At 44.7% G+C, this 72,089-nt stretch overlaps 1 protein-coding gene across 2 annotated transcripts; it reads left to right on the forward strand.

The window, feature by feature from the left end:
• The first annotated feature begins 15,993 nt into the window (after positions 1-15,993).
• LOC141051064 (uncharacterized) lies at positions 15,994-51,869 on the forward strand. 2 transcript variants are annotated; one of them, XM_073547900.1, is made up of 7 exons: positions 15,994-16,126; positions 38,065-38,206; positions 38,334-38,513; positions 38,589-38,712; positions 38,924-39,021; positions 39,219-39,309; positions 50,611-51,869. In XM_073547900.1, the coding sequence occupies exons 2-7, from the start codon at positions 38,129-38,131 to the stop codon at positions 51,759-51,761; spliced, it is 1,722 nt and encodes a 573-aa protein (XP_073404001.1). In that variant the 5' UTR covers positions 15,994-16,126; positions 38,065-38,128; the 3' UTR covers positions 51,762-51,869. The 2 variants fall into 2 exon arrangements, with proteins under 2 accessions (XP_073404001.1, XP_073404002.1); XM_073547901.1 differs by lacking the exon at positions 15,994-16,126 and adding an exon at positions 16,137-16,220.
• Positions 51,870-72,089: the final 20,220 nt, after the last annotated feature.

A 72,089-nucleotide genomic window follows, 5' to 3' on the forward strand; every position in this document is an offset into this window, starting at 1 on the left:
AGAACGACGCCGTACCATCCACAGACAAATGGCATGTGTGAGAAGATGAACCAGGTAGTAATTGACTTATTAAAGACCTTACTTCTGGAAGAACAAAACCAGTGGCCAGAGAAGTTGCCAGATCTGGTAGATCTATATAATCATATACCGGTAAACTGTATAAATTACACTCCGGCCTACTTGATGAGAGCAAGACCTGGCAAGCTACCCATTAATTTAGACATGGGAGTCTTAACACCAGAGACAACATCACCAGATGCAGACTGGGATACAGAGCGGCAGTAACAATACCGCAAAGTGCAAGACTATGTGGAGAAAAGTTTGTCCCAAGCAAGACAGAAGCAGGAGAGAAATTACAACCAACACGCCCCTGCAATTCCCTTGACACCAGGAGAACAAGTACTCAAAAGAAAGAGACATGTTCACAAACTAGATGACCAGTGGGAGGCAGAGCCATACACCCGGATACCTTCAGACTTTAATAACACCAAAGTATGTATCATCAGTAAAGATGGAGGAGAAACCTTAGAAGCAGTCTCAAGAGATCATCTAAAGATGTGCCCTGATCAATTGAAGGACAAGGAAGAAGTCCAAGACGCTCCACAACCCATAGTAGAGATGGAAGAAAAGATTCAAACTATACTTGGAGAATTTCCTCGGACATGGACACAAGTTAGTCAGGCAATAGTAGTACCAGTTCTAACCTTTCATCAACCTACCGCACCAGATGAAGTAGAGACTCTAAATGAAATGGCTCCAGTAACAGATACCACATCTGCAGTGGAATGCGGAAATCTGTCCCCTGCTAACAGTGAATATGACAATATCATGGTGAGTCTAGGAGTAGAGAGAAGGCAGTCTAAAATAGCTATCTTACACAAGGCTACTTATAGCGTAGTGACTAATGCACCAACAGTAGACATCAGAGAACAGGTCAGGTCATCAGAAATACCTATACTGCGTAGATCCACTTGTAGTACAAGAGTTCAGATCCCTGCCCGTTACAGAGATTACATAATGTAAATAAAGTAATAAGAATGTATAGTTGTAACCGTTAAGCATGAGAGCCTACAGAGACTTATTGTATTCATAATAACCAGTGTTATGATTGAGTCACCGTAGGAGGCAAAAACAGAAATGCTAGCTAAGTCCAGAAAACCAGAGAGGTTGGCAGCTATCGGATTGCAGACCCCTGATCCTATCCACACGGCTACTGTTAGCTGTTGGGGGGTTCCTACGATGCCCTAGACCCCTCGATCACAGCCGGAGAACTAAATAGGCCTAAAGAAAGAAAGGGGAAATCTAAACTGCCCCAGAGCAGACCCCAAAGCAATAGGCAGCCCCCAACATATGACGGTGAAGCAAGATGAAAACACTAACACAGACAGAAAGACTGAGCAAAGACGGGGCCCAAGCTAACTAGATAGGAAAGGACAGGAAGGCTGCTGTCTGCAATCCGTGAAAAACCCTATGAAAATAAGAGCCAACAGACTGACAGTGAAAAAGGCCCTGAAGACGCTAGGCTTCAAAAAGCTATGTCAGTACTCAGGAATATTCTGAAGACAGAGCAACCGGCAAAAGGAGATTCAGCTCACCCCAGCAGGGAATGGCAGAATCCAGAAAAACAAGGAGAACAAAAACAAAACACAAATGCTAACAGGCAAAGCAGAAAACTTAGCTTTAGAGGAGCAGGAATCAGACTGGTGTTCTAGAAGTCCACAGAGAAATCACCCGCAGGGCAGAAGGGCGTCGGCAGCCTTATATCCAGTCCGTGACTCCACTCAGCCAGTCATCCTCATTAGGCTCAGGTGCCAGATAATCAGGCTCATTACCTTCCTTTACCAGAATAGGGAGTTCACCAGACCTCAGTGACGAAGGGGAAAATGAACTCACAACAGTACCTCCCCCTTGAGGAGGGGTCACCGAACCCTCAACCACGCCACCAGGGCGATCAGGGTGAGCCCGATGAAAGGCACGCACCAATCTTTTGGCATGAATATCAGAGGCAAAGACCCAGGAATTATCCTCCTGACCATAACCCTTCCACTTAACCAAATACTGGAGTCTCCGTTTAGCCAGATGGGAATCCAGTATTTTCTCTACCTCATATTCCATGTTACCTTCAACCAATACAGGGTCTGGAGGTGCCACCCCAGGAACAACTGGTTCAACAAACCTCTTCAACAAGGACTTATGGAACACATTATGGATTTTAAATGTGACAGGAAGAGCCAAACGAAAAGAGACCAGATTAATAATCTCCAAGATCTTGTAAGGTCCAATAAATCTAGGCTTAAACTTAGGAGAAGCCACCTTCATAGCAATATTTTTTGATGATAACCACACCATATCACCAATCTTAAACTGGGGACCAATGGTCCTATGTTGATTGGAAAACCGCTGGGCCTTTTCCTGGGAGAGAGAGAACTTATCCACCACTTGGTCCCAGATCTGGTGCATTCTCTCCACCACAGTGTCAACACCTGGGCAGGCAGAAGGCTCCACCTGCCCTGAAGAAAATCGAGGATGAAACCCAAAGTTACAAAAAAAAGGTGACATCAAAGTGGCAGAACTAGCTCTATTATTTAAAGCAAATTCGGTCAAGGGCAAAAATGAAACCCAATCATCCTGATCAGCGGAAATAAAACATCTCAAATACGACTCCAAGGTCTGGTTTGTTCTCTCTGTCTGCCCATTGGTCTGAGGGTGAAAAGCAGAGGAGAAGGACAACTGAATTCCCAGCTTGGAACAGAAAGTCCTCCAAAATCTAGACACAAACTGAACTCCTCTGTCAGATACAATGTTCTCAGGAATCCCGTGCAAGCGAACCACCTGTTGCAAAAACAGGGGCACCAACTCAGAGGAAGATGGCAACTTAGGGAGTGGTACAAGATGAACCATCTTAGAGAACCTATCACAAATCACCCAAATAACAGTCATTCTTTGAGAGACCGGCATATCAGAGATGAAATCCATTGAAATATGGGTCCATGGCCTCCTGGGGACCGGCAAAGGCATCAACAACCCACTAGAGCGAGAACAAGATTTAGACCGGGAGCAAGTCCCACAGGACTGCACAAAATTCCTGACATCATGAGACAAGGTGGGCCACCAAAAAGAGCGACTCACCAGATCTCTAGTACCAAAAATACCTGGATGACCAGCCAATGCAGAGCAATGAACTTCAGACATCACTCTCTTCTTCCACTGGTCAGGAACATACAACTTTCCACTGGGACAACGCTCAGGTTTGTCCTCCTGGAACTCTTGCAGAGCAAGTCTCAAATCGGGCGAGATGGCAGAAAGAACTACCCCTTCGCCTAAGATGGTAGCAGGCTTGGTCACCACAGGAGAATCAGCAAAGAAACTCCTAGAGAGGGCGTCTGCCTTGACATTCTTAGTTCCAGGAAGAAAAGAGACCACAAAATCAAAACGTGTAAAAAACAAGGCCCACCTAGCCTGTCTAGGGTTCAAGCGTTTAGCCGACTCTAGGTAAATCAAATTCTTGTGGTCAGTGAGGACCACAACTTGATGTTTAGCTCCCTCCAACCAATGTCTCCACTCCTCAAATGCCCATTTCATGGCCAACAGTTCCCGATTCCCCACATCATAGTTACGTTCAGATGGAGAGAACTTTCGGGGAAAGAAAGCACAGGGATTCATTTTAGATGTTACAGGATCCTTTTGGGACAAAACAGCTCCTGCACCAATCTCAGAAGCATCCACCTCTACCTGGAACGGGAGTGAGACATCAGGTTGCCGCAAAACCGGGGCGGAGGTAAATCTTCGCTTCAGCTCCTGAAAGGAAGTAACAGCCTCCGGAGACCAATTCAACACATCAGCACCCTTCTTAGTCAGATCAGTCAATGGCTTGGCAATACTAGAAAATTTTGCTATAAATTTCCGATAAAAATTAGCAAAACCCAAAAACTTCTGGAGGGCCTTCAAAGAAGTGGGCTGAACCCAATCATAAATGGCCTGTACCTTGGCCGGGTCCATTTCAATAGTTGACGGAGACAAAATAAATCCCAAAAATGAAATCCTCTGTACTCCAAAAAGGCATTTCGATCCTTTGACATACAGGGAATTCTCCCTCAAGATCCGGAACACAGTCCGAATATGTTCCACATGAGAATCCCAATCCTTGGAGAAGATCAAAATATCATCCAGATAGATAATCAAAAATTTATCGACAAAGTCTCGGAAAATATCGTTCATGAAGCACTGGAAGACAGAAGGGGCATTAGTGAGCCCAAAAGGCATCACCAGGTACTCAAAATGTCCCTCCGGAGTATTAAACGCCGTCTTCCATTCATCCCCCTGTTTAATGCGGATAAGATTATACGCCCCCCTGAGGTCAAGCTTGGTAAACCAGCAAGCACCTCTAACTCTAGAGAATAGATCCGAAATCAGGGGTAACGGATACTGATATTTAATAGTAATTTTATTGAGGGCACGATAATCAATACAAGGCCTTAAAGAACTATCCTTTTTGGCCACAAAAAAAAAACCGGCACCTAAGGGTGAAGAGGATGGTCTAATATGACCCTTCTCCAACGCCTCCTTAATATAGGACCGCATAGCCTCGTGCTCGGGTACAGATAAATTGAAGAGCCGACCCTTGGGAAATTTACACCCCGGGCTTAGTTCAATTGCACAGTCATAACTCCTATGAGGAGGCAAGGACGCAGACTCATTCTCACTAAATACATCATAAAAGTCCGCCAAATAGTCAGGAACATCATGCGACTGAGGAGAGGTGGAAAAAACCGGAGCCTCACTAAAGGCACACCGACAACCCCAACTCACCACAGACACAGATTTCCAATCCAAAACTGGATTATGAATTTGCAACCAGGGAAACCCCAGAACAACGGCATCATGCAGACCATGCAACACCAAATATCTGCAATTTTCTTGATGGTCTGGGGCGACCCGCATGACCACCTGGGTCCAAAACTGAGGTTTATTTTTAGCCAAAGGAGTAGCATCAATCCCCCTCAAAGGGATAGGCGTCTGCAGAGGTGTCATCGGAAATCCACAACATTTAGCAAAATCCAAGTCCATTAGGTTTAGCGCTGCACCCGAATCCACAAAAGCCTTGGCGGAAAATGTGGACAGGGAGCAGATCAGAGTAATTGCCAGAAGAAACTTAGGTTGAACACCACCAACAGAAAACGTGTGTACAAAGCGTTTCTCTCGTTTAGGACAAACAGAAATAATATGCGAGGCATCTCCACAGAAAAAACACAGCTTATTACGCCTTCTGAACTCCTGATGTTGCGCCTTAGACAAAACTTTATCACATTGCATAGGTTCAGACCTCTGTTCAACCGGTGGCAACACCTCTCGTGCAATCATGCGTTCACGTAAACGCCGATCAACCTGAATGGCTAATGACATAGAATCGTCCAGACCAGAGGGAACAGGAAATCCCACCATAGTATCTTGTACGGCTTCTGACAAACCCTTCCGAAAGAGAGCAGCCAAGGCATTATCATTCCAGGTAGTAAGGACCGCCCACTTTCGGAACTTTTGACAGTACAACTCTGCAGAATCTCGACCCTGGTTCAATGCCAACAGGGTCTTTTCAGCCTGATCAATAGCATTAGGTTCGTCATGCAACAACCCCAAAGCTTGAAAGAATGCGTTCACATTAGTCAGAATAGGATCATCTGGTTTCAAAGAAAACGCCCAATCCTGGGGATCGCCACGCAGCAAAGAGATGACAATTTTAACCTGCTGTGCGGAGCTCCCTGACGAGTTAGGCTTCAAGGCAAAAAATAATTTACAATTATTTTTGAAACTCAAAAATTTAGATCGATCCCCAAAAAATACGTCAGGTGTAGGGATCTTTAGTTCAACAGCATGCGAACGAGCAAGGTAGGCGGAAATTTCCCGCACTTCCGCAGCGAGCTGCTCCACACGATCAGACAATTGCTTTATCTCCATTGAGAGAAAAAAAAATTCCCCCTACGGCCTCAGAGATATAGAGGAAAGAATATACACACACTTTTTTTTATTTTTTTAAACACAATTCTTTCCTGCTATTGAGTACCCTAGGATCTGCGGTATGGCGGGTGATTCTGCTATGATTGAGTCACCGTAGGAGGCAAAAACAGAAATGCTAGCTAAGTCCAGAAAACCAGAGAGGTTGGCAGCTATCGGATTGCAGACCCCTGATCCTATCCACAACAGCTAACAGTAGCCGTGGGGGGTTCCTACGATGCCCTAGACTGTTATGATTGAGTCACCGTAGGAGGCAAAAACAGAAATGCTAGCTAAGTCCAGAAAACCAGAGCAGTTGGCAGCTATCGGATTGCAGACCCCTGATCCTATCACAACAACTAACAGTAACCAAATACTGGAGTCTCCGTCTAGCCAGACGGGAATCCAGTATTTTCTCTACCTCATATTCCATGTTACCTTAAACCAATACAGGGTCTGGAGGTGCCACCCCAGGAACAACTGGTTCAACAAACCTCTTCAACAAGGACTTATGGAACACATTATGGATTTTAAATGTGACAGGAAGAGCCAAACGAAAAGAGACCGGATTAATAATCTCCAAAATCTTGTAAGGTCCAATAAATCTAGGCTTAAACTTAGGAGAAGCCACCTTCATAGCAATATTTTTTGATGATAACCACACCATATCACCAATCTTAAACTGGGGACCAATGGTCCTATGTCGATTGGAAAACCGCTGGGCCTTTTCCTGGGAGAGAGATAACTTATCCACCACTTGGTCCCAGATCTGGTGCATTCTCTCCACCACAGTGTCAACACCTGGGCAGGCAGAAGGCTCCACCTGCCCTGAAGAAAATCGAGGATGAAACCCAAAGTTACAAAAAAAAGGTGACATCAAAGTGGCAGAACTAGCTCTATTATTTAAAGCAAATTCGGTCAAGGGCAAAAATGAAACCCAATCATCCTGATCAGCGGAAATAAAACATCTCAAATACGACTCCAAGGTCTGGTTTGTTCTCTCTGTCTGCCCATTGGTCTGAGGGTGAAAAGCAGAGGAGAAGGACAACTGAATTCCCAGCTTGGAACAGAAAGTCCTCCAAAATCTAGACACAAACTGAACTCCTCTGTCAGATACAATGTTCTCAGGAATCCCGTGCAAGCGAACCACCTGTTGCAAGAACAGGGGCACCAACTCAGAGGAAGATGGCAACTTAGGGAGTGGTACAAGATGAACCATCTTAGAGAACCTATCACAAATCACCCAAATAACAGTCATTCTTTGAGAGACCGGCATATCAGAGATGAAATCCATTGAAATATGGGTCCATGGCCTCCTGGGGACCGGCAAAGGCATCAACAACCCACTAGAGCGAGAACAAGATTTAGACCGGGAGCAAGTCCCACAGGACTGCACAAAATTCCTGACATCATGAGACAAGGTGGGCCACCAAAAAGAGCGACTCACCAGATCTCTAGTACCAAAAATACCTGGATGACCAGCCAATGCAGAGCAATGAACTTCAGACATCACTCTCTTCTTCCACTGGTCAGGAACATACAACTTTCCACTGGGACAACGCTCAGGTTTGTCCTCCTGGAACTCTTGCAGAGCAAGTCTCAAATCGGGCGAGATGGCAGAAAGAACTACCCCTTCGCCTAAGATGGTAGCAGGCTTGGTCACCACAGGAGAATCAGCAAAGAAACTCCTAGAGAGGGCGTCTGCCTTGACATTCTTAGTTCCAGGAAGAAAAGAGACCACAAAATCAAAACGTGTAAAAAACAAGGCCCACCTGGCCTGTCTAGGGTTCAAGCGTTTAGCCGACTCTAGGTAAATCAAATTCTTGTGGTCAGTGAGGACCACAACTTGATGTTTAGCTCCCTCCAACCAATGTCTCCACTCCTCAAATGCCCATTTCATGGCCAACAGTTCCCGATTCCCCACATCATAGTTACGTTCAGATGGAGAAAACTTTCGGGAAAAGAAAGCACAGGGATTCATTTTAGATGTTACAGGATCCTTTTAGGACAAAACAGCTCCTGCAACAATCTCAGAAGCGTCCACCTCTACCTGGAACGGGAGTGAGACATCAGGTTGCCGCAAAACCGGGACAGAAGTGAATCTTTGCTTTAGCTCCTGAAAGGAAGAAACAGCCTCCGGAGACCAATTCAGCACATCAGCACCCTTCTTAGTCAGATCAGTCAATGGCTTGGCTGTTATGATTGAGTCACCGTAGGAGGCAAAAACAGAAATGCTAGCTAAGTCCAGAAAACCAGAGCAGTTGGCAGCTATCGGATTGCAGACCCCTGATCCTATCACAACAACTAACAGTAGCCGTGGGGGGTTCCTACGATGCCCTAGACCCCTCGATCACAGCCGGAGAATTAAATAGGCCTACAGAAAGAAAGGGGAAATTTAAACTGCCCCAGAGCAGACCCCAAAGCAATAGGCAGCCCCCAACGTATAATGACGGTGAAGCGAGATGAAAATACTAACACAGACAGAAAGATAGACTGAGCAAAGATGGGGCCCAAACTACCTAGATAGGAAAGGACAGGAAGGCTTCTGTCTGCAATCCGTGAAAAACCCTATGAAAATAAGAGCCAACAGACTGACAGTGAAAAAGGCCCTGAAGACGCTAGGCTTCAAAAAAGCTATGTACTCAGGAATATTCTGAAGACAGAGCAACAGGTAAAAGGAGATTCAGCTCACCCCAGCAGGGAATTGCAGAATCCAGAAAAGCAAGGAAAACAAAAACAAAACATAAATGCAAACAGGCAAAGCAGAAAACTTAGCTTTAGGGAAGCAGGAATCAGACTGGTGTCCTAGAAGTCCACAGAGAAATCACCTGCAGGGCAGAAGGGCGTCGGCAGCCTTATATCCAGTCAGTGACTCCACTCAGCCAGTCATCCTCATTAGTCTCAGGTGCCTGATAATCAGGCTCATTACCTTCCTTTACCAGAATAGGGAGTTCACCAGACCTCAGTGACGAAGGGGAAAATGAACTCACAACACTAGACCCCTCGATCACAGCCGGAGAATTAAATAGGCCTAAAGAAAGAAAGGGGAAATCTAAACTGCCCCAGAGCAGACCCCAAAGCAATAGGCAGCCCCCAACATATAATGACGGTGAAGCAAGATGAAAACACTAACACAGACAGAAAGATAGACTGAGCAAAGACGGGGCCCAAGCTAACTAGATAGGAAAGGACAGGAAGGCTGCTGTCTGCAATCCGTGAAAAACCCTATGAAAATAAGAGCCAACAGACTGACAGTGAAAATGGCCCTGAAGACGCTAGGCTTCAAAAAGCTATGTCAGTACTCAGGAATATTTTGAAGACATAGCAACCGGCAAAAGGAGATTCAGCTCACCCCAGCAGGAAATGGCAGAATCCAGAAAAACAAGGAAAACAAAAACAAAACACAAATGCTAACAGGCAAAGCAGAAAACTTAGCTTTAGAGGAGCAGGAATCAGACTGGTGTCCTAGAAGTCCACAGAGATATCACCCGCAGGGCAGAAGGGCGTCGGCAGCCTTATATCCAGTCCGTGACTCCACTCAGCCAGTCATCCTCATTAGGCTCAGGTGCCTGATAATCAGGCTCATTACCTTCCTTTACCAGAATAGGGAGTTCACCAGACCTCAGTGACGAAGGGGAAAATGAACTCACAACAAACCAGTTAAAGGACAATTGGGCCACAGGACTATGTGTAGTCAGAACTTTTATTTGTAAATAGTTACTCCAAAAAGGCCTTGAAAATAAGCCGCCGGTATGGCCGAAAAACAGGCCCATCTACAGAGTGCCCTGTAGCCACGCCCAGGGACGACACACAAAGTGGGTTAAGACGGTTCCCACCAACCAAACTCCAGGTACAAGCACAAAGACAATTCCTGGACAGCAGCGTAAGGACTAGTCGCTGCAGTAACTGTGCTATTGTTTCTTTTTCTTGTCTAGTTTTTGATAATTTTTACATTTTTAAGACTTTGTAGATTTTCAGTAATTGTTGTTGTTAACAATTCTTGTTATGTTTCCTCAGTCCAGGAGTACTGAACTTAGCTGGGGAGAATGTGACACCCCAGAGTCCGATTGTCACAGTGACTTTGCCTCCCTCTATGAGGTGAAGTCATGCTTGGAGGCAGAAAGGGGACCCCCATGCCAGGTAACATAGATTAAATCACAATTCCTGCTGCAGGTCAGAAAAGGGAGCTGCGTTATAAATTCTGGCCAGCAGAGGGGGTTGGTGAATCAGCTAGAAATGAGCTGAGGGGGTTGTCATGGAAACCAGAGCAGCTGTGAGCTGAGAGGAAAATGACAAGGTAGTTAAAACGTGAGGTAAAAAGATCTTTCTGGAAGATCCAGTCAGTTCAAGACAGGGAGCTGATCGGAGAGGAGCTCAATAGGCAGAGCTGATCCGTGAAGAGGGAAAGGACACCGGCAGAGATGGAGAGGCTCTGGGAAAGCTAAAAATCTGCATATAGCAAACCCCTGAGCGAAGCGCTAAGGCTAAGTGCACACGTTGCAGAAAATTTCTGCACAAAAACCTGAATCCCTTCCCAGAAACCGCACCTATTTTTCAGCGGCGGTTTTTGCACGTTTTTTGCGCGGTTTTGATGCGTTTTTTACCGCAGCGGTTTCTAAACGCATGGAAGAAGCCAAAACCGCGGAAAAATCCGCAAAATTAATGAGCATGCTGCATTTTTTACCGCGATGCGTTTTTTTCGCGGTAAAAAACGCATCAATGTGCGCAAAAAGTGCAAAATGCATAGAAATGACTGTGCACCTTATTTTTAGCGGTTTTATAGCAGTTTTATAGTGAAAACCGTGGTAAAAACCGCTAAAAAAACGCTATGTGTGAACACAGCTTTATAGAGAGAAAAGGGACGTCAGAGTCCTTGGTTTCAGGAGCTGTATGTCCTGATCGCTTAATCTGAAAGTGCAGGGGATTGTAAATCCCTGTGTGACTTTGAACCTCTGAGGGCACGGCAGCGGATAAGGAGCCCGGGGCCGACGGTGAAGAGAACGGTACTCGTGGAATAGGCTCACACTGACAGCCGTACAGGTTAGTGAAACCATCACAAATAGAGGATCGCAGCTTAGTTATATACAGTGGAGACCCACACACAAAGCGCAGAAAGGAAGGTCCTAACCCCCACCTGGCAAGATGGGTCCCCTGAATGTCTCCTGGCGAGCCTGACTCATACCATCACCTGTATGTGGTACTCCGGATTGCAACCAGTTACCAGTAAAAGGTAGAGAAACTGCACCTCTCTGTGTCCTCTCATTTCTCTGGACCCCGACGTTCACCTCCATTTTGACTATTAATCTAACATCTTTGCCCTGGGACTATTGCTCCACCTGTGGGGAGTCATTTTTACCTTAGCTGCTCCGCATCAACAGTCTCAGGGGAACAACACCGCAGCACTGGTCACCTCTGACCATAATACCACAGGTGGCGTCACGTATTTAACAATCTATAAACTTTATCTTCATTTTCACCACATCATCAACAACTTTTCCCCTTCCCCTTTAATCATTTTATTTAATGGACGCCCCAGGGCCACGGACCGGGTCGCCGCCGCCGTGACACCGTCCCCCGTTGAAGTCGACAGGCCCGGTACCGAGTACCCCACGGCCCTGCACCATTCGTGAGCGCCCTCACGCTGCCGTCGCGCGCGCCTAGGGCACTCCAACACCATGCAACCATAGGATTAGTAATGGATAGCTGTCTTATAGATGGCTCTCCATTACTAAGCCGTGGGCTTGATGTCACCTGATAATACAAAGGTGACATCAACCCCACAAATATCCCACTTGACACCGCTACAGGGCAAATGGGAAGAGCTGAGCAAAGTGCCAGAATTGGTGCATCTAATATATGTTCCTTTTCTGGGCAGCTGCGGCTGCTAGTTTTAGGCTGGGGGGGCAATATCCATGGCCCCTCACCAGCCTGAGAATACCAGCCCCCAGCTGTCGATTTAGCAAGGCTGGTTGTCAAAAATGGGGGGAGGGAACACGTTTTTTTAAAAATTTGTTTATTTAACTTAAAAAAACAGCATGGGGACCCCTCTATTCTTGATAACCAACCTTGGTGAACTTGACAGTTGAAGCTTGCAGCCCCCAGCTGTGAGTTTTGCCTGGCTCGTTATCAAAATTTTTTTTTTATTTACAGCGCTCTCGCTGTTATTAGTGGCAGCAGGTGTCAGATGATGGGAGCTGTAGTCCCATCCGCTGACACCTGTGACCAAGGTAAACTTTATACCTCTGATCACAGCTGAGTGCTCACTCTGTCTTTTGACAGCATGGGAGCCGCGGCTTTGACTGGTGAGAAAGATTTCACCGCCGATCAGAATCGGTGTTTGCCGTGCTATCATGCACATGACAGCGTGACAAACACCCGGTGTTCGAGCAGCCGAACCCAAACAGTAACACAGACTTCCTAGTGAAATCCATGCCCGAACAGTAGGTGTTCGGTATGGATGCCGAACTTTACTGTTCGGGTTTGCCCATCTCTAATCACAGATAAAAATATCAAACAGTGGTTCAGATATGCATCTTTTCAGTTTTTTTTTTTAATATAATATTAGTCCCTTCAGTGAAAAGTAAGTCCTATGTCTATCCAAAATGGAGTTACCTTACTGATTGATCCTTTAACTGGAAAGAAACACAGTTCTGAAGGCCCCATTGGCAGGATGTATGGGCACCAAAAATCCATAGGGACGAACAGCAGCATCAACAGGCCCTAACTGACACTAGAGAGTAGCTTCCATCTCTCTAGGACACAAAGACTTTTGCCTTTAGGCTAGGTTTACACTAGGCGTTTTTACAGCATTTTTTTAATGCAAATTTTCAGCTGCATTTCACAGTATTAGCAAAGTCTATGAAATTTCCGGACCTCTCCGACCTTTCCCGGCGCCTGAGCATTGCAGTACTTTACTTTGCCCTCAACAGGGCATATAAAGTACGCCTGCGCAGGAGCCGCGGCAGAAGTAAGAAGGAGGACGTCATCGCTAGAAGATGGGAGGTGCTGGACCGGACCGCGACACCCACCGCCCCCGCCCCCGGTGAATATAATCTAACTCGTTTTTCTTCTCTTTCAGGTTACATCGGGGGCTTATTTACAGCATTACAGAATGCTGTAGATAAGCCCCTGATGGCGGTGGCCACAGCTCATAGGCCAAAAATGAGGTGACAGATTCCCTTTAAATTTATCAGCTTGCACAATAGACAAATCTAACATGCCAAAAGTGCCACAAAAACCTCAAGAAAAACATGCCTTCTTTTGCAGCTTCTTTCCTGCCAAGAGATTGTGTTTTGCTGCAGAAAAAAAATCTGAAAAAATGCAGTGTGAATTTACCCTTTCAAGGTAAGTCCACAGCTGACCCTATAGTGGTGACCCTAGGATATCCCTATACACCTTCCCAACGTGTTTCCAGGATTCATCAGGGGAATTGTATACAGTAAGGGTAAATCCAATGGGTACACATCTTCTCACATTTCCAACATTGGGCAGGTATTGAATTAGGGACTCACCTATGGAGATGTCCCTTTATGTAATGTACACCTCAGAACATTTGAAAAGTCGTCCAACGTTGGTGTTATCTCAGGGTGTACACTGTGCATTACATTTATAATGCAAAAACTTGAGAATGACCTCAAAGCATGTCCGGGTTATCGCCATGCGGAAAACTATAATGTAAAATGTCAGCACCGCAATATTGCTGAAGTTGTGGTTGCTTCACTATCCACGTGTGAAGGATAAGGCCCCAAAACATCATCATTTCTACCACATCTGTGGGGGTTTAGTTAGCAAATAAGTTAGTGGGGTTTTGGGAGTATTGTCTGGGACACCATGAAATTTACATAATCATCAGAGAAAAAGACTATAAAAAAGGCAATGTTTGTGACTCCTGCAGTATCAAGTTGGATTCCTGATCGGGCCACAAATTCATGAATCTGAACATCCTAATCTGCAGGTAGTGGGGTCCACAGGTGGCCGCTAACTCTCAGTGTCGCCTTAGCAAGACTCCACTCCATACACTTTGTACACACGCGTTTCTGCTGCATCCACACTGTACACACGTGCCTCCGCTCCGTACACCTCACACACGTGCGCCTCCGCTCCATACACCTTGTACACATGCGGCTCGGCTCCATACACATCGTACACGTGCGCCTCCGCTCTGTACACCTTGTACACATGCGGCTCTGCTCCGCTCCGTACACACTCAGCACTGCACCGCACACCTCGCACATGTAAGGGTCGGCCAGGGTGGTAGTCGTGGCTGAGGACTTCTGCTCCATCACACCCAGGCCTCCCCTCACATAAACATAGTGTCCATTAGTCAGCATACCTGTAACTTCAGGTCCAACATCATCAGGATCTCTTCTGCAGGCTGTCTGCAGATGATTTAGCATGAATTGAGGCACAGTCCATTTCAACTTGAAACTGAACAACTTTACTGTTTTCATTTCTCAGCACATCCAAGTATTTCACAGCATTAATCGCATGTTCAATATTACACATCTCTTCCTCTTTCCCTGTACTCCTCTCACTGTCACAATGCACGTACCCGGGTCAGACCATCTCATATGGTTCCTCAGCATCCTCCCTGTTTAGCTCTGCCACAGTTAGACACTCCTGTTTCGCACCAGACATTAGATCATCTGGTCCTGAAGTCAGTTTCCACATGGCGAGTGACCTGCCCTTCTGTACTGTCATAGCTTCTCCTGTGGTACTTCCTATGGCCTTCAGTACATTACGGGGACCTACCGCCTATAAAGGTAACGCAGCATCCTCTCTGCTTTCACTGATTGCTGTTTGGGGGATTCCCTCAGCTGTTTTGCCTCGGATCTGAGGGCATCAGCCCATGCGATAATCTGCCACATCATGGAGTCTCCTGCGTCCTTGTACTCTCCTGGCCTTTCCTTCTGCACCCCACTGCTGTAGCCCACTGTCTTGCTGCTTTCCTGGTCTGTTACTGCAGATGGCTGGGATCCTCACTTATCACAACGTTGCATGGTCACTGCTACGATTCTGGACACTTTAGCCCATGCTACAGTCCTGGGCACTTATGCCCGTGCAGGCGGTTTGGGCACCATGGCCAGTCTGATTACTATGAGGAAATTCTCCCTCTCTTAGCTGCTAATTTCCTACCTTACTATGTACAGTACTCTATCTACAACTATGATGTGCCCCATCTTGTGGCTAAATTTAAGTACTATGCTTTCCTTACTTAGTACAGTAGATGTACAAATCACAGTTTAGTCAATACACAGCAGCAATACAAATATATGCATCATATTATACCAATGGTTATATACAGCACAACACATGGTACCGGAATGAGCCGGGGAGGACAGTATCGCCTTTGTACCCCCTCACGTACACACGGCTCCGCTCCGTACACACATGGCTCCACTCCGTACACCTCGTACACACACGGCTCCGCTCCGTACACCTCGTACACACACGGCTCCGCTCCGTACACCTCGTACACACACGGCTCCGCTCCGTACACCTCGTACACACACGGCTCCGCTCCGTACACCTCGTACACACACGGCTCCACTCCGTACACCTCGTACACACACGGCTCCGCTCCGTACACCTCGTACACACGCGGCTCCGCTTCGTACACCTCGTACACACACGGCTCCGCTCCGTACACCTCGTACACACGGCTCCGCTCCGTACACCTCATACACACAGGACTCCGCTTCGTACACCTCATACACACACGGCTCCGCTCCGTACACCTCGTACACACGCGGCTCCGCTCCGTACACCTCGTACACACACGGCTCCGCTCCGTACACCTCGTACACACGCGGCTCCGCTCCGTACACCTCGTACACACGCGGCTCTGCTCCGTACACCTCGTACACACGCGGCTCCGCTCCGTACACCTCCTACTCACACGGCTCCGCTCCGTACACCTCGTACACACACGGCTCTGCTACATCCTCCCTGTAAACCCCTCCTGACCCCACACATAAACTTCTCCTCATCCAGCACCATGACAACCAGCACAGCAGAGACCTGCATACACTGAGACCCCTGATCATGTGACCCCTGACTCCTCCCCTCCTGTGACCTCATCCCAGGTCCTGTGCGCAAAGAACAGCCATATATGTGGAGTGCGGCTCTGCAGGTGGAGGTAGGTGCTGGAGATTCTCCATTACTGGGCTGCACAGGGGGCAGTAACCCCTCCATTCCCGGAGATAGCGCCCCCTGCCATGTGTATATGGACAGTAAGAGAGCGCTGGCTGGGCTCATGTATACAGGGGATGGCGCTCTGGTTTGGGGACAGATTATTATTATTATTCATTTATATAGCGCCATTTATTCCATGGCGCTTTACATGTGAAAAGGAGAAATATAGACAAGTATAATAAAGATGTGTAAGACAACGGACACACAAGTACATAAGGAGAGGGGACCCTGCCCGCGAGGGCTCACAGTCTACAGGGGATGGGTGAGGATACACTAGGAGAGGGTAGAGCTGGTCATGTGGCGGGTCAGTAGACTGAGGATCACTGCAGGTTATAGGCTTGTCGGAAGAGGTGGGTCTTCAGGTTCTTTTTGACGGTTTCCATGGTAGGCGAGAGTCTGATGTGTTGGGGTAGAGAGTTCCAGAGTATGGGGGAAGCACGGGAGAAGTCTTGCATGCGGTTGTGGGAAGAAGAGATAAGAGGAGAGTAGAGAAGGAGATCTTGAGAGGATCGAAGGTTGCGTGCGGGTAGGTACCGGGAGTCCATGTCACAGATGTATGGAGGAGACAGGTTGTGGATGGCTTTGTATGTCATAGTTAGGGCTTTGAACTGGAGCTGCTGGATGATCGTAAGCCAATGAAGGGCTTGGCATAGGGGAGAGGCTGGGGAATGAAGGGGAGAATGTAGGATGGATTGGATTGGTGCCAGAGTGCTAGAAGGGAGGCCAGAGAGTAGGAGGTTGCAGTAGTCAAGATGGGAGATAAGGGCATGCACTAGTGTTTTTGTGGTGTCATGGTCAAGGAAAGCCCGGATCAGGGAAATATTTTTGAGTTTGAGAAGACAGGAGGAGGCTAGGGATTGGCTATGTGGCTTGAAAGATAGGGCAGAGTCTAGGATCACCCTGAGACACTGAGCATGCGGGAATGGGGAAAGTGAGCAGCCATTGACATTGATGGATAGCTCTGGTGGAGGGGTAGAGTGAGATGGGGGAAAGATTATGAATTCTGTTTTGTCCATGTTCAGTTTTAGAAAGCGAGCAGAGAAGAAAGCTGAAATAGCGGACAGACTTTGTGGGATTTTGGTCATTAAAGAGGTGAGGTCAAGTCCAGATAGGTAGATCTCGGTGTCATCGGCATAGAGATGATACTGCAAACCGGGGGATTCTATGAGCTGTCCCAGGCCGAAGGTGTAGATGGAGAAGAGTAGAGGTCCTAGAACTGAGCCTTGAGGAACACCGACAGAGAGGGGGCAAGGTGAGGAGGTGGTGTGGGAGAGGGAGACGCTGAATGTACGGTCTATTAGATATGATGAGATCCAGGATAGGGCCAAGCCTGTGATGCCCAGAGATAAGAAAATCTGGAGCAAGAGGGAATGGTCCACAGTGTCGAAGGCAGAAGACAGGTCCAGGAGAAGGAGGACAGAGTAGTGTCGCTTGCTCTTGGCTGTTAGTAGGTCATTGGTGACTTTAGTTAGGGCAATTTCAGTTGAGTGATGCAGTCGGGAGCCTGATTGTAAGTGGTCAAAGAGGGAGCAGGAGGAGAGGTGAGAGGACAGTTCAAGATGGACATGCTGTTCCAGTAGTTTTGAGGCATAAGGGAGAAGAGATATCGGGTGATAGCTAGACACAGAGGATGGGTCAAAAGAGGTCTTTTTGAGGATGGGTGTGATCAAGGCATGTTTGAAGGATGAGGGGAGCACACCATTTGTAAGTGAGAGGTTGAAGAGGTGTGTTAGAGTAGGGATGAAGACTGTGGCGAGGTTAGGGATGAGATGGGATGGGAGCGGGTCAACCTTGCAAGTGGTGAGGTGTGATCTTGTAAGGAGGGTGGAGAGCTGATCTTCTGTCATGGTGGTGAAGTTGGTTTTTGAGGAACAGGACTGAGCAGCTAAGAGGGGCATTGGGGGGTGTGCGCCAAAGCTTTCTCTGATCGTATCAATCTTCTGCTTAAAGAGGGAGGCAAAGTCTTCAGCGGTAATGAGATGAGATGGAAGGAGGTGCTGGGGGACGGAGTAGAGAAATGAAAGTGTTGAAGAGCTGTTTAGGGTTGTGAGACAGGGAGGCTATGAGAGATGAGAAGTAAGTTTGCTTTGCGGCAGCGAGTGTAGACTTGAAGCTGGTGAGGGACAGATGACGCTTTCTCTCTGGGTTGGAGATTACAGGGAATGGGAATTTTGGGTTTTTCTCTCCATACAAATCTGGAGAAATGGAGAAACTGTCATTTCCCTAATTTTGGCTGTAATAGTTTAGAATAAAGGGATTTCCCATGAAATGTCTGTGTCGTCCGTCCTGTACTGAGGACGCTGATCCTGGAGGAGGAGATTGTGGGGCTGAATATGGAGTAAACACAGAGACGTCACATTATAGGAGGATTGTGGGTTTTATAGCGGGATTGAGGCTATGTGCACACGTGCGGAATTCCCGCGGCAATTCCTGCCGCGGGAAATACGCGAGAAATCCACATGCGTAATTCCCGTGAAAAACTAGTGTTTTCTCTTCACCACGACAGCACCCACTGAGAGAGGGGATCCGCCCCTAGGAACAGGAAACCTACAGAGAGATAAAAGGGGCGGTCCCCCTCACTCCCTCAGTTGTTTTCCTGTTCCTAACGGAACCTGCAAAGAAGGGGATACCTGGGCTGGTTGCCGCCTGTGCAGCGTCCATGAGAGCGGCAGGGGTCCCAGCACCAGAAGCAGCGACGGGAGAGATCTGTATCATCAACTCCCCCCTCAACTGGTAATGCAGCGTGAGGCCAGACTATGGCTATGGCCACCCTGGCTCACGTGTGGTGCAAAGTGGCACCTATGGATACTCCCCGAAAAGAAGGGGATGCAGCATTATGAACCAGGGCCGTCCCGGTTCTGTGTGAAAGCACGGCACAGCGTCGGGTCTGGTGACATGATAAACCCCCCCCCCCCCCATGATGCGAGGCCAGGATCAGGTAAGACCACCGAGCTCGCATAAAGGACGTGGTAAGAGGTGCAGTGCTGATTCCGTACCTGCCTCCCTGTGGATGGTCAGCGGTACGGTCCGGTCCGGCAGCATGGGGTCAGAGGTAACCAGGAGACGCTCGGCGGGCAGGATGCCGGCGCTCCTGGGCAGACTGCAGTGTGACCCGGAAGTCGTCCCTTGAACTTCCGGGAGAGGGATCACACAGCGTGGCGTCGCCAGTATGGAGCGGCCGTGCATGGCACAGAGCATAACCCGGAAGTGAGGTACCGCTTCCGGGTGAAAGGGGGGAGACAGAAGAAAAAAAAAAGGAAAAAAAAAAAAAGGGAAGGAAAAGCTGCCTAAAAGCACCGGCCAGAGGGATAACAGTGAGCAGCAATGTCGTCCTTAAACTACCATGTTTCGCTCCCACTGGAGCAGTACTAGAAGAAGGAGCAGTACCAGAAGAAGTGGCAGTACCAGAAGAAGTGGCAGTACCAGGAGAAGTGGCAATACCAGGAGAAGTAGCAGTGGACGCTCTAAGCAGAGTGAGGCCACGGGAAAAAATGGGAAAGAGAAAAAGTCAAGCCATTCCACGTCTCAGCCTGTGCCTCCACCCCCACAGCCGGTACCATGCCGACAAAATTCACGGGTGAGTGTTTTTTAGTCACGCTTATGTAGCTGATGGCGTTCTCCTCTGTATACCCCATAGGCCAAAAGGACGGAGAAATCAAGCATAAAGAGTGTGCTTTATGCTCCCAACCTCTCCCGGATAGCTACCCTAAGAGATTATGCCATATCTGTATCAGGCAGACCCAGCAAGAGGAGTCTTCAGTTAGAACGGAAGATATCCGTTTAATTATTAGACAAGAGCTACAGGCCCTAGGGGGTTCTAGTAGTATGGGAGGACAAGTATCCAGCAGGGAGATCACCTCACCGGGGTCCAGGTCACCTTCAGAAACGCGGTAACTGGATTCGGAGTACCTACCCTCAGAAGAGGAGGAACACAGTTGCTTCCCCACCGACAGTATTAATAATGTAGTCAAGTCGGTGCGCAATACAATGGGGTTGTCAGACACTAAAGACCCCAAAACCCCTCAGGAAATAATGTTTGCTGGACTCTCCCAAAAGAAGGTTCGAGCTTTCCCGGCAATAAAGGAGCTGGTAAAGAGAGAGTGGGAAAAACAGGGGCACAAGAGTTTCCCCCAGTAACTTCCAAACGCAAATATCCGTTTGACAATGAGGAATTAGCCTCTTGGGCCAAGGCCCCCAAGGTTGATGCGGCAGTAGCCTCCACCTCTCGCCGGTCCTCCCTGCCAGTGAAGGATTCAGGTATGTTACCTGACCCCTTAGATCGCAAAGCCGATACACTCCTCAAAAGATCCTGGGAAACGTGCACAGGGGTTTTCAAACCAGCAATATCGGCCACATGTATTGGGAGGACCATGTTGATATGGTTAGACTAGTTGGAGGAGAATATAAAGAACGGAACATCGAGAGTCAAGCTTCGTTCCTCTATTCCTCTAATCAGAGGTGCAGCCGCCTTTCTATCAGACACCTCTGCCGATTCCCTCCGACTAGCTGCCAGATCGGCAGGATTAACCAACGTGGCCCGTCGGGCTTTATGATTGAAGGGGTGGAAGGGGGATACGCATTCGAAATCCAATCTCTGCGCTATGTCCTGTCAGGGTAAGTACCTGTTTGGCACAGTCCTAGATGAAATCCTGACTAAAGCGGGAGAGAGGAAGAAGTGATTCCCTAACCCGTATGTTCCCTTCTACAGGAGGGCCTTCAGGAAGCCTTCGTTTGGGAAAAAGAAGGACTACAGGTCTCAAGACCCAGGTCCCAGATCCGGGGACAAATTCCGGTAGCTCCAATCTACCAGTAGGTGGGAGGTTGCTATACTTTTCCCATCAATGAGGAATGATAAAAGCAACCCCTGGGCCATAGACATTGTTACATTGGGCCTGAAATTAGAATTTGTTCGGTACACACCGGATTCCTTCCTATTGACTTCTCTAAAGTCCCCAGCCCAGCAGGAAGCATTGGAGCTGGAGATTGTGGGCCTCTTAACTAAGCACGTTCTTATAGAGGTTCCAGCACACGAAAGGGGGAAGAGGTTCTATTCTCCCTTATTTCTGATCCCTAAGCCAGACAGCTCATTTAGGACCACAATTAATTTGAGAAAGCTAAATACCTTTCTAAGGCCAGGATCATTTAAAATGGAATCTATAAGATCGGCTATAAAAATCTTGTTTCCTAGGTGCTACATGGCAGTCTTGGACCTCAAAGATGCCTACTACCATCTTCCAATACACAGGGGGCATCAAAAGTTCCTCCGAGTGGCAGTCATGTTAAGAGGCCAGATACGTCATCTTCAGTTTACGGCAATGCCCTTTGGGCTATCCATGGCACCCCGCGTCTTCACCAAATTGATGCTGGAGGTGATGGCACATTTACGGTTAAAACACACCTTAATAGTCCCGTACATGGGCGATCTGCTGATAGTGAGAAATTCTAGTTCTCAATGCTGACACAGGCTAGCTGACATTATCTCATCCTTGCAGGAGCTTGGCTGGCTAATCAACTGGGAAAAATCCAGACTACATCCGGTAACCTGCCAGACGTTCCTAGGCCTTCAGCTAGACTCAGTAAGTCTAAAATGCCTCCTGCCAGAAACAAAGAAAGTGACTATAATTAATAAAGTGCGGACGGCTATCAGTAGGTCTAATATGTCCTTAAGGGAGGGCATGTCCTTGCTAGGCTCCCTAACATCATGTATTCCAGCAGTTTAGTGGGCCTAATTCCATACTAGGAAATTGCAGTGTTCCATCTTGCAAGAGGTAGAAAGATTGCAGGGCCAGCTAGAAGGCAGAATGTCTCTGTCAACAGAGGTGACCAGTTCCCTAAGGTAGTGGCTAGACCCAGACAACCTCTCTAGAGGAGTCCCATAGATGGTTGTTCCCTCAAAGATAGTTCCTACGGACGCTAGCCCCTTCGGATGGGGAGCCCATCTAGATGAGAATATCATAGAATCATAGAATCGTAGAGTTGGAAGGGACCTCCTGGGCCATCTGGTCCAACCCCCTGCTCAAAGCAGGATTCACTAAATCATCCCAGTCAGATGTCTGTCCAGCCTCTGTTTGAAGACTTCCTTTGAAGGAGAACTCACCACTTCTCGTGGCAGCCTGTTCCACTCATTGATCACTCTAACTGTCAAAAAGTTTTTTCTAATATCTAATCTGTGTCTCCTCCCATTCAGTTTCATCCCATTGCTTCTAGTCTTTCCTTGTGCAAATGAGAATAAAGTTGATCCTTCTACAATGTGACAGCCCTTTAGATATTTGTAGACAGCTATTAAGTCTCCTCTCAGTCTTCTCTTTTGCAAACTAAACATTCCCAAATCCTGCAACCTTTCCTCATAAGACAGGGTTTGCAGACCGGTCACCATTCTGGTCGCTCTTTTCTGAACTTGCTCCAGTTTGTTGATGTCTTTTTTAAAATGTGGTGCCCAAAACTGGACACAATATTCCAGATGAGGTCTGACCAAAGAGGAGTAGAGGGAAATAATGACTTCACGTGATCTAGACTGTATGCTTCTGTTAATACATCCTAGAATTGCATTTGCCTTTTTTGCTGCTGCATCACACTGTTGACTCATATTCAGTCTGTGATCTATTAGTATACCCAAGTCTTTTTCACATGTGCTGTCACTTAGCCCTATTCCTCCCATTCTATATATGCTTTTTTCATTTTTATTGCCCAGATGTAGTACTTTGCATTTCTCCCTGTTAAAAACCATTCTGTTAGTTGCTGCCCACTTCTCCAGTTTATTTAAATCTTTTTGAATCCTCTCTCTCTCTTCTCTAGTATTAGCTATCCCTCCTAGCTTTGTGTCATCAGCAAATTTAATCAGTTTACCCTCAATTCCTTCATCTAAATCGTTGATAAAGATGTTGAACAATACAGGGCCCAGGACAGAGCCCTGTGGTACCCCACTTGAGACATTCTTCCAACTGGATGTGCAGCCATTTACGACCACTCTTTGGGTCCGATCACTAAGCCAGTTATGAATCCACCTAACAGTTGCCTTGTCCATTCCATACTTAGTCATTTTTTCAATAAGGATTGTATGAGAGACTTTGTCAAATGCTTTGCTGAAGTCAAGATATACTATATCTACAGCATTTCCTTGATCCACCCAATCAGTAATACCGTCCTAGAAGGAAATTAAATTAGTCTGACATGACTTATTAGTTACAAACCCATGCTGACTCTGCTTAATCACTTCATTCTTATCCAGGTATTGACATACATGTTGTTTAATAATTTGTTCAAAGATCTTTCCTGGTATAGAAGTCAGACTCACCGGCCTATAGTTGCCTGGGTCCACCTTCTTCCCCTTTTTGAAGATAGGAACAACATTTGCTCTTCTCCAGTCTTCTGGCACTTCTCCTGTTCTCCAAGAATTTTCAAAGATTATGGAGAGGGGTTCAAAAATTTCTTCTGCTATCTCCTTCAGTACTCTGGGGTGTAATTCATCTGGACCTGGAGACTTGAATTCATTTAGGTTAGCTAAGTGTTTCCTCACTATCTTTCTGTTTATAGATATCCTGGATTCTTCTATTCCCTTAATAGGACAGTGAATAACAGTTGATGTTACATTTCCTTTCTGAGAGAAAACAGATGCAAAATAGGAATTTAAAAGTTCAGCCTTCTCAACATCCTGTCTTACCATTTCATCAATCTGCCTTTCTGAAATCTAACCTTGACGTCTGAGTCTTCACAGGTCTTCCGCCTCTAGTTATCCAAAATTCTAAAATAGCATGGTCGCTACCTCCTAGGGTCCCAGCCACTTTTACCTCCTCAACCATTTCCTCCCTGTTTATAAGAATTAGATCCAAGGTAGCAGTTCCCCTTGTTTTCTCCCTTACCTTTTGGAAGATAAAGTTGTCAGCAAGAGAGGATAAGAATTTCCTTGACCTGTTAGTTTTGCCTGAGAGAGATTCCCAACAAATGTCTGGATAGTTGAAATCTCCCATGACAACTATGTCATATTTTTTGGAGAACTTGGCCATTTGATGCATAAAGAGTTCATCCATATCTTCAGCTTGCACAGGCGGCCTGTAGTAAATGCCTACAATGGTGTCCTTTCCATTGTTCTGTCCTTGTATTCTTACCCAAACAGTTTCCACAGAACTCCCAGTCTCTGAAGCTTCAATCTCTGTGCAGATATACGCGTTTCTAACATACAATGCGACACCCCCTCCTCGTTTATCAAGTCTGTTTCTTGCAAATAAGTTGTATCCTTCTAGTCTTGTATTCCAATCATGTGTATTGTCCCACCAAGTTTCAGTGATTCCAATGACATCATATTTCTTTTCCTGTGTTAGTAGTTCCAATTCTCCTTGTTTGTTGCCCATGCTTTGTGCATTAGTATAGAAACATTTTAGTTTGTGATTGGTTTCTCTTTCTCCAATATTTTTATTAATTAGATTCTTTCGTCTTTGTTCTTCCTTTCCACTTCTAATAGCAAAGTTCTCAATAGCATTTGTCAGGTGTATGGCTTTTTCTGGTCTTTTGCTTCCCTTCCCACGTTGTTCTAGTTTAAAGCTCTCCTTACAAGTGTAGCAAGGCGACTTCCAAATACCTGCTTTCCAGTCTTCGTAAGGTGCACCCCATCTCTAGCAAGTAGTCCATCGTATAAGTAGTTCACTCCGTGATCCAGAAATCCAAATAGTTGCTGACGGCACCATCGACGTAGCCAGTTGTTCACCTGCAGAATCTTATTCCACCGCCTTGTTCCATGGCCATCCACTGGGAGGATGGAAGAGAAGACCACCTGCGCTCCCAGTTCTTTCACTTTCTTGCCTAAGTCTTCAAAGTCTCTGCAGATGGTTTCCAGGTCGTTTCTTGCGGTGTCATTTGTCCCCACATGTAGTAGCAGGAATGGGTAGTCATCTGTAGGTCTGAAGAGTCCTGATATCCTGTCAGACACATCTTTAATTTTTGCACCTGGAAGACAGCACATTTCTCTTGAAGTTATATCCGGTCTGCAGGGACAGTGGTCCGAGGCCGAGGCAGAGGATTCCTCCAATATGAAAGAGTTAAAAGGAATATTTTATGCCATATCTAAATTTCTCCCACAGCTCCAAGGAACCCATACAAGGATTCAATCGGACAACACCACCTCAGTGGCATACCTAAACCGGCAAGGAGGCACGCAATCAAGTCCGCTAATGTCTATCGCGGAGGAGATTCTAAAAATGGCTGAAAGACACCTCCACTCTTTGTCTGCTCACCATATCAAAGGGGTAGACAATTCCAGGGCAGACTTCCTCGGTCGCCACACCCTTCATCAGGGGTAATGGGTGCTCATCCGGCGCGTCTTCGAGATGATAGTGGCCAAGTGGCACAGACCAGAGATAGACCTATTCTCCACAAGGGCCAACAGAAAGGTTCGCTTCTCTGTTCAGGGCAGACAATCCAGAATTGCTCGACGCTCTCCAAACACCATGGACATTCCGACAAGCTTATACCTTCCCTCCAATGATGCTGTTACCAACTGTCATCAGGAAAATATGGGAAGAAGGGGCAAGGGTGATATTAAAAACCCCGTTTTGGCCCAAGAGGCCGTGGGTTTCTTGGCTGAGAACCATGTCGATCTCCGACCAATGGATTCTCCCTCTAGATCGGGACCTACTCTCACAAGGGCCCTGCTACCACCCTCAGGTCAAAGGTCTATGCCTCACGGCATGGAATTTGAGAGGGAGTTATTAAGGCAAAAAGGATTCTCGGATAACTTAATAGATACCCTCCTTCAAAGTAGGAAGGAGACTACAACAAAAATCTATTCGAGAATATGGGAAAATTTTTAGCCTTCCATTCAACGAGGCCTTCCAGTGAGATACCTATCCCAGCCATTTCAGAATTCCTACAAAAGGGGCATGAGTTGAAACTTTCTGTAAAAGTCCAGGTGTCAACCCTAGGGGCCTTGTATAATTATGATGTGGCAGGCAATAAGTGGGTGGCTCGATTTATTTCAGCTTGCCAGCGAGCAAACCCGGTGCACATTCCTCAACTACCACCATGGGACCTTAGCTTAGTCTTAGATGCCTTCACACAGGCCCCATTCCAGCCCGTACACTCGGCACCAATAAAATGCGTGTCATTAAAAACCTACCCTACTGGTAGCTCTGGTATCAGCAAAGAGAGTGAGTGATCTCCAGGCCCTGTCAATAGATCCCCCCTTCCTATCAATATTCCAGGATAGGTTAGTGTTAAAAACGGACCCGGCTTATCTTCCTAAAAGGGCTACTAAATTCCATAGATCTCAAGAAATCTATCTTCCATCCTTCTATGATAGCCCAACAACACCACAGGAAGAAAGATATCACACCTTAGATGTGAAGAGAGCAGTCTTAGCCTATTTAGATAGGACCAGACCCTATAGGCAGAGCAGGGCTTTCTTTGTATCCTTCCAGGGTAACAAGAAGGGGGCGAGAGTTACGAAAAGCACGCTGTCCTTGTGGATCAGGGACGCAATTACGTTGGTATATTCGGCAAAAGGAGAAAACCCGCCACTGGGCGTAAAGGCACATTCCCCACGAGCCATATCTTCCTCCTGGGCCGAGAGGGCAAATGTTCCGATTGAGCTAATATGTAAGGCTGCAACCTGGTCTTCTCCTTCTACCTTTTATAGTCACTATAGGCTAGATTTATCTTCCTCCGAGGACTTAACCTTTGGTAGATCTGTACTTGACATGGTGGGCCCTCCCAGGTGATTGTCTCTGGAAATCTCTCAGTGGGTGCTGTTGTGGCGAAGAGAAAAAAACGGATTACTTACCGGTAATACTCTTTTATAGAGCCACGACAGCACCCACTCACTTAGAAACTATATATAAATATATGAAATGTATATAGCGAGAGTTATGAGTGTTTATACTAAAAACGCTTACTGAACAAACCAACTAAAACATGTGTGGCGGTTCCTCTTGTTCTATGTAATCCAACTGAGGGAGCGAGGGGGACCGCCCCTTTTATCTCTCTGTAGGTTTCCTGTTCCTAGGGGCGGATCCCCTCTCTCAGTGGGTGCTGTCATGGCTCTATAAAAGAGTATTACCGGTAAGTAATCCGTTTTTTTGCAAGTGTAATTAGCTTCCAGAATGCTAGCGTTTTCCAAGCGATCTGTAGCATCGCTTGGAAAACTGATTGACAGGTTGGTCACACTCGTCAAACATAGTGTTTGACAAGTGTGACCAACTTTTTACTATTGAGGCCGCCTATGCAGCATCAGTAGTAAAAAGATATAATGTTAGAAATAATAAAAAAAATAAAAAATCGTGTTATCTCACCTTCCGGTGTCTCCCGCAGCATCCCCAGGACTCAGCGATGCTCCCGGCAAGTCCCGTTCCCAGCGATGCCTTGCGACAATGACCCCAGATGACATAGCATATCGCGAGACCACTACGTCATCACAGGTCATTGTCGCAAGGCATCGCTGGGAACGGGAGTTGGCTGGAGCATCAATTAGGCCTGGGAACGCTGCGGGGGACTCCGGAAGCTGAGAATATCATGATTTTTTTATTTTAATTCTATTTTTTACAGGGATATGGTACCCAGGGCCTGGATGACAGTCTCCTCTCCTCCAGACCCTGGGTACCATCCGCACATTTTCCGCTTACTTTGCGCATGGTGGGCATAGCCAGATGCGGAAAGTAAGCGGAACAATGCATTCCTATGTGTGCGGAATTCTCGCAATTCCACAAATAGAATGAACATACTGCGTATTTTTCCGTGATGCGATTCTGCCGCGGAAAAATGTGCAGCATTAGCACAGCATGTGCGGAATGCCATTGAACTCAATGGGTTGCTTATTTTATGTGTTTTCGCAGCGGTTTCGTGGTGAAAAAACACATAAAATCCGCAGGAATTCCACACGTGTGCACATAGCCTGAAGATTTCTGATTCTTTCCTGTTTTCCTCGCTCTCCTGCCCATAGTTCTATGAAGACTTGTTATTTTTTTCTTGGCCGAGTTATAGTTTAGAATGATGTTGATTATTTTACTACTAGAAGAATACCCGCGGCTTCGGTCATGGCAAATATGTTAAATTGTTGGTTATGGTAACTAAAGTAAAATTTTCAGTGTCACCCTGAAATTGACATTTTCAGAGTGCTACAGTAAATTTTTTTTTCCACTTTAAATTTTTATTATTTTGGCATTTTACTAATTTGCCGTAACATTCATGTGAACAACAACTTTTTTTTTTATTTCAACATTTTTATTGATTTTACATATTCAATACATATGTAGTATAAACTATTACAACTATTTTTTGAACAATTTTTTTAATCAAAAATGAAAATGTATGCACCTAAGGGGCCCGTCACACTAAGCGATATCGCTAGCAATATCGCTATAACGTCACTGGTTTTTGTGACATTATAGCGATATTGCTAGCGATATCGCTATGTCTGATACTTACCTCCGACCGCTCCTCCGCTGGTTATCGCTGATCGCGCGAGAACGTCCTGGACCGTTTCTCGTCGTCAGCTTCCTGCTGTGGAGACGAGCGACACGTGGACGCGGGCGGGAGGACGTCTGACAGGTAAGTAGCAACTCCCGACCCCTGCGATGTCGCTGGTGAGATCTGCCTGTGTGGCAGCTCACTAGCGACCACTTAACGATGCACCAGCGATCCTGACCGTGTCATATCGCTGGTCAGGATCGCTGGTGCATCGCTAAGTGTGACAGTACCTTTACACAAACGTATAAAACATTTACACCCAATTATCAATATTGTGCAACCCTTCCGCCCCTCCCTCCAGTGTCATCTATAAGTAGTTCACGGACAAAAGAGTGAAATTAGTTTACAGTTAAACAACTATCTTTTGTAGTGCTTTTTGGTAAACAATGTTTCTGGTTCAGGAAGTAGATCTAAAGGTGGCAAACTGACTTTGCCATTTGAGCAGCACATACCAGGCGATTCCAAGTTAAACTTCTTTGCTTGACAATGTTTGCATATTATGTCCATTTTGCCAATTATGACTTTCTGATGTGACCTATAGTCTTGAATTGGGTTGTAGTGAAATGCTTCCAAACTCTAATCAGCTGCCTACATCTTTGCATGCATTGCATATGTCGTATGCGGTCATTTTCACAACGTTCATCCTTTTGTTCAGATGCTTCCATATTCCTGGCTTCAGCCTGCCTTATCTGATTCTTGTGAGGACGACATTCCCGTTGTCCTGATGTCTCAGCTGCCTTACATTTAGCCTGTCTCATCCATTTCTTTTCAAGCCACGAGTTACATTGTTCACTTGTCTCTGCTCTTTGACACAATTTTGCTTTCTTAGCTTCTGGATTAACTTGCCCAGTAGATGGTCATTTTTTGGGCAGCATTTTAAAAAATAGTTGTCATGATCCCAGTGCAGGTTTTTGAGCTGCACACCTGGGGTTAATGTCTGGAGCTCGGTGCATTTTTTTTGTTCTGCACACCTGGGGTTAATGAGTGTGGCCTCTTTCTGGTTCTGGGAGAGCTTCTTAAACCCCTGGGAAGCTTCAATCCCTGCCAGTTATACTTTTGCCTTTGGCCTAGTATGCTGACCCCTGTGTGCCTGTTTGTTGCTATAGCTTGTTTATATGATTCTGACTCTGTTCTGTTTCCCGTTGTGAGTTTGCCTGTTGATTTTGTACTGCGTTATTATCTCTGTGTATGACTCATTGCCTGTGACCTGACTACCCTCTGCTCGCCCCTCTTGTACCTTTGCAGTTATCTCTGTGTGTGACTCACTGGCTACGTCTTGACTATTCTCCCTGTCTATGCCCCCTGGTAACTTTGTCTCGCAGTTACCCTGCTAGGAGTTATCTTGCAGCTCCTAGCTCTGTGGAGTTTAGGCCACGCCCCTAGCAGTCACATGCTTCAGGTCCTGTGGCTCTGAAGTACGCATCTACTCGGCTGCTGCCCGCTCCACAGGTATCTTTGAGCACTGTTTGCTTTACTCAGGACACGCGCACTGGCTCAGTGAGCAAGTTCAGTGCGGTGTTCCTGACATTATAACTGGCCTACAATTTTTTTCTCTCCTCACTTCTGCAGCATGGACCCAATGTGTACTTTATCTGAGCAGGTGAAATGCTTAACTCAGTCACTGCAGAAGCTTAGTTTGGAACACCAAGCTCTGGCCCAGTCCCAATGGCGGGTGGCGGACTCAGTTCAGGGGGTGCTTTCCGCAGGCTTCCAGCAGGTGGGGAATAGAGATGTCATTTTAGTCCTACCCGAATCCCCGGTTAAATTGCCAGATACATTTTCTGGTAACAAGGATGATTTCAGGGCATTTAAGGAGGACTGTAAGCTCTTTTTCTCTTTGAGACCCGCTCCTCTGGGGATGAGAAACAGAGGGTGAAGGTGGTGATGTCCCTGCTTAGGGGGTCCCCACAAGCCTGGGCATTTTCGCTTTCCTCTTCTGCCCCTGAGAGAATATCTGTGGATGCGTTTTTTGAAGCCTTAGGGCTTATTTATGATGAGCCTGATAGAGTGCGGTTGGCTGAGGACAAGGTGATGAGTGTCTGTCAGGGGGAGCACTCGGCCGAATGGTTCTGTACTGAATTCAGACGTTGGGCAGCCGAGATTTCCTGGAGTGATGCCGCCCTTCGGGGGCTGTTCCACAGAGGCCTATGTGAACGTCTGAAGGATGCTTTGGCACTTCATCCTCCGCCTGACTCCCTGGAGGATGCCGTGATCCAAGCGGTTCACATGGATCGCAGGCTGCGGGCTAAAGGCATTATGCAACGGGAAACACCATTATTCTTCAGTGGAGATGAGACCCGGACTCTTCCTATGGCTATGGAGGTGAGCACTGTCACCTGTGAGGGAAAGGAAAGAAGACGCCGCCGGGAAAAGCAGTTTTGCTTCTATTGCGGGAAATATGGACATTGGAAGAAGGACTGCCCCTCCTGTCCGTCATCCTCCAAGATAGCGGGAAACGACTAGGTCTGGGTAGTAGTCGAGGAGGCTATCCAGACCGTCAGGTACAATTTTCCTCATGTGCAATCAATTACCAATCTCAAACCCTGTGCCTTCTTCTCCAAGAAGTTCTCTTCAGCTGAGAAAAACTATGATGTAGACAATAGGGAACTTCTTGCGGTCAAGCTGGCGTTTGAGGAATGGAGGCACTTTTTGGAAGGGGCAGCTCACCCTATCACGGTTGTCACGGATCACAAAAATTTGGCATACCTTGAATCTGCTAAGAGGCTTACTCCTACACAAGCCCGTTGGTCACTTTTTTTTTCACGATTTCAGTTCTCCATTACTTTTCGACCGGGGTCCAAAAATGTTAAAGCGGATGCCCTGTCCAGAAGTTTTCCAGGTATCACAGCCACTAGAGAGGCAGTAGCCAGGGCTTTTTGGTGGCCTTCATTAAGGTCCAATGTCAAGGAATTTGTTTCTGCTTGTGGCATGTGTGCCCGTTCCAAAAGCTTGCATAACCGACCGGCTGAGGAACTCATACCTTTACCGGTTCCTGATAGGCCATGGACTCATCTTTCCATGGATTTTATTACCGGCCTTCCACCTTCCAGGCGCAATACCGTGATCTGGGTGGTGGTGGATAGGTTTTCTAAACAGGCCCATTTCATTCCCTTGGCAGCATTACCTTCAGCAGAAACATTGTCAAGGTTGTTTGTGCAGCATGTAGTCCGATTGCATGGGGTACCCCTGAATGTTGTGTCTGACAGAGGTGTGCAGTTTGTGGCCAAATTTTGAAGGGCGTTCTGTATGAAATTGGGTATCTCACTCTCCTTCTCGTCGACATATCACCCGGAGAGTAATGGTCAGACAGAATGCACCAATCAATCCCTGGAACAAATTCTCCGGTGTCTGACCTCCGCTAGACAGGAGGATTGGTGTTATGCGTTACCGTTGGCTGAATTCGCTTTTAACAACCGGGTGAGTCAGTCCACCAACATGTCCCCATTCCTGATTAACTATGGGTTTAATCCGCATTTTGGGGTGGATTCCGGTTGTCCAGGGGCAGAGGGGTTAAAAAACCTCTGGGCTGAAGTCCGGCGTAATATCTCTCGGGCCCAGGGGAGATACAAATCTTTTGCGGACAAAAAGAGAGCCTCGGGAGACATGTTTCAGGTGGGAGAGATGGTTTGGCTCTCCACACGTAACATCAACTTAAAGGTACCATCAGCTAAGTTGGGACCAAAGTTCATTGGTCGGTACGAGATTATGGAGATAGTCAACCCAGTGGCATATAGGTTGCGTCTCCCCGCCTCCTTAAAAATATCTAATGTGGTCCATAAATCTCTGTTGAAACCCGCAGGATCTGTCAAAGAGAACTCTGAGTCTGTTGTTCCTCCAGTACTGGTGGAGGGTCAATTGGAGTATGAGGTCGGACATATTGTGGACTCTCGGCGGGTGCGCCGCTCTTTGCAGTACCTGGTCCACTGGAAGGGATATGCTCGCTCAGTACATGCAGATCGCCTGGTTCGGGCTTTCCATGCCAAGTACCTGGGGAAGCCTGTGGTTCCAGAGGCCCCCCGTTGAGAGGGGGGTACTGTCATGATCCCAGTGCAGGTTTTTGAGCTGCACACCTGGGGTTAATGTCTGGAGCTCGGTGCAGGTTTTGATCTGCACACCTGGGGTTAATGATTGTGGCCTCTTTCTGGTTCTGGGAGAGCTTCTTAAACCCCTGGGAAGCTTCAATCCCTGCCAGTTATACTTTTGCCTTTGGTCTAGTGTGCTGACCTCTGTGTGCCTGTTTGTTGCTATAGCTTGTTTATATGGTTCTGACCCGGTTCTGTTTCCCGTTGTGAGTTTGCCTGTTGATTTTGTACTGCGTTATTATCTCTGTGTATGACTCATTGCCTGTGACCTGACTACTCTCTGCTCGCCCCTCTTGTACCTTTGCAGCTATCTCTGTGTGTGACTCATTGGCTACGTCTTGACTATTCTCCCTGTCTATGCCCCCTGGTAACTTTGTCTCGCAGTTAACCTGCTAGGAGTTCTCTTGCAGCTCCTAGCTCTGTGGAGTTTAGGCCACGCCCCTAGCAGTCACGTGCTTCAGGTCCTGTGGCTCTGAAGTACGCATCTACTCGGCTGCTGCCCGCTCCAGTGGTCCAGCGCTCGAGCACTGTTCGCTTTACTCAGGACACGCGCACTGGCTGAGTGAGCCAGGTCAGTGCGGTGTCCCTGACATTAGTCCTTAGTATTATGACCCTTTAGTATTCACCTGACACTGATAAGAGAGATGTAATACAGAGCAGCCCTCACACAGTATTACTCTGACCTGAAGGAGCGCACATCTCAGTAATGAAAACTGCCTCACAGGCAGACTTGTCTGTTTGCCCATAGCAACCAATCAGAGCTCAGCTTTCACTTTACCTCAGCAGCTTCAGTGATGAAAGCTCCCTGTATAGTAAGCAATAATGACAATCTTACTATGAGGCATTTTTCGCCTCACCAATATTGCTGCTCAGTAAGGCTGCATGCACACTTTACCTCAGCAGCTTCAGTGATGAAAGCTCCCACACGCATGTGATCTGTGTGTTTGTGCGGGCGCAGTGCAAGAGTCCATGGTGTGTGCGAGTACTCATGTGCTCTGTTCGTCCGTCGTTCGTTCGTCATGATTGAGGGTGCCTAGATACCAGAAATGCGGTGAGAACGCAAGCATCTGCATTTCCTATGCTGGCATTTTACTCCCACTTTGTTACCGTTTGATGTGAATAAAGAAGTCTGTTTTTCACAACATCATGGAGCTGGAGAATTTCTTCCATTTATCTTCCAAGTGCCCCAACACGGCGTCTCCGTGCTCCGATAATCAAGATGCCTTCCCTGGTGAGCTGGTTTTCTTTTAGATTTATTACTGTGTGTGGTGTGCATGTGGTATTTATGGGGTGGTGTTGTCATATTTGTGGGGTGGTGTTTGTGTTGTGGGTTGTGGCATTTGTGTGGTGTTGTGCTTGGGGATTTGGATATGTGCGCTGTCTGTGTGATGTTTGTATGGTGTGTTGTGTGTGGTGGTGCGGCCCCTTTAGCAGCGACTCTTTGGCGACGTCGCTATAATCCGTCCCTGTCAGTCACATCTGTTGTTTTCCCCTCAGCACTTTTACTTTCACCTTCACATTTCTCCCTTATATGTATAGGGCCTAAATTCGGGGGCCCCAATCTCATGACGGGAGGGACACTAGCGAGATTTAACGTGCGCAGTATTCTGCTCCTGTGAGTGGAGAGGGGGCGTGCCAAATTTCACCCAAATCGGGCGACAGCTGTGGATTTGTATAGAGTGGGCTACTATAGATTTTGAGTTTTATATATATACAGATATAACTGACTGAACAACGGGAAAAAATATTCCAAGGCTGTGAAGTTGTAAAAAAATAAGCAACTCCTCAATTTTTATTTTTTTTATGTTTAGGGCTGTTTTTTTAATTAATTCATGCTATTTAAGCAGAAAAAAAATGACCATGTAACATAATTCTCCTGGTCAGTGCAATTACTTAGATACCAAACTTGTACAGTAATTTTTTTTTTTGTTATTATTTGAGTGGCAAAAAAGAAAAAAAACATTGAAAAATTATTTGTTTGTATCTTCCTTCTCCATTTTTCAAGTCCTAGAGCGATTTAATTTCTACAGTGATGGAACAGCTTATTAATCGTGTGATGAGTAGTGCTGAACGAACGTGCTCGGATAAGGTGTTATCGGAGCATGCTCGGGTGCTAGCCGAGTGACTTCGGCATGCTCGAAAAATATGTTTGAGCCTCCGCGGCTGCATGTCTCGCAGCTGCTCGACTTGAACCTCTGATTGTTCAATTACTTGTTATACATACTGTGATAATTCATGTCCGCTTACTGCTGAGAGAGGCAGGCGTCACACACGGAGTCATGATACAGGTTGAAACTGTATGTTCCGTTTTGGGAAGGGGTTAAAAGATGAACAAACATGCTTTTTTATGCTAATAATTATTGCTTTTCTCCTGAAATTCGTTGCGAGCAGGTTTACTCAGTTTGGTTGTCAGATAACGATATTAACATCACAGAAGAAAACGCAATAAATGCCAATACCTAGTGACGTTACTAATGCACTGCATGAAGCAGCAGACCCCATGATAAAAGGTGGTGGGAGCACAGATGTAAAATACTGACAAACAACCACTCAAGCCTACCAATCATGACCGGATTGGAGGCTGCTTAGTATTACAGTTGCACACAGATGAAGCTTATTTAGGGCGTCTGTCGCACAGATGGGTGTAGTGCTCCATGCTATCTTACATCCTATTAGTTATGCTCATACTATTAGATCAGGGGGTCTGCCCAGCACTGTATACAGTCATGGCCGAAAGTGTTGGCACTCTTGAAATTGTCCAAGAAAATTAAGTCTTTCTCCCAGGAAGTTATTGCAATTGCACACGTTTTTTATGCACGTTTATTTCCTTTGTGTATTGAAACAACACAAACTGAGAAAAAAAGCAAGTTGGACATAGTTCCCCATAAATAGGCTGAATAAAATTGTAGGCACTCTCAACGTAATATTTGGTTACGCACCCTTTGGAATAAATAACTGCAATCAGTCGCTTCCTATAACCATCAACAAGCTTCTTGCACCTCTCAATTGTAATCTGATCCAATAGATGCTACTGCGCAGGCACTGTTGGCGCCATCTGGGTGGTGACCAAATTTTTTTCCCCCTAGCAAGATGGCGCTGGCTGCGCCTGCTGTTGTGAGTTCATTTTCCCCTTCACCATTGAGGTCTGATGAACTCCCTCTTCTGGTGAAGGAAGGTAGTGAGGCTGATTACAAAGCACCTGAGCAGAATGATGATGACTGGGTGACTGGGATTGCTGACTGGATATAAGGCAGCCGACGCCCTTCTGCCTTGCGGGTGATTACTCTGAGGGATTCTTGGAGACCAGTCTGATTCCTGCTCCTTAAAAGCTAAGTTTTCTGCTCTACTTTTTTCATTTGTGTTTTGGTTTTGTTTTGCCTTGTTTTTCTGGATTTCTGCCTTTCCCTTCTGGGAGAGCTGAATTCCTTTTTGCTCTGTCTTCAGATAATACCTGAGTACTGATATAGTCTTTTTTTAAGCCTAGCGTCTTCAGGGCATTTTTCCCTATCAGTCTGTTGGCTCTTGTTTTTGAGAGGGGTTTTGGCGGATTGCAGACAGCAGCTTTTCTATTCTGTCCTATTTAGATAGCTTGGGCCCAATCATTTGCTCAGCCTATCTTTCTATCTGTGTGAGTGTTTTTTCATCTTGCTTCACCGTCATTATATGTTGGGGGCTGCCTATTGCTTTGGGGTCTGCTCTGGGGCAGTTTAGATTTCCCTTTCTGTCTTTAGGCTATTTAGTTCTCCGGCTGTGATCGAGGGGTCTAGGGCACCGTAGGAACCCCCCACGGCTACTGCTAGTTGTTGTTGTTAGGTTCAGGGGTCTGCAATCCGATAGCTGCCAACTTCTCTGGTTTTCAGGACTTAGCTAGTATTTCTGTTTTTGCCTCCTACGGTGACTCATTCATAACAGCCTGCACAGTGGATTCTATTGGATCGCTGACAAAATGCTACTGCTCAGTTGCGGCCGGCGCCATTTTGAGACATATTTTTTTCCTGAATAAATTTAAACCAGCAAATAAAATAACTACCTTAAATGCATATTATACATGCCATCATGCTGCATCGCAGGCGCCGCCGCCTGCTGAATGGTGATTTTTTTTTTTTAAGGTTATTTTTCTTCAATACATCAAATGTTCAGTATGTGCAATAGGGGGCAGGTAACTGAGCCATCAGTGTGAATAGCCAAGCAAATGACCACATAAAGACCCCCCCCCACCCCACAGCACGAGCATATAATTTACTGAAAACTACAAATACAAATTAAACCACCACAAGATGGATTTAATCACCCCAGGTATCATGTTAATCAGTATAACGGAGCTGACCTGACACTGTTTGTAGGTTACTGAGGACAATCCCGTTGAAAGATTCACTTTAAATCTTTCATTAGTGATGCTATAATCTCTGATCTGTGTCTTGTGATGGTCTACAGCAGGGGTCTCAAACAGAGTAAATGGGCCGCATATAAAAACAAATTGAGCTGGCGGGCCGCATACACGGCTCCTCTCCATACACCCCGTACAAACGAGGCTCCGCTCCGTACATCCCATACACACACTGCTCCACTCCGTACACCCCATACACATGTGGCTCCGCTCCGTACACTCCGTACACATGCGGCTCCGCTCTGTACACCTCGTACACACGTGGCTCCGCTCCGTACACCTCGTACACACTCGGCTCTGCTCCGTACACCTCGTACAAACGCGGCTCCGCTCTGTACACCTCTACACACATGGCTCTGCTCCGAACATCTCGTACACCGTGGCTCCGCTCCGTACACCTTGTACACACGCGCTCCGCTCCGTACACCTTGTACACACGCTCTGCTCCGTACACTTCGTACACACACGGCTCTGCTCCGTACACTTCATACACACACGGCTGTGCTCTGTACACTTTATACACACACAGCTCCGCTACATCCACCCTGTAAACCCCTCCTGACCCCACACAGAAACTTACCTTCATCCAGCACCATGTCAACCAGCACAGTAGAGTCCTGCATACAGAGTCCCCTGATCATGTGACCCCTGACTCCTCCCCCTCCTGTGACCTCATCCCCGATCCTGTGCAGTGTGTGCACACAAAACAGCCATCGCGCGCTCCTGAATGTGCGCCTTCCCCCTGCTTCAGGGAGTGAGACATGTGCACTGCGGGCCGCAGATGCCTGCCTCAGGGGCCGCATGCGGGCCACGTGTTTGAGACCTCTGGTCTACAGGGAGCAATTACAACAGATACACATTTTATCTCAATTGTTTCCCCTTATTGTATTCAGTAATTGTGTTATTACATGGCATCTTTATGATGGCTTTATGGTTTCATCGGCTCATCTTTCTGTTTAGGTCACTATAATATCAGATTCTCCCAGTGGAGATATTCTATATAAAAGAATTTTACCCCTTCAAGATGGATAGGGAAAGGAGCAAGATGGCAGAAAGGATATTACACCTCACCCTAGAGATACTTTTCCGGCTTACTGGAGAGGTGAGAGATTCTGATGACGTCACATTATGTAATTCTTATCTATGGTAATAAAAGATGAACAGAACTGGAGAGGTGAGGACTCTGGAAATGTCTGCAGTGAGATTTATTAATGTCTCTCCATTTTCAGGATTACACAGTAGTAAAGAAGACTTCTAGTGAGCAATGTCAGGATCCTGTGTCTCAGGGATGTGGAAGACCCCTGAGCCCAATCACGGGGCCTCCACCTCCTCCCCTGATACATGAGGACATCAATGAGCAGAAGATCCTAGAACTCGCCTACAAGATGATTGAGCTGCTGACTGGAGAGGTGACACTGCTGGGAATGCTGGGAAATTATACAGTAATGCTATGAAGAGAATGATGGTATTATTATATGTGTCAGGTTCCTATAAGGTGTCAGGATTTCACCGTCTATTTTTCCATGGAGGAGTGGGAGTATTTAGAAGGACACAAAGATCTGTACAAGGATGTTATGATGGAGGTTCCCCAGCCTCTCAAATCACCAGGTAATGGACAGGACTAACTACACACGGCCTATAATTATCTGTCCGTAAAGAATGAATTCAGTCCCTGTATGTGTTTTCTCCAGTTTGTGATGAGTGTAGCAAGGCGTCTACCAAAATGTGTTTTTCCGTTTTCGTAAGATGCAACCCATCTCTGGCAAGGAATCCATCAGGACTCAGGAATTAATTCAGTCCCTGTATGTGTTTCTTCCAGATCTATCCAGTAAGAGGATAACACCAGAGAGATGTCCCCGTCCTCTTCTTCCACAGGAATGTAAACAAGAAAATCCCAATGTTCCTCAGGATCATCAGGTAGATGGAGAGAAGGTGTCTGAGATCTCCCCTATGATGTGTAGATGGCTGTGAAGGTCTTGTGCTCAGTCTTGTTTTATCCACCAGTATTATATGTTTTATACTTGTGTAATGAGAATGGTGGAGATGGCAGGATTAGAGCTGATCATAGATGTGACTTCTCCATCTGTCTGTGACTTTTACAATATTTGTTTCAGGGTGAAGATCTGACCCATATGTATACTATAGAGACATTTGTGATTGGTGATGAGCAATGTAAAGAGGAGATTCCTACTTATGACTACCCAGGTGAGTAGTAACTATTAAATGCAGAGTTGTTAAAGTAGAAAGATCAAATTCAATGGAACTGTGTCTATCATTCCGATCTGTGGATCCAGGGGTTGTTGAAATATAAAAACCTCTGAATAGTCTGCCTCCTGTTCAAAATCTAATTACCGTATATACTCGTGTATAAGCTGAGATTTTCTGCCCATTTTTGGGGGGCTGAAAGTCCCCCTCTCGGCTTATACGCAAGTCATATACCAGGGGGTCGGCGGGGGAGGGAGAGAAGGGGGTGTCAGGTCATTCCCCCCCTGCTGCAGTCTCTGCAGCCCCCCTGCTTCTCCCTGTCTCATGCTCCTTCCTTCAGCGGTCACATGGTATCGTTCATTAAAGTAATGAATATGCACATATTTATGACTAATGAGCGGTACCAGGTGACCGCTGAAGGAAGGAGCCTGAGATCGGGAGAAGCAGGGGGGCTGCAGAGACCGCGCCAGGAGGGGGTAAGTATAAGCTATATTCACCTGTCCCCGCTCCATCGCTGCGCGCTGCTCTGTCCTCTGCATCCTCTGTCTGTGATGTTCAGGTCAGAGGGCGAGGTGACGTAGTTAGCGCCCTCTGCCTGAACATCAATGACAGAGGGACCCGTCAGACAGAGCGATGCGCAGCCATGGAGAGAGGATAGGTAAATATTGCCAGTGCCGGGGTCCTGAGCCAGCGATGACATCAGAAACTGTCACCACCTGCTCAGGACACCTTTACCGGGCCCCCAGCGACGAGAGGTGAGTATGTCATTTTTTTTTTTGTTTGCAGTGGCAGCAGCAATAAATGGGGGCATAATTATGGAGCAGCATATGGGGGTATAATCTATGGAGCAGCATACGGGGGCGTAATCTATGGAGCAGCATATGGGGGCATAATCTATGGAGCAGCATATGGGGGCATAATCTATGGAGCAGCATATGGGGCGTAATCTATGGAGCAGCATATGGGGTGTAATCTATGAAGCAGCATATGGGGCAGTAATCTATGGAGCAGCATATGGGGGCATAATCTATGGAGAAGCATAAGGGGGCATAATCTACGGAGCAGCATAAGGGGGCATAATCTATGGAGCAGCATATGGGGGCATAATCTATGGAGCAGCATATGGGGGCGTAATCTATGGAGCAGCATATGGGGGCGTAATCTATGGAGCAGCATATGGGGGCGTAACCTATGGAGCAGCATATGGGGGTGTAATCTATGGAACAGCATATGGGGGCGTAATCTATGGAACAGCATATGGGGGCGTAATCTATGGAGCAGCATATGGGGGGCATAATCTATGGAGCAGCATATGGGGGCGTAATCTATGGAACAGCATATGGGGGCGTAATCTATGGAACAGCATATGGGGGCATAATCTATGGAGCAGCATAAGGGGGCGTAATCTATGGAGCAGCATATGGGGGCGTAATCTATGGAGCAGCATATGGGGGCATAATCTATGGAGCAGCATATGGGGGCATAATCTATGGAGCAGCATATGGGGGCATAATCTATGGAGCAGCATATGGGGGCGTAATCTATGGAACAGCATATGGGGGCATAATCTATGGAGCAGCATAAGGGGGCGTAATCTATGGAGCAGCATAAGGGGGCGTAATCTATGGAGCAGCATATGGGGGCGTAATCTATGGAGCAGCATATGGGGGCGTAATCTATGGAACAGCATATGGGGGCGTAATCTATGGAACAGCATATGGGGGCATAATCTATGGAGCAGCATATGGGGGCATAATCTATGGAGCAGCATATGGGGGCGTAATCTATGGAACAGCATATGGGGGCGTAATCTATGGAACAGCATATGGGGGCGTAATCTATGGAGCAGCATATGGGGGCGTAATCTATGGAGCCGCATATGGGGGCGTAATCTATGGAACATCTTATGGGGCATAATCTATGGAGCATTTTATGGGGGCATAATCTATGGAGCATGATCTATGGAATATCTTATGGGGCCATAACGTTTATGGAGCAGCATATGGGGCATATTATTCTATGGAGCATTTTATGGGGGCATTATTAACCTTTGTGCAGCATTATATGTGGCGTATTTTGTATGTAGTATCTTATGGGGCCCAACATGAACTGTATGGAGCGTTATATGGGGCTCCTGATTCAATTGTTCAAAAACATTTAACCTACTGATGTCTCAGTTAATTTTACTTTTATTGGTATCTATTTTTATTATTGAAATTTACCAGTAGCTGCTGCATTTTCCACCCAAGGCTTATACGCGAGTCAATAAGTTTTCCCAGTTTTTTGTGACAAATTTAGGGGGGTCGGTTTATACACGAGTTTATACAGTAATAATAGATAAAAATGTGATAATACTTTTACACTAAAAAAACATGTAGAATTACAGCAGCAATGTGGACATGAAATATGAATGTATAGAAGTGAGGGACTCTGGAAATGTCTGTACTGATGTATATATTTTTTAATCTGATCAGTCCTAATTAAAAACCCCAGCTCATGTATATTAAGCAATTAAGAAAAAGAACACGTTTGGCCGAAATGATCCCGTTTCTGTGTCCACTAGTAAATCACTATCGAGACAGGCTAAGGATGGAGACCGAGTATTCCTCTGCCAATTTCTGCTTTTCGCAGCTGGTACTATAAATTTAAAAATATTCAAAACACCTAGACGAGAGGTTCACAAGAATGCAAACGTGAAAAATCACTCTGAGCTGTTCAAAGATCTATTTATTGGGCATAACCGAATCCATTCCACTGGTCTGCTTGCAGCATTGTTGGCTGATGCACTTGCCATACTTTAGTGCAGTAAAAGCTGTTTAATTTTACAACCTAGTTAATAATAATAAATTTTATTTCTATAGCGCCGACATATTCCGCAGCACTTTACATTTCAGAGGGGACTTGTACAGACAATAGACATTACAGCATAGCAATAATCACATAAATCATAACAGATACTATGAGAAATGAGGGCCCTGCTCACAAGCTTACAGTCTATGAGGAAATAGGTAGACACGAAAGGTGGGTGGTAACAGTTTCCCTGATTGTATGGACCAGCCATAATGTTAAGTGTGTAACAGTACAGATGCAGATGGCTAATGGATGCATAAAGCATGTGGGAACATGATGCGGGGAACCTGGTTATGGTAAAACGTTTGGCTGTGCCACACAGGGATATATTAGGTTAATGTGTTGAGGCGGTAGGCCAGTCTGAATAAATGCGTTTTTAGGGCACGCTTAAAATTGTGGGAATTGGGGACTAATCGTTTTGACCTGGGAAGTGCATTCCAAAGTATTGGCGCAGCACATGTATAGTCTTGGAGACGGGGAGTGGGAGGTTCTGATTATTGAGGATGCTAACCTCAGGTCATCAGCAGAACGGAGGGTGCGGGTAGGATGGTATAGTGAAACAAGGGAGGAGATGTAGGGTGGTGCTGAGCCATGGAGCGCTTTGTGGTTGAGGGTAATAAGTTTATACTGAATTCTGGAGTGGATGGGTAGCCAGTGTAATGACTGGCACAAGGTAGAGGCATTGGTGTAACGATTGGTGAGGAATATGATCCTGGCTAGGATCATAGTTGAAAGGACCTAGTTGAGATGATGTGATACTAGGAAGGTAACATTTTGCAACCAGTGGGATCTGGAGGCCAGTAACTTAACAAATAAGGGACTTAACAATTTACCAGAAGCCTTGAAGGTTTGAGGATGACCAAAACAAATGTTGTAGGTCACCTTCTGTATTTCCACATCGGGATTCACTCACTTTTTAGGTTGCTGGTAGCATCCACACAGGCAGGAAGCTTCTCGGAGCAAACTTTTTTTTTTTAAATCAAATACTTTTTATTCAAGAAAGCATACAAGATAGTATTACATACATAAGTATACATTAGAGTACAAATTATAATACTTTTCCCATTTTTTAATAAATGCAAATACACCAAACACATCCCCTCCCCCTTCCCATAACAAGAACCCCCCGTCACACATCTACAATCCTTATCCATGCATTACATTGTTGTACACTTTTTTATAACCCTAATAACCTGTTTTTGACGAGTTCTGCAGAAGCCAATCCAGGAAAGTCCAACCAGCCCCCCCAGATATTCTCGTAGTGGTTCATCTTGCCTCTTTTCATGTATACGCTTTGCTCCTTAAGGATTACAAAATTAACTCTTTACAAATTTCTTCCTAGTAGGAGGATTTTCATCTAACCAGTGCAATGTGATTGCTTTATTTTGCAAGGAACACTATCTGGCTATTGCTAGCCTACCCCATTCATCTGACGCCACCTCCTCTACATGTCCTAAAATACATGTCAATGGATCTCGAGTAATATTTGCTTCCGTCACTCTTTCCACCAAATCCAGGACCCCAATCCAAAATGCCTCTAATCTTGGACAAGACCATAGCATATGAAGAATATCAGCTTCATCCATCGTACATCTCGGACATCCAGAGTCTGCCCTTAGTCCAGCCTTTTTCATCCACACAGGTGTCCTATATACCCTATGTATAGTGTATAACTGTGACACCCTCCCAGATTCACTTATAGATATTCTAGGGACATTTTGTAAAACCGACTCCCACTGCTAATCCGATATGTCTCCTAAATCCCTTGTCCATTTGGATCTAGCCATCAATGGGTGTCTATCCAAAAACGTACCCAGCAATCCTCTGTAAATTATCGATATAAGACCGCTAGTACCCCTCTGGGGACCAATCATATTCAACATACTGTCATTCTGTATCACTATTGGTGACCTTCTCCACTGTCTAGAGAGTGCGTGTCGCAGCTGCAGATACTGGTAAAACATAGTATGCTCCAAATGGAACTCTTCCCTAAGTGTTTCAAATGTTTTAAATGTCTCATCTAGCAACTGCGACACATACCATATACCTATTCTCCTCCACTGTCCAAAATTCCATAGACTTAGCAGTTCAGTCAGCCGGGGGTCAAACCAAATGGCTGTGTATCTCTTGTATTCCCCTATACCCCTCCATAACTTTATTTTTTTCCACAGTTTTTCAAGCAACGCCAAAGTTGGAAACCTTTTAGGATTCAGACGAAATTTACCCGCCTCCAGAGCAGCCAGCAGCAGGCCCCTCCCTACAACATGAGAAATAACCTTCCCCACTGAGCTTATAAGATCATGATTCCCCCCATCCTATCAAATGCTGGCATTGGGACCCAATATAATACAGCCATGGGTTGGGAATCGCCAAGCCTCCATCATCTTTTGGACGTTACAACAGTTCCAACTTAATACAAGCTCGACCTCCTTTCCATATCAAATCACTGAAAATGGCGTTAATTTTATAAAATCTATTTTGAGGCAGCCAAACCAGTGCTTTGTGTAGCACATACAAAAGCTGAGGCATAAGTATCATCTTTATTAAGTTAGCATGCCCAGCCATTGTTAAATTTAATTTCCTCCATGCTGTAATTTTCTGTTTAAATTTACCTAGCAGCGGGTTCAAATTAAGTCTTTCATAATCTTCAATATTATTTGACACCCTAATGCCCAAGTAAGTGAATTCTGTAACCACTTGAACCGGAGTTGGCTGATCTCCTACAAGAGTCCAACCACTCAGTGGCAACAAAACAGACTTATCCCAATTAATGCAGATCCCAGATATACCGGCATATTCGTCTAGAACCCTCATCACCCTCCCCAAGGAACCTTCCGCATCTCCCAAAAATAGCAACATGTCGTCAGCATAGAGTGCCCCTTTTTCCTCATGTATCCCATATTTAAATCCTATAATATTTTGGTCGCTTCTAATCAGCGCTGCCAGTGGCTCTATTGCTATAGCAAACAATAAAGGGGATAAAGGGCATCCCTGTCGTGTGCCTCTAAACAAGGAAAACCCCTCAGACAGTGCCTTCTCCGCCTCTCTCAATTCCCTGAATACCCATTGATCCTCCTGCTTAGTATGCGTCTGAACTCTAGATATTCCTTTAATACAAAGCCCCCTAAAGAAAGCTTTCATGGCCTCCCAAACAACTCCCTCATGGGCCGTACCACTATTAACCTTGAAGAACTCTTGGAGCTCTTTCTCTAGATCACATACTTTATCAATTAACTGCAGCCAGAAGGGGTTTAATCGCCAAGGGGGTTTGTTATTCATTATCTGACCCTGCTCACCAAGTACGACATACACAGGAGAATGGTCAGACACCGTTTAGTCAAATATCCCACATCTGTCACAAGTCTTAACATTTCCGTTTCATTTCCTCTCCCCTACCTCTATCCCAATGAGAGTCAGGTACATTGTTGAGATCCCCCACCACCAAGTACAGGACTCCACGGAAGCCCGCGATAATTTCAAGTATTTTCAAAAACAGTGTATTGTTATACGGTGGCGGAATATACACAGCTATGAACAGTATTGACCTACCACTAAGTTTGCATAATAGACACACGTACTGCCCCTCCGGGTCAATGATCACGTTGAGCTTTTCAAACTTCGTTCCCTTACATATCAAGATACTTACTCCTCTCGAATAGGCAGTGTACGTAGCATGATAGCTCTTTTGTATCCAACGCCCATTCAGGGTGTGAATCCTGTCTGGGACCATATGAGTCTCCTGCAAGCATATTATAGCTGGTTTCGCTGTGTGCAAAAACTGAAAAATTGCTTGTTTTTTAACATCAGCTGCAAGGCCTCTAACATTCCAGCTCAGAATTTTCACGTCACCCAACATTGATACTCAGACTTGTATATGACATAAAATGTGCCGGAGCAAACATTTTTATTATTATCAATTGAAAGTTTATTAGAATTCATAATCTTTCCGAGTGAAAACAAAACAGCCTTTTCCCAACAAAAATAGTGAACTGAAGAAACAGAAAGTAAACAGTCCATATTGCAGTTATGGCTTCACAGAACTACAAAGTACATCCAGACTTAGTTACCCACTGACAGGGGTTCACCAATATACAACAGGTCTTTAATCTTCACACACAGAGCCAAGCCAAAACGGCCCGCAAAAAAACCATCTCGAATCACCGTTTTTCCCTGCTGTAACAAATTGCAGGGAAAAAAACGGCGATCCATAAAAACGGTGTACCGTAAAAACAATCTACCGTTGTTTTTGCAGTACCATTGATTTATATGGAGGTCGTGTCCGTGAGCCATGAAAAATATCAAGCAGGATCGATATTTTTTCACGGCCATACGGGACATGGCGCTCTGATGTATTTTTGCCGGCCGTTTTTGCGGCCCCATAGAAATCTATTGGGGCTGCAAAAGCGACCCGCAAAAACACGGCAAGTGCAAAAGTAGCCTAAGAGACACTTTTTTCCTCCAAAAATGTGGAAGAAAATGAGGGGTGCGTCTTATGTTCCAGATATACCTGCTGTGGGAGCTGGATTGGGTAAACATACAGTATATACTATGTAGGGATTCGACTCGCTCAAGAGCAACGGGAGTCACATTCCTTTAAAAGTTCATAGGGTTTATTGCTTCATAACCCATTAAGCAGCACATAACACAAGGAATAGCCTTTAGCTCAGGCGAAAGCAATCATAAGTGTCCATGATTTCAGGCTCAGTCCTGGAGCCTCAGCAAACACAGGAGGCTTATCCGTCCTCACATGCAGCCAATATCCACAGGCCTCACCGGGTCAGCAGCCTCAGCACGTGGTCTTTAGGAAGGTAGCACACTTTCCTCCACCTAGGCCTGCCAGGACCTTCCACATGGCCCAACCAGATCCATGCGCTCTCTCTACATGTGACCTACCCTGGCCACCTTATACGGTCCGTAGCCATGCCCACCGGGTCATATGGCTATGACCTCATCACAGGTCCTTGAACCATTCACACACTTTTATCACAACGTTCTCAAACACACCCCCTGGGTGGGTTTGTTGGTAACTGGGTCCGCCCGTCTCCCCTGTTACCTGGAGACTTCTCCCTGACACATTGAAACAACACCTCAGCAATATCATTGCTGATCAACACACACACATAAGTCTCCATCTCAAGGCCACCCACCATGAGATACATAACGGTCATTCAGCATCCTATACCCATTACCACAATGGATATGCCTGTAGGCCCGTTGTTGTGAGTTCATTTTCCCCTTCGTCACTGAGGTCTGGTGAACTCCCTATTCTGGTAAAGGAAGGTAATGAGCCTGATTATCAGGCACCTGAACCTAATGATGATGACTGGATATAAGGCTGCCGACGCCCTTCTGCCCTGCGGGTGATTTCTCTGTGGACTTATTTGAGACCAGTCTGATTCCTGCTCCTCTAAAGCTAAGTTTTCTGCTTTGCCTGTTAGCATTTGTGTTTTGTTTTTTGTTTGCCTTGCTTTTCTGGATTCTGCCATTCCCTGCTGGGGTGAGCTGAATCTCCTTTTGCCAGTTGCTCTGTCTTCAGAATATTCCTGAGTACTGACATAGCCTTTTGAAGCTTAGCGTCTTCAGGGCCTTTTTTCACTGTCAGTTGTTGGCTCTTATTTTTGTAGGGTTTTTCACGGATTGCAGACAGCAGCCTTCCTGTCCTTTCCTATCTAGTTAGCTTGGGCCCCGTCTTTGCTCAGTCTATCTTTCTGTCTGTGTTAGTGTTCTTTCTTCTTGCCTCACTGTCATTATATGTTGGGGGCTGCCTTTTGCTTTGGGGTCTGCTCTGGGGCAGTTTAGATTTCCCTTTCTGTCTTTAGGCTAGGCAGTTCTCCGGCTGTGATCGAGGGGTCTAGGTCACCGTAGGAACCCCCCACGGCTACTGCTAGTTGTTGTTGTTAGGTTCAGGGGTCTGCAATCCGACAGCTGCCAACTTCTCTGGTTTTCTGGACTTAGCTAGCATTTCTGTTTTTGCCTCCTACGGTGACTCACTCATAACAGCCCGTCCTGGGACACCCACACAGCGCCCCCTAGCGGACATAGTGGTCACTACACCACAACTAGGATAGGGAATATTAGTACAGAATTACCACATTTTTTGCATCAATTTTTTTTCTAATTTCCTCCTCTAAAACCTGTGACAGAGTCACTGGTAATGTAATAGAGTGGAGATGGGTGTCACTGCACTTAATGGCATCAGTGATACGAAACCAGAGCATTTTTCTCCAGCACACTACATGTTGTGAGGGTTAAGCTGCATAAAAGGGGCTGGTTTTATGTGGACCTTCATAGAGCAGATGGGAGAAGGTCCACGTTATCTCCCCTGCCAGGGCCTGCGTGAGGTCATGATCATGTGATAAATCACATGATGGGGAAGTTACAGGCTTGTGTTTAAATAACCAAGCTCTACAGGCAGTCTGGGTTCAGCTAGCCTGGAGAGAGGAGTCTCCAGAGGCTTTGTGGCTCATCGAGCACAGACTGAACCTGTGCTGCTCCAGAGCAGGATGCCGCACGCAACATACAGACTGTGTTGCAGCATTTTGTTTTTCTTTTGTTGTTTTGCTCTTGTTTTAGCCAGAAAGACTGAGTTTGTTTCCCCATGAGTTAGTTTATGCTGCCTTACAATAAATCTAAGAGGATTTAAAGAGATGGTGTTCCCATTTTTTCTACCTCTGTGTGCCGCCACGTGAGTGAACTACCACAAACCTAACACAAACTTATCTAAATGTATAAATACCTGACAACTATAAAGTGGTTCATTCTTGTCTCCTCCATTCCTGATGCCTTCGGCTTTAGCGTTGTGGCACAAGAAGTCGAGGAGCTGTACTGGAGAATAGAACTAGAGGAGCAGGAAGAAAAAGAGGAACATATAATCCCTATAAAAACAACTTTCATATAGTTATAAAAACCACCCGTTCCCAGTGAGATATTAGCAAATGCCACAATATAGACCTAAACTGAGATGCTGCAAGGCCCTACAGTAAACTCAGCTGATACCTTCCTGTCCGTGGAGGTTGGCACCCTAAGGATCCCGATTTTTTTTGGCGCCCCCACTCAGCGAGCACTATCCCTTGCTGCCCTGTCAGTCCCTGGTAACACAGGTATGAAAACAATGACTGATAGTATAGAGATGAATAATAAGAGTGCCCTAGAGCTCATGCAAAAATCCCAGACAAATAAGCAAAAAAATACCACATCATGACATCAAGATCCACCATATTAGAAAACAGTGCCTTAGCAATGAGGCATATATACCAGATAAGAAAGTGGCCACTTATCATTTGTGGAGTCATCTCAACGCGTTTCCCCGCACCAGCGGTTCATCAGGAGGCATAACAGATGTAAAGAGTGTCCATCATGTCAGATACCAGAATGAGATGGATTGTGGAGCCATACTAATGGAAGAGAAATGGGAACAGAAGAAGGAGAACATAAAGATTTCTTATCTATGAGTGTCTCCAGTTCAGTCTCTGTTCCTCCATTCATAAAGTTTTCAGCTATTGTATTGTACCAGAAATTGTGGAGCCATACTCATGTCAGAGCACTCAGGAACAGGAGCCCTAAGGATGAAGAGTTAATGAGAAATAAATGTTTCTCTTCTCTATTAGTGGCAGCGGTTCAGTCTTTAGTCCTCCATTCCCGCCTCAATTTTATTCCTGAATTTATCAGCTCCTAAGTTTCGACACCATGTGTGTGTGGTCATGCTTATGACAGGACGCTGCATGACAGGACCAGGGTTGGGAGAAAAATAAGAAGGGTTCCTTAGTTATAAGTGGCACTGGTTTAGTATCTTCTGTTCCTGATGTTTTTGGGGTTTGTGTTTTGGCAAAACAGGTAGCATACAGACAGCACAAGGAGCAATGCAGGTCAATATGCTGGTTCACTTGAAAGCTTTTACACACTGTCCAATGCATTCACTACTTTGATCCTTATTCCACATCAGATTCATCCATTATAAGTCAAGAAGTGTGCAAAAAAAAAACAGACAACACATGTTATTTTTAAAATACTTTACTTTAAACATAATTTTGCTGAGACTGTGTGAACTCGACCTTAAAGGGATCCTGACAGCTGATACATTTGTGATCTGTAGGCAGCATGTATCAGATACTGGCTGTATGATTATTATGCTGCGTTTTTTTTTAGCAAAAAAACATAGTTTAGAGTTAAATAACGTTTGAAAGTTTAAACACATATGGTGAAATAATGCAACCAGTGCCTGATACTTGCTACCTTTTGGTTTGCGGATTTAGAGAAATTGTAGATTTTAGAGAGTGCATCAAGTTATTTACTTTATATGATTCTTCACTGAGAAGTTCACTTGAGAAGACTGATGAAAAGCACAGTGAAACATGAACTTGTGAAGGAGCTGGCTTTAACAAAATAGTCAAAGAACAGATTATTACCGTCATTTCAACATTGTTTGGCTCAACTCTATTTTATTCTTGACAGATGACCGTTTCAGAAGCTCAGAGGGACATGCGATGGCTACCAATTTTAAAGCAGGTGTACATACCGAAGATCTATCAGCTGATCCGTTACAACAGCTTTTATCTTTTGAGGCATCACAGACTCTTATGAAAAATGAAAGGGAGAAGGTTGGCCATCAAAGAGTTCACAGAGTGGAGAAACCATTTGCATGTATAAAACGTAGCAAATGTTTTACAGATGAATCAAATCTTGATAAATGTGGAAAACATTACAAAGAAGGAAAGCCATTTTCATGCTCAGATGGTGAGGAACGTTTTCTCCTAAAATCATATTTTGTTAAACAGCAAAGAATTGACAAAGACAAGAAGCCATTTTCATGTTCAGAATGTGGGTCGTGTTTTACCAAGAAATCACATCTTGTTAGACATCAGAAAATTCACACAGGGGAGAAGACCTTTTCATGTTTAGAATGTGAGAAATGTTTTACAGAGAAATGTTATCTTGTTGCCCATATGAAAAATCACTCAGGGGAGAAGCCATTTTCTTGCTCAGAATGTGGAAAATGTTTCAAGAAGAAATCACATCTTGTTATACATTACAGAATTCACACAGGGGAAAAGCCATTTAGATGTTCAGAATGTGGGATATGTTATAACGAGAAATCACAACTTGTTATACATCAGAGAAATCACACAGGGGAGAAGCCATTTCCATGTTCAGAATGTGGGAAACGTTTCAAGAATAAATCACATCTTGTTTTACATCAGAGAACTCACACAGGGAAGAAGCCATTTACATGTTCAGAATGTGGGATTTGTTTTAGTGGGAAATCAAATCTCGTTATACATCGGAGAAGTCACACAGGAGAGAAGCCGTTTTCATGTTCAGAATGTGGTAAATGTTTTAGTCAGAGATCACATCTTGTTAGACATCATAAAATTCATACAGGAGAGAAGCCATTTTCATGTTCAGAATGTGGGAAATGTTTCAAAAGTAAATCATATCTTGTTACACATAAGCGAACTCACACAGGGGAGAAGCCATTTTCATGTTCAGAATGTGGGAAATGTTTTAACCAGAGATCACATCTTGTTAGACATCAAAGAAATCACACAGCGGAGAACCATTTTCTTTTTGCTACAGATTTGTTAATGACAGGTAGCAAAACCTAAAATAGTCTAGTTTTTATAGTCAAGTAAAAGTAACGGCAAGAGAAAGGGGAAGCAATATAGAGCAATAAACAATTTGCAAGAACCAATAAAAAGTTTATTATAATATCATTATGGATTGTGTTATGGATTAGATAATTAAAACCCCAATATTCCTGGGCACCTGGCAGCATCTTCTGGGAGTATATAATTAAATTAAGAAAAAGGCAATGGGCAATATAAATAAGGTGCTGTTAAACTGCAAAAACTGAATGTATGGAATAGTGATAAAAAAGCTGCAAAGAAAAAATGTATAGTGCACACCAAATAATGAAAATATATGAAAAATCTATAAATTGTATGAAAGCAAAGCAACAATGATGGAAAAACAAATAAAAATGTACAAACGACATATAGAGGTATGGATAAGATAAACCAAAAAATGAAACCCTCACACCAGGAAGACATGAGCATCAATGTATGATTATTCTGGTTGACAAATATGCAGCTTAATGTATTTACATGATATAAAAGATAGAAAAAGTGCATGAAATAAGCAGATTATACGGTATTAAAATTAGAAATAAAAAACTACTGTTGGAATGAAAAATAAGGAGTCTCCTATATATGCAGGGATGATTGAACCAAAGTGGACGGGACATTTCCAGTCTATACCAGGGACATCACATGGCACAATAGAAATGGAATATTTCCATACCATATACCGTAGATGATCATCTGCTGTCAGCACAATTCTCTGATATGTCTGTGATTAGGGGATATAATCACTTCTGTGGTTCCAAGCACAAGGATTTTCGGCCTTAGAAAACCACAGAAATATATCATCCCAAATTATCATAGTCATGTTTGGTGTGTGTAGGATGTTGAAAGTATGCTTAGAAATATAATATTACTAGGAAGAGCCTGTGGGAAATGGGAGCCTTTGGCACCCATTTTTAATTGCATTCAATTAGCCTTCCTCTTCTCAACAGACCCAGGAGACACTGAATAACGTAGATTTGTCCAAATTTTTGCAGTATCTCCTCTGCCAGGAAATCTCACAGATCTGATCTACAAGATGTTTATGTATGTATCTCTTTTATGTTGTACGCTTTTTTTTTAATGTTTTTTGTAATTTTTCTAAGCACTGTACTGTTTTCGTATATAAAATCTAAAATGAATAAGTTTGCTCCTTGCTGTTCTAAATGTAAAACCTCAAGAGGTAAAGTATAGCCTGGTTGTGTTACCCTGCGTATGCCAGAATGCAAGCTGGGTGTGCGTGTCTACTATTGTGTTACTCAGTCAATGTATTTTGCTGGCCTTAAAAAATGTCTAGTGGGAGCATCAAGATGTGAACTGGCTGTGGGGTTTGCTCGTCAGCACACTGTTAGCCTGTTGCGATATGTGAGTGGACGGATGAATGTGAAAAGCAGTGTCCCACATTAGTCATATCCGTGTTACTGTATGTGTGCAGTGAGTGGGTAGAGTTTATTTAAAAAATTGAGTAGTTTTTCTTTTGCAGGAAAAAACATGATTCAATCGTTCATGGTATATATTTCATTTATCTGCTGCATTCATCCATTTATAGCCTGCACCCTCATTACAATCTTTGCAAGCATTTATTAGCTGTATATATTTCATTCATCTTACTGAGATTGTACCCTGATGCTGTCATGTCCTCTACCTGCTCAAAAGGTTTATGACCCATGTTGGTTTTCAAGCTTGCTTTTTTGCTTGTTTGTTTGTCTTTGTCTGCATTTTATTGTCTTAATTTAGTTGATTGTTAATGAGTTAAATTTGCATTAGATTAAGCACAAAGTCCCTATATAATTGGGCACAGCAGTTGGCACTTGTGAAGATTTTATCGAAGTGCCATATTTTTCAAAGTGCCTGGTCAGTTAAACATCGCACTTGGACAGCACAGAAGACATTCAAAACTCTCAAACAAACTTCTTTCCAGGTCATCTGATTTGAAAAAATTATTCACTGTATGTGTTTGTGCCATTTATGTGCTGGCTGCTGCAGTCACTCATATCTACCGTTCTTTTCCAAACTCTGTGCACTCCATCCATATCAGCCCCTCCTCTCTTCTTGTATGTCCAGCTCTCGCGTACTCTTCCCAATCTTAAACCACACAGATCCATTTACTTCCCTCTATAAAATATAAGGGACGTTCTCACAAATCACTCAACTATCTGTTCCCTCTCTCTATTCTCCTTTTAATAGTTGCAGGAGATAGCTTACCTAACCCCGGCCATTCTTGTAATAAGATGAACTCCTTCTGTCTCTATAATTGTGCCTTCTGGAACTCATGTTTAGCATGTAACAAACTCTCCTACATCCATGACTTTTTCTTTTCAAATTCCCTTGACCTTCTGGCTTTTACTGAAACCTGTATCCAGCAGTTGGACACCACCACCGCTGCTGCTTTCTTTTATGTTGGCCTGCATTTTTCTCATACCCCGATAACTGACAACAGATCAGGTGGAGTTGTTGATCTGCTTCTTTCAACAACTTGTACTTTTCATGTCATCCCCCTCTCAGTACCCTCCCTTATCTTACCTTTAAAGGTCCACACTGTCAGACTCTACCAACCCTTCTTCCTGTGTTGTGTATCACCCTCCTTGCTCCTCCTGCCAGTTCCTGGATCCAGTTCCTGGATCACTTTGCCACTTGGCTTCCAAACTTTTTATCCTGTGATGTAAAAAGACATAAATCCATGAGGCACATAAATTCCTGCAATGAGAGTGTCAAAAGTTGTCATAAATTTGTACTCAGAGACTCTTCTGTCTCTCTGAGACTTGAAGTTACCTTTTAGTGCAAGTAATTTAATGTCCATCATGCTATGACCGGGGATACAAAAATGTTTAGCCACAAGTAGATCCATTCTTTTTTCTCTTATTGTGTGACGATGAGAATTCATCCTTGAATGTGAATGTGTCTCATGGATTTATGTCTTTTTACATCAATTAAGGAATTTGCTCTTCAGACCTTCTGGGGTCATCACACAACACAGAACTAGACCCCAATCAGAGGGCAATAAAACCTTCACACTCCTTATCTATGAACTGTTCCAATATTTATGTTTATCTCTCTCCCATAATGACAAAACTGCTTCACATCACTTGTCTTATCTATTGCGTTATTTCTGTGCTGTTTTGTGTATAAATATGTGATTCTTCAGATTTTGTATTAGTCTAGCCTAATGAAGAGACCTGAGTAGTCTCGAAAGCTTGCAATGTGTTACCATCTTTTCACTTAGGCCAGGTTCACATAGCGTTAACACAGCCCCTTCAACGCATAGCGTTGACGGGCTGTGTTAAAGCTATAGCATAACGCGATATGCGTTATGCTATACCGCTAGCGCTGAAGCTTCATCAGCGCTAGCGGTGACGGAGCCTCAGACGCTGCAGTCCGCATCCGAGGCTCCGTCAGTGAATAACGGCACGTCGCGAACTCGTGCCGCTTTACTGCATACGTTGCGACGCGCTACATTATGGGGGTCTATGGCGGCGTTAACGGACTGCGTTATACCGTGATGTAACGCAGTCCGTCAGCGGACTGCCTTAAACGCAGTGTGACCCCGGCCTTAACTATTAAATGGTATCAACCACTGAGGACTCTCAATTCTAAATATTCTTCTACAAATGTTTCCTCTGTCTGTAACATTATGTCCTCCTATCTAAAACTGAATCTGTCAAAGCCTGAACTTGTTTCCTCCCTCCACTAATCTACCTATGCCTGATATTGCTATTTCTGGGTGTGGTTCTACCATTACTCCCAAGAAACATGCCTGCTGTCTTGGGGTCATATTTGACTCAGATCTTTTTTTTCTCTCCCTACATCCGATCACTTGCTCGCTCATGTTACCTACACGTTATGAAGATACGTAGGTTGGAAAAAGGCCTAGGTCTATCAAGTTCATCCTTTCTCCACCAATTATACATTTTTGTCTCTAATTTATCTATAACCCACAATATTATTTTTACTGAGGAAATCATCCAGCCCTTTATGAAAAGATGTTATAAAAAATGTCTAGAATTCAACCTTTTCTCATCTTTTGACTCTGCAAAATCTCCTACTGTTGCTCTTATTCGTTCTCGTCTGGACTATTGCAACTCTCTACTGATTGGGCTCCCTCTTTCTAAATTCTCCCCTTTCCAATCTGTTCTGAATGCTGCAGCTAGGATTATATTCATTTTCAACCACTACACCAGTGCCTTTACCCTGTGCCAATCATTGCACATCTTTCACAGAGACTGGCCTATCACCACACTTTTCTAACTTTTTCCGTTTTGCCCATGCAAAATTTACTTCAAAATCATGACCATCATAGCATCTGTTCACACACCGTGCATGCACTTAATAGCCCTCTGTATCTGTACTTATACACACACTGACCGATGACTGGTTCATGCAGCATTATGTGTATAATCTATTTAGTATATTATGGCTGTATCACACAACACAAACTTTTTACCATTTAACTTTTATGTCTCCCCTATTTCCTAATAGATTGTAAGCTTGCAAGCAGGGCCCTCACTCTTTTCAATCCGATTTATGCTGGAGGAATTCTGGTCTAAGAGGCAATGATTTTCACATATCTCAACCTATAACAATGTCACCGTGGCCGAACAGGACAAACCAACCCCTAGGCCAGCCATAACAACCAAAAAAGAGAAGGGATTGGGACCGAAAGGTACACAGTCACAATCAAATAAATAAATGATAATCAGTATAAAAAATATAGCAAAACAAAAAAATTCTAGAAAAAATAGGTTTTTTTTTTTAGAAAAGTATATAAATTTTATTAAAGCACAAAATACATAATAGACAGGGTATTCAGCGATGGGAATAGAGATATCAGCCAAACAATTATGTATAGCAGATAGAAAATTGCAATACAAAAGAAACAAACGTCACCCCACCCGCAATACAAAAATAGTTATCGGCTATAGTCTATATCAAATATGAGGGTAGTAGCCACAGAACAATAACATATAAATGTAAAGTGCATGTGCGATAGAATCAATATGGCATACAGGAAAGACCGGCTGATGAACCACATGTCATTTCTAAATATAATATCCCGGAGCAGCACGTACATATAAGGTGCATATAAATCAATAAAGCACATCAAGCAGCCAGCTAACAAGCTGTAAATTACCTTGAGACATGATTGCCGTGTATTGAGGGTGGAGGAACGCACAGAGGCCCCGACGCGCGTTTCACTGCACCTGGCTTCGTCAGCAGGCTGTGGGCTAATATTAATAGCCCAGGAAGGGGCCATGGATACTGCCCCCCCCGCTAATAACATCAACTCTCAGCCGCCCCAGAAAGAGGGCACTTAGCCTCGCTCTTCCCACTTGTCCTGTATTGGTGGCAAGTGGGGTAATTGTTGGGGAGGGTTGATGTCACCTTTTGTATTGTTGGTGACATCAAGCCCCGAGGTTAGTAATGGAGAGGAGTCAATAAGATGCCTCAATTACTAACCTTATAGTCACATTGTAAGAAAACACCCAGAAAAAAGGCCTTTAATTGAAAGAAAGACACAGACTCCTTTAATAATCTCAATTTAAACCATACTTACGACCTCACCTAATTCCACCAAAGCCCTCAATCTCCTGTAATAAAACTAAAATAAAAAAAACAAAAATATACCATACCTGTCTGTCGTTCTGTCCCAAAAAAAATTCTTATGGTGATCTGCTGTAAAGGCACTGAGCGTGAACTGTGGTGACCTCATCACTGGCATTTTTCCATGGTCCAGAGGTCACCGCAGATCAGCCCAGCTGGCAGTGATCTGCTGTGAAGGCACTGCGCTTGAATTGCGGCGACCTCATCACTGGCATTTTCCCATGGTCCAGAGGTCACCACAGATCAGCCCGGCTGGGAGCACAGCCTCGGCGACGTCACTGAGGCTGTGCTCGCAGCATCTCATTCACCAGTGGTTATCAGCCTGGATGTGATTATACTGTACGCGGCAAACGATTTGCTGGCTTTTGATCATATATATATTGAGGTAGCGCTGTCATTCGGGTAGGGGATAAATCGCTCAGCAGCCACAAAATCAGATCCGGCACAGATTTTCCATAAACTCATAACAGTCCATGCGGTTTATTCAGCAGCATAAAACATAGAAGCAACATAAAGATCATATACAGCATAGCGTCCGTGACAGAGTTCAGCTCTGTTACTCTGTAGTCATACAGGTTATGCATACACAGGCTTTCTAGCCTCTGTTATCTCACCCACGTCAGGGTCACTCATGGTTCCTTTAGCATACTGCAGATGTCCATTCCCTCCAGGGAAATCCCAGGCACGTGCAGCCATTAACACAGCTTTCACTTGCTGTCAGAAGGCAGCCCCATCTCACTCAGACGGGACCTTCCACACTGGATCAACCATGTCCCAGCATTCACCTCCATGTGACCAACCCTGGCCACATTATATGATCCGTAGCCACGCCCACCTGGTCACATGACTATGACCTCGTCACAGGTCCTTCACACACACATATACACTTTACAATCACGTTATTAAACCCATCCCTTGGGTGGGTTTGTAGGTAACTAGTCCCTGACACATTGAACCAACACCTCAGCAGTATCACTGCTGATTAACACACACACAAATCTCCATCTCAAGGCCACCCACCTTGAGATACATCACGGTCATTCAGTATCTTGCCATTCATCCACTCTCCTGGGACATCCAAACAGCGCCCCCTAGCGGACACAGTGGTCATTACACCACAATATTTATACAGTTGTGGCCAAAAGTATTGACACCCCTGCAATTCTGTCAGATAATACTCAGTTTCTTCCTGAAAATGATTGCAAACACAAATTCTTTGGTATTATTATCTTCATTTAATTTGTCTTAAATGAAAAAACACAAATGAGAATGAAGCAAAAAGCAAAACATTGATCATTTCACACAAAACTCCAAAAATGGGCCAGACAAAAGTATTGGCACCCTCAGCCTAATACTTAGTTGCACAACCTTTAGCCAAAATAACTGCGACCAACCGCTTCCGGTAACCATCAATGAGTTTCTTACAATGCTCTGCTGGAATTTTAGACCATTCTTCTTTGGCAAACTGCTCCAGGTCCCTGATATTTGAAGGGTGCCTTCTCCAAACTGCCATTTTTAGATCTCTCCACAGGTGTTCTATGGGATTCAGGTCTGGACTTATTGCTGGCCACCTTAGAAGTCTCCAGTGCTTTCTCTCAAACCATTTTCTAGTGCTTTTTGAAGTGTGTTTTGGGTCATTGTCCTGCTGGAAGACCCATGACCTCTGAGGGAGACCCAGCTTTCTCACTCTGGGCCCTACATTATGCTGCAAAATTTGTTGGTAGTCTTCAGACTTCATAATGCCATGCACACGGTCAAGCAGTCCAGTGCCAGAGACAGCAAAACAACCCCAAAACATCAGGGAACCTCCACCATGTTTGACTGTAGGGACCGTGTTTTTTTCTTTGAGTGCCTCTTTTTTTCTCCTGTAAACTCTAACTCTATGTTGATGCCTTTGCCCAAAAAGCTCTACTTTTGTCTCATCTGACCAGAGAACATTCTTCCAAAACGTTTTAGGCTTTTTCAGGTAAGCTTTGGCAAACTCCAGCCTGGCTTTTTTATGTCTCGGGGTAAGAAGTGGGGTCTTCCTGGGTCTCCTACCATACAGTCCCTTTTCATTCAGACGCCGACGGATAGTACGGGTTGACACTGTTGTACCCTCGGACTGCAGGGCAGCTTGAACTTGTTTGGATGTTAGTCGAGGTTCTTTATCCAACATCCGCACAATCTTGCGTTGAAATCTCTTGTCAATTTTTCTTTTCCGTCCACATCTAGGGAGGTTAGCCACAGTGCCATGGGCTTTAAACTTCTTGATGGCACTGTGCACGGTAGACACAGGAACATTCAGGTCTTTGGAGATGGACTTGTAGCCTTGAGATTGCTCATGCTTCCTCACAATTTGGTTTCTCAAGTCCTCAGACAGTTCTTTGGTCTTCTTTCTTTTCTCCATGCTCAATGTGGTACACACAAGGACACAGGACAGAGGTTGAGTCAACTTTAATCCATGTCAACTGGCTGCAAGTGTGATTTAGTTATTGCCAACACCTGTTAGGTGCCACAGGTAAGTTACAGGTGCTGTTAATTACACAAATTAGAGAAGCATCACATGATTTTTAGAACAGTGCCTATACTTTTGTCCACCCTCTTTTTTATGTTTGGTGTGGAATTATATCCAATTTGGCTTTAGGACAATTCTTAATAACAGAGAATTGCTGTTTGTAAAAGCTCATGTTAAAATCGAATTGCAATTGGATAGCAATCGCAATGCATTCGGGTGTAAATCGGAAGCTAGGTGTGAGAAATCGGATTGCACTCGCATTACACTCCTGAGACTCTCGGTAGGGAGACTTGGACTGATTTTCCATACGGCAAGTGTGACGCTGGCCTTATGGCACAACTATGCTAAGTTGATCTTAATTTCCTTTCCCCTATTTTTTTATTTCTTCTCTCCACTTCCTCCCTACCTCCTTTTCTCTTTTCCTTTGTTTGGTTGCCTTTCCCTTCATTCATTTCCCGACCCCTTATCTTCTATACTGTAAAAATCCCCTAATAAAAAGAATTTTGAAAATAAAGTTTCTAACGTAAGCATTTATCCCTGGTGTCCTCCCTTTGCTAATATATTTATGGAATTGTTTTAAGCCATTTATAATCAGACATTGTGAGATGACTTTCCTTGAATAATGTATTTGATTTTTTATATATATTTTTGAGTAAAATGTAAATTACTCTTTTATTCTATAAACCGCTGACAACATGTCTCCGAATTTCCAAGCAATAAATTTTGTATTTATTTTCAGAAAATGAGAAATGGTCAAAATAGCAAAAAAATGCAGTGCTTGCAGACCTCAAATAATGCTAAGAAAACAAGTTCATAATCATTTAGAATCAACAATACTAATGTTTTAACTCAGGAAGAGTTCGGTAATCAATAATTTGTGGAATAACCATGATTTTTAATCACAGCTTTTGTGCGTCTTGGCTGCTTTCCACCAGTCTTTCACACTGCTTTTGGGTGACCTTATGCCACTTCTGGTACAAAAATTTAAGCAGTTCTTTATTTGATGGCTTATGACTATCCATCTTCCTCTTGATTACATTCCGGAGGTTTTCAATGGGGTTCAGGTCTGGAGATTGGGCTGGCCATGACAGGGATTTGATGTGGTGGTCTTTCATCCACACATTGATTAACCTAGCTGTGTGGCATGGCACATTGTCTTGCTGGAAAAAACAGTACTCAGAGTTGGGGAACATTGCCTGAGCAGAAGGAATCAACTGTTTTTCCAGGATAACCTTGTATGCGGCTTGATTCATACGTCCTTTGCAAAGATTAGCCTGCCCATTTCCAGCTTTGCTGAAGCATCCCTAGATCATCACCGATCCTCCACCTAATTTCACAGTGGGTGCAAGACACTGTAGCTTGTATGCCTCTCCAGGTCTCTGTCTAACCATTAGACGACCAGGTGTTATGCAAAGCTGAAAATAAGGCTCATCAGAGAAGATTTTCTTACTCCAGTCCTCTATGGTCCAATCCATATGGTCTTTGGCAAACTTCAGCCTGGCTCTCCACATATCATTGGAGCAACCTGTACTGCTGCACGTGGGCCCAATAAATAAGGAGGCCCATTTCTACCTCTAAAGAAGGTGCAATTTTGCATTTTTAGGAGCCCTTTGGCTGCAGTTGGCCCATATATTGTTCTTGCACAACATAGAAAAAGATTTTCCAGCGTCTCCAGGAGATAAAATAACAATTGCTTTATTGAAAATATAAAATCTTCTTACCATCAAGTAAAAACAACATAAAGAGGCATATGGAGGGGAGCACTTTCCTACGCGTTTCACGCTGAAAGGGCTTAATCATGGACAGGTGGCCTTTTCTGTCTCTGTTCACCTGTGGCCCATAACCAGGTAGCCATAATTATAACTACGGTGGTATAGGGGAACCTCAGGAGATGACCGCACTGTTATTGAAAACAAATCTCTATACAAAGACCAGCGCCAATATTTCTGTACAGGGGTCTCTATATAGATAATCTTTCCCCAGCATTTTGAATTGGAAAAGGCATTGGGGATATTTTATTCTTATATACTGTCATGAAGAATAATTGATTAAAAAAAGTGGTTTGTTTTCCACATTTTGTTTGCAGAAGAGGTATCAAGGCTGAAGATGCTTTACCTCCAAAAGTCTACAGAAGAGGGAAGTTTGGCAACTTCCGATTTCCTTCTCTATATTGGGACTGGAAGTTAGGAAAAGGGGCAGAACATTTTGCATATTGTATGGTGGTGTAGGGGCAGCAGATGCAATAATTCTCCATATAGTGTAAATATATGAATACAGTTAGGTCCAAAAATACCCGGACAGTGACTGATTCTTCATGATTTGGGCTCTGCATGCCACTAATTTGGATTTCAAATGCAATTAAAGTGTAGACTTGTGGGTTTCATTAACCCTTTCACGTCACAGCCCTTTTTCGTTTTTGCATTTGTTTTTCTCTCCCCTTCTTCCTAGAGCCATAACTTTATTTTTCCTTCCATATGGCCATGTTAGGGCTTTTTGTTTTGTGTGACGGATTGTACTTTTGAACAACACCATTGGTTTTACCATATTGTGTACTGGAAAATGGGGAAAAGATTCCAAGTGCGGTGAAATTGCAAAATAAAAGTGCAATTTCACAATTGTTTCTTGGATTTTTTTTATCATGTTCCCCAATTGCTAAAACTGACCTACCATTATTATTCTCCAGGTCATTACAAGTTCATAGATACCAAACGTGTAGGCTCTTATTTATTTATTTTTTTTGTGCTTGCTGAAAACGCAAAAAACTATTTTATTTTATCAAAATATCTATAGGACTAAGCAAGAAAACATTGTCAGTCATCTACAAATGTGAGTCTTCCTGGTCCCTCATTCTTCATCCATCTTCTATATCTCTTCCATCGTGGATCTGAAGCCATCTTTTCCTTCATTTCTTCCTCCTGCGCTTTTTTGTACATTTCGTAATTCTCTTGGATCCACAGCTCTTCCTCAAGAAATATTTTCTTCCGTTCATCTTCTAAACTGTCAAACTGAGACTGTGACATTTTCATGTGTTTACGGATGAGGTAGAGTTTTTCTGTTTCACCATACTCCTCTCCTTTGATATTAACCCCTTAGCGACAGAGCCAGTTTGCAGCTTAATGACCAGGCCAATTTTTACAATTCTGACCACTGTCCCTTTATGAGGTTATAACTCTGGAACGCTTTAATGGATCCCGCTGATTCTAAGACTGTTTTTTCGTGACATATTGTACTTCATATTAGTGGTAAAATTTCTTCGATAAGTCTTGTGTTTATTTATGAAAAAAATGGAAATATGGCGAAAATTGTGAAAATTTTGCAACTTTAAACCTTTAAATTTTTATGCCCTCAAATCAGAGAGATGTGTCACACAAATTTCTTAATAAATAACATTTCCCACATGTCTACTTTACATCAGCACAATTTTGGAAGCAAAATTTTTTTTTGTTAGGAAGTTATAAGGGTTAAAAGTTGACCAGCGATTTCTCATTTTTACAACAAAATTTACAAAACCATTTTTTTAGGGACCACATCATATTTAAAGTCATTTTGAGGGGTGTACATGACAGAAAATACCCAAAAGTGGCACCATTCTAAACACTAGACCCCTCAAGGTGCTCAAAACCACATTCAAGAAGTTTATTAACCCTTTAAGTGCTTCACAGGAACTAAAGCAATGTGGAAGGAAAAAATTAATATTTAACTTTTTTTTGCAAAAAATTTACTTCAGAACCAATTTTTTTTATTTTCACAAATGTTAAAAGAGAAAATCAACCACAAAATTTGTTGTACAATTTCTCCTGAATACGCCGATACCCTATATGTGGGGGTAAACCACTATTTCAGCACACGGCAGAGCTCGCAAGGGATGGAGCGCCGTTTGACTTTTTCAACGCAGAATTGGCTGGAATTGAGATCGGATGTCATGTTGCGTTCGGAGAGCCCTTAATGTGCCTAAACAGTGGAAACCTCCAACAAGTGACCCCATTTTGGAAACTAGACCCATTAAGGAACTTATCTAGATGTGTGGTGAGCACTTTGAACCCCCAAGGGCTTCACAGAAGTTTATAACGTAGAGCCGTGAAAATAAGAAATCTATTTTTTTCCACAAAGATGATCTTTTCGCCCCCAAATTTTTATTTTTTACAAGGGTAACAGGAGAATTCATACCCGCACAGTTGTTATGCGATTTGTCCTGAGTACGCCGATACCCCGTATGTGGGGGGAACCACTGTTTGGGCGCATGGGAGAGCTCGGAAGGGAAGGAGTGCCATTTTGGAATGCAGACTTTGATGGAATGGTCTGTGGGCATCATGTTGCGCTTGCAGAGCCCCTGATGGGCCTAAACAGTGGAAACCCCCCACAAGTGACCCCATTTTGGAAACTAGACCCATTAAGGAACTTATCTAGATGTGTGGTGAGCACTTTGAACCTTCAAGTGCTTCACAGAAGTTTATAACGTAGAGCCGTGAAAATAAAAAATCCATTTTTTTCCACAAAAACATTGGTGTCTTAATGACTCCTCTCCATTAGTAAGTCGGGCATAATGTCACCTTACAATAGCAAGTTGACATTATTCCCTTAATAACCCCACTTGCTACTGCTACAGGGCAAGTGGGAAGAACCCGTCAAAGCTCCAGAATAGGCGCATCTAATAGATGAGCCTTTTCTGGGCAGCTGCGGGCTACTATTTTTAGGCTGGGGGGGCCAAGGTGAATGGCCCCTTACCAACCTGAGAATAGCAGCCCCCAGCTGTGAGTTTTGCTGGGTTGGTTCACAAACAGAGGGGGACCCCATGTTGGGTTTTCATTCATTCATTCTCTCCTGCTCGCTGTTGCCGTCAGAGCACGAGAGAATGACAGCCCCGTTCAGCACCACCCGCCAGAAAACCGCTTACTGTAGCGCTTTTTCCCCTGCAGCCATCCGTGTGGTCCTGATGCGGCACACAGTTGCCACACGGATGTACAGCATATCCACACGGACACGGATAGCTCCGGTACCAATTTTTCCAGTACCGGAAATATCTGGAAGTGTGAGACTGGCCTCAGAAGGCTAATGGATGGTTAGAATACCCTTGAAAACTCTTGTGCAAGTATGTTAGCACAGCTTAAAACAGTTTGGCTGATTACAGAAGCTATAAACCTGACCTTCCTTTGAGCTAGTTGAAAATCTGGAGCATCACATTTGTTGGCTTCATTAAACTCTCAAAGTGGCCAGAAAAAAAGAACTTTAATGTGAAACTCGACAGTCTATTCTTGTTCTTAGAAATGAAGACTATTTCATGTGAGAAATTGCCAAGAAGCTGAAGATGTCCTACAACGATGTGTAATATTCTCTTCAGATGAGAGCACAAACAGGCTCTAACCAGATACAACAAGAAAACACAGAATGACAGATTTGCAAAAATACTCTGCAATAAAAAATGGCAGTAATCAGCAAGTGCTGGATAACAAATACAGGGTATTTAGTTGATACTTTTTTTTGCGCAAAAAAATGTACACCAAGCTGCTCCACCACGTCAACGTAACCCCTATTGAAGCAGTCCCTATCTAATGTATTAAAAACCCATACTAGGGAGCGGCCTGTCTGAATCCTGTTCATATTAGACACTGTTCACATGTTCAGGTTTTTAATACATTAGATAGGGACTGCTTCAATAGGGTTTACCTTGATGTGGTGGAGCAGCTTAGTGTATGTTTTTTTGCGCAAAAAAATGTATACCAAGCTGCTCCACCACGTCAAGGTAATCCCTATTGAAGCAGTCCCTATGTAATGTATTAAAAACCCATACTAGGGAGCGGCCTGTCTGAATCCTGTTCATATTAGACACTGTTCACATGTTCAGGTTTTTAATACATTAGATAGGGACTGCTTCAATAGGGGTTACCCTGACGTGGTGGAGCAGCTTGGTGTACATTTTTTTGCGCAAAAAAAGTATCGACTAAATACCCTGTATTTGTTATCCAGCACTTGCTGATTACTGCCATTTTTTATTGCAGAGTATTTTTGCAAATCTGTTATTCTGTGTTTTCTTGTTGTATCTCAGTTAGTGGGTGGTGTGAGCATTGTCTGATCGACGTGTTCACATTTGTGCATGTCACGTGTGTTTTTAATCCGTTTTTTTTCCTTGCTTAGCATGGTTTGGGAGACCCCACCCCTCTCGTGTGACGTGCACATAAGAGCTGTCTCAGACCACAAGCCCATACTAGAGAGCGGCCTGTCTGAATCCTGTTCATATTAGACACTGTTCACATGTTCAGGTTTTTAATACATTAGATAGGGACTGCTTCAATAGGGGTTACCTTGACGTGGTGGAGCAGCTTGGTGTACATTTTTTTGCGCAAAAAAAGTATTGACTAAATACCCTGTATTTGTTATCCAGCACTTGCTGATTACTGCCATTTTTTATTGCAGAGTATTTTTGCAAATCTGTCATTCTGTGTTTTCTTGTTGTATCTCAGTTAGTGGGTGGTGTGAGCATTGTCTGATCGACGTGTTCACATTTGTGCATGTCACATGTGTGTTTTTAGGCTCTAACCAGAGAAGAAAGAGAAGTGGGAGGCCCTGCTGCACAACTGAGCAACAAGGCAAGTACATTAGAGTCTATAGTTTGAGAAATCGATGCCTCACAGGTCCTTAACTGGCAGCTTCATGAAATAGTACACACAAAACGCCAGTGTCAACGTCTACAGTGAAGAGGAAAAAATTAAATGGGCAAAAAAACAGACATTGGACAGAGGAAGATTGGTAAAAAGTGTTATGGGCAGACGAATCCAAGTTTGAGGTGTTTGGATCACACATTTGTGAGATGCAGAACAAGTGAAAAGATGCTGGAAGAGTGCCTGACGCCATCTGTCAAGCATAATGGAGGTAATGTGATGATCAAACAAAAAATTTCCAGCAACAAACATCCAAATCAGATTGTTGAATAGACGTTAAAACTTCATCTTTATTGCAATATCTTTAAAATCATGCTGTTAAAATTGTAAATCCAGGGGATTACGCGTTTCGAACAAAAATGTTCTTAGTCATAACCATGTCTGTGATCAGTACAAAAGCAGAGTTAAATAGAAAAGGAGGAAGGAAAAGGAAATGAAGTGAGCAATTAATCATGCAAATAAGACAATTATACTAATGACACAAAGAGAAAAAAAACACACGTTCATAATGTCATAAGTGTGCAAACATAAATTCAATAGTAATACATAATATCCGTTCTCTTATTCGGTCTAGAAGGGACTCTGCAATTAAACTTGAAAATAACTTGCGCTTCCTTGAAATGCAATGCTTTGTCTCTATCACCGCCTCGATCGCTGGTAAGAACTTCCTCTAATGCAGGAACATGGAAAAAGTCTAAACAACCTTTATGGACAGACAAGAAATGGTGAGAAGCTCCTGACCACCTTCTTGTTGTAACATTTGTGGCATCATATATATGCTCTGCAATTCTCGTCCTGAGAGGTCGCGTAGTGCGCCCGACATATTGAAGATCGCACCGTGTGCATGTGATAACATAACCCACATAGGTTGTGCTGCAATTAATAAACGTGCGGTTCTTATGTGTATATGGAGCAGCTGTGGCTGTAATTTCATGTGAACTATCCATATACATAAGCCGCACTGGCGTTTACCGCATTTGTATGACCAGTAGTGTTGAGCGATACCATCCGATACCCAAAATATCGGATCGGATGGTATCGGCCCGATACGAAAAAAGTATCGGGTATCGTCGAATCCGATACCGGAAGTCCCATTCAAGTCTATGGGACTTCCTTTATCGGAATAAGAAAAACCCTTTTCTGTCCTTGTACAGCCTCTCGAGGGGGTGTACGGACCTTCCTGGGGTCTGTGCGGACTGCCAGGGGTCTGTACCAGCCTGCCGGGGGGCTGTGCCGGCCTGCCGGTGGTCTGTACCGACTGTCCGGGGGGCTGTGCCGGCCTGCCGGTGGTCTGTGCAGGCTGCGGGGGTCTGTACCGGCCTGCCGGGGGGCTGTACCGACTGTCCGGGGGTCTGTGCAGGCTTCGGGGGTCTGTACCGGCCTGCCGGGGGGCTGTGCCGACTGTCCGGGGGTCTGTGCAGGCTGCGGGGGTCTGTGCAGGCATCGACCGATGGGACTACAAGTCCCATCGGGCGATGCTTGCTACCATGACGGTGATTGACACATTAGCCAATGATGGGACAGTAGTAGTCCCATCATCCGGCTAATGTGTTGAATGTACAAAAAAAAATACATACTACATACATACTACATGCTACATAAATACTACATACATGCTACATACATACTACATATATACTACATGCATGCAACATGCATACTACATATATACCACATATATACTACATGCAACATACATACTACATATATACCACATGCATGCAACATACATACTGCATATATACCACATATACTACATGCATGCAACATACATATATACTACATACATGCAACATACATATATACTACATATATACTACATGCAACATGCATACTACATATATACTACATATATACCGCATGCAACATACATACATACTACTAATGTTGAGCATTCCGATACTGCAAATATCGGGTATCGGCCGATATTCGCTGTATTGGAATTCCGATACCGAGTACCGATATTTTTTCAATATCGGAATCGGAAGTCCCCTTAATGCAAAGAGCCACTGCTGTGGCTCTGATTGACTGCCGAAATGACGTCATCATGATGCGCGGTCTGTGCGCATCATGATGCGCCGTCAGTTCGGGCCTTCCGGGGGGTCTATGCCGACTGCCCGGGGGTCTGGACCGGCATGCCGGGGGTCTGTGCCGACTGCCCGGGGGTCTGTGCGGACTGCCGGGGGGCTGTGCCGGCCTGCCGGTGGTCTGTACCGACTGTACTGGGGTCTGTGCAGGCTGCGGGGGTCTGTACCGGCCTGCCGGGGGGCTGTGCCGGCCTGCCGGTGGTCTGTACCGACTGTCCGGGGGTCTGTGCAGGCTGCGGGGGGTCTGTTCCGGCCTGCCGGGAGGCTGTGCCGACTGTCCGGGGGTCTGTGCAGGCTGCGGGGGTCTGTGCAGGCATCGTCCGATGGGACTACAAGTCCCATCGGGCGATGCCTGCTACCATGACGGTGATTGACACATTAGCAAATGATGGGACAGTAGTAGTCCCATCATCCGGCTAATGTGTTGAATGTACAAAAAAAAATAATACATACTACATACATACTACATGCTACATACATGCTACAAACATACTACATACATGCTACATACATACTACATATATACTACATGCATGCAACATACATACATACTACATATATACCACATGCATGCAACATGCATACAACATATATACTACATGCATGCAACATGCATATATACAACATATATACTAAATGCAACATACATACTACATATATGCTACATGCATGTAACATACATATATACTACATATATACTACATGCAACATGCATACTACATATATACTACATACAGTTGTGGTCAAAAGTATTGACACCCCTGCAATTCTGTCAGATAATACTCAGCTTCTTCCTGAAAATGATTGCAAACACAAATTCTTTGGTATTATTATCTTCATTTAATTTGTCTTAAATGAAAAAACACAAAAAGAATTGTCCTAAAGCCAAATTGGATATAATTCCACACCAAACATAAAAAAGAGGGTGGACAAAAGTATTGGCACTGTTCGAAAAATCATGTGATGCTTCTCTAATTTGTGTAATTAACAGCACCTGTAACTTACCTGTGGCACCTAACAGGTGTTGGCAATAACTAAATCACACTTGCAGCCAGTTAACATGGATTAAAGTTGACTCAACCTCTGTCCTGTGTCCTTGTGTGTACCACATTGAGCATGGAGAAAAGAAAGAAGACCAAAGAACTGTCTGAGGTCTTGAGAAACCAAATTCTGAGGAAGCATGAGCAATCTCAAGGCTACAAGTCCATCTCCAAAGACCTGAATGTTCCTGTGTCTACCGTGTGCAGTGTCATCAAGAAGTTTAAAGCCCATGGCACTGTGGCTAACCTCCCTAGATGTGGACGGAAAAGAAAAATTGACAAGAGATTTCAATGCAAGATTGTGCGGATGTTGGATAAAGAACCTCGACTAACATCCAAACAAGTTGAAGCTGCCCTGCAGTCCGAGGGTACAACAGTGTCAACCCATACTAACCGTCGGCGTCTGAATGAAAAGGTACTGTATGGTAGGAGACCCAGGAAGACCCCACTTCTTACCCCGAGACATAAAAAAGCCAGGTTGGAGTTTGCCAAAACTTACCTGAAAAAGCCTAAAACGTTTTGGAAGAATGTTCTCTGGTCAGATGAGACAAAAGTAGAGCTTTTTGGGCAAAGGCATCAACATAGAGTTTACAGGATAAAAAAAAGAGGCATTCAAAGGAAAGAACACGGTCCCTACAGTCAAACATGGCGGAGGTTCCCTGATGTTTTGGGGTTACTTTGCTGCCTCTGGCACTGGACTGCTTGACCGTGTGCATGGCATTATGAAGTCAGAAGACTACCAACAAATTTTACAGCATAATGTAGGGCCCAGTGTGAGAAAGCTGGGTCTCCCTCAGAGGTCATGGGTCTTCCAGCAGGACAATGACCCAAAACTCACTTCAAAAAGCACTAGAAAATGGTTTGAGAGAAAGCACTGGAGACTTCTAAGGTGGCCAGATGAGTCCAGACCTGAATCCCATAGGACACCTGTGGAGAGATCTAAAAATGGCAGTTTGGGGAAGGCACCCTTCAAATATCAGGGACCTGGAGCAGTTTGCCAAAGAAGAATGGTCTAAAATTCCAGCAGAGCATTGTAAGAAACTCATTCATGGTTACCGAAAGTGGTTGGTTGCAGTTATTTTGGCTAAAGGTTGTGCAACCAAGTATTTGGCTGAGGGTGCCAATACTTTTGTCTGGCCCATTTTTGGAGTTTTGTGAGAAATGATAAATGTTTTGCTTTTTGCTTCATTCTCTTTTGTGTTTTTTCATTTAAGACAAATTAAATGAAGGTAATAATACCAAAGAATTTGTGATTGCAATCATTTTCAGGAAGAAACTGAGTATTATCTGACAAAATTGCAGGGGTGTCAATACTTTTGGACACAACTGTATATACTATATGCATACTACATATATACCACATGCATGCAACATACATACATACTACTAGTGTTGAGCATTCCGATACTACAAATATCGGAATTCCGATACCGAGTACCGATATTTTTTCAATATCGGATATCGGAATCGGAAGTTCCCATAATGCAAAGAGCCACTGCTGTGGCTCTGATTAGCTGCCGAAATGATGTCATCATGATGCGCTGTCTGTGCGCATCATGATGCGTCGTCAGTTCGGGCCTTCCTGGGGGTCTATGCCGACTGCCCGGGGGTCTGTACCGGCCTGCCGGGGGTCTGTGCAGACTGCCCAGGGCTCTGTACCGGCCTGCCGGGGGTCTGTGCCGACTGCCCAGCGGTCTGTGCGGACTGCCGGGGGTCTGTGCCGGCCTGCCGGGGGGCTGTGCCGGCCTGCCGGTGGTCTGTACCGACTGTCCGGGGGTCTGTGCAGGCTGCGGGAGTCTGTACCGGCCTGCCAGGGGGCTGTGCCGACTTCCAGGGGTCTGAGCGGACTGCCGGGGGTTTGTACCAGCCTGCCGGGGGGCTGTGTCAGCCTGCCAGTGGTCTGTACCGACTGTCCGGGGGTCTGTGCAGGCTGTGGGGGTCTGTGCCGGCCTGCCGGGGGGCTGTGCCGGCCTACCGGTGGTCTGTACCGACTGTCCGGGGGTCTGACCGGACTGCCGGGGGTCTGTGCCGGCCTGCCGGGGGGCTGTGCCGACTGTCCGGGGGTCTGTGCAGGCTGCGGGGGTCTGTGCAGGCTGCGGGCGATGCCTGCTACCATGACGGTGATTGACACATTAGCCAATGATGGGACAGTAGTAGTCCCATCATCCGGCCTATGTGTTGAATGTAAAAAAAAAATACATACTACATACATGCTATATACATGCTACATACATACTACATGCATGCAACATACATACATACTACATATATACCACATGCATGCAACATGCTTACTACATATATACCACATATATACTACATGCATGCAACATACATATATACTACATGCAACATACATACATACTACATATATACTACATGCATACTACATGCATGCAACATACATACTACATATATACCACATGCATGCAACA

This window comes from Dendrobates tinctorius, unplaced genomic scaffold, assembly GCF_039654945.1.
Source record: "Dendrobates tinctorius isolate UK_male_01 unplaced genomic scaffold, ASM3965494v1 ptg000155l, whole genome shotgun sequence".
Taxonomy (NCBI): domain Eukaryota; kingdom Metazoa; phylum Chordata; class Amphibia; order Anura; family Dendrobatidae; genus Dendrobates; species Dendrobates tinctorius.

Excerpts from the sequence above, each read along its gene's own strand:
- LOC141051064 (XM_073547900.1), top strand. The coding sequence starts at position 38,129 with ATGGATAGGGAAAGGAGCAAGATGGCAGAAAGGATATTACACCTCACC. Across the intron at positions 38,207-38,333 it reads TTTTCCGGCTTACTGGAGAG|GATTACACAGTAGTAAAGAA; the intron begins GTGAGAGATTCT and ends CTCCATTTTCAG. Across the intron at positions 38,713-38,923 it reads CCAGCCTCTCAAATCACCAG|ATCTATCCAGTAAGAGGATA; the intron begins GTAATGGACAGG and ends TGTTTCTTCCAG.